This window comes from Mesoplodon densirostris, chromosome 16, assembly GCF_025265405.1.
Source record: "Mesoplodon densirostris isolate mMesDen1 chromosome 16, mMesDen1 primary haplotype, whole genome shotgun sequence".
Classification (NCBI taxonomy): Eukaryota; Metazoa; Chordata; class Mammalia; order Artiodactyla; family Ziphiidae; genus Mesoplodon; species Mesoplodon densirostris.
Window position 1 is genome coordinate 14,787,134 of NC_082676.1, and position 69,367 is coordinate 14,856,500.

At 51.8% G+C, this 69,367-nt stretch overlaps 2 protein-coding genes across 5 annotated transcripts; both read left to right on the top strand.

Annotated features, from left to right (window-relative positions):
- Window positions 1-5,225: 5,225 nt before the first annotated feature.
- Window positions 5,226-44,078, top strand: ELMO2 (engulfment and cell motility 2). Of its 3 annotated transcripts, none has more exons than XM_060120226.1 (21): window positions 5,226-5,307; window positions 16,658-16,781; window positions 17,114-17,154; window positions 17,619-17,691; window positions 18,066-18,116; window positions 21,510-21,691; window positions 23,241-23,340; window positions 24,439-24,590; window positions 27,090-27,168; window positions 30,328-30,378; window positions 34,311-34,433; window positions 34,749-34,883; window positions 35,480-35,584; window positions 35,819-35,927; window positions 36,267-36,403; window positions 37,826-37,989; window positions 38,097-38,209; window positions 38,397-38,504; window positions 39,260-39,342; window positions 41,285-41,362; window positions 42,539-44,078. In XM_060120226.1, the coding sequence occupies exons 2-21, from the start codon at window positions 16,704-16,706 to the stop codon at window positions 42,737-42,739; spliced, it is 2,163 nt and encodes a 720-aa protein (XP_059976209.1). In that variant the 5' UTR covers window positions 5,226-5,307; window positions 16,658-16,703; the 3' UTR covers window positions 42,740-44,078. The 3 variants fall into 3 exon arrangements, with proteins under 3 accessions (XP_059976209.1, XP_059976211.1, XP_059976210.1); XM_060120227.1 differs by lacking the exon at window positions 5,226-5,307 and adding an exon at window positions 16,248-16,451; XM_060120228.1 differs by lacking the exons at window positions 41,285-41,362; window positions 42,539-44,078 and adding an exon at window positions 39,777-39,984.
- Window positions 44,079-49,736: 5,658 nt separating this feature from the next.
- Window positions 49,737-58,333, top strand: SLC35C2 (solute carrier family 35 member C2). 2 transcript variants are annotated; one of them, XM_060120483.1, is made up of 9 exons: window positions 49,737-50,029; window positions 50,412-50,562; window positions 51,486-51,549; window positions 52,203-52,275; window positions 52,790-52,958; window positions 53,035-53,118; window positions 55,428-55,603; window positions 56,929-57,058; window positions 57,387-58,333. In XM_060120483.1, the coding sequence occupies exons 1-9, from the start codon at window positions 49,910-49,912 to the stop codon at window positions 57,518-57,520; spliced, it is 1,101 nt and encodes a 366-aa protein (XP_059976466.1). In that variant the 5' UTR covers window positions 49,737-49,909; the 3' UTR covers window positions 57,521-58,333. The 2 variants fall into 2 exon arrangements, with proteins under 2 accessions (XP_059976466.1, XP_059976465.1); XM_060120482.1 differs by lacking the exons at window positions 49,737-50,029; window positions 51,486-51,549 and having other exon boundaries at window positions 50,482-50,562.
- The last annotated feature ends 11,034 nt before the right edge of the window (window positions 58,334-69,367 follow it).

A 69,367-nucleotide genomic window follows, 5' to 3' on the forward strand; every position in this document is an offset into this window, starting at 1 on the left:
AATAGGGTCCCCTGATGCCCTGCCGCAACACGCGCCCCGCGCGCACACACACGGAGCTACGGATGCTGGTAGACGATTTCCTACGCCAGCAGAGGGCTCCGGGCTCACACAAGTGGCTGGAGCAGGTCCCTGCTGGGACTGACAGCTGACAGCTCACCAGGGCCTCCACCTCTCACGCCCTGCTCCGCTTCCGCTCACACACATACAAGGTAAGCCCCCAGTTCCTGGAAGAACGATCTTTGCAAATTTAAGTTATCGTGAGTTATGTGAGCCCCCAACCTGCAAGAACTGAAGCTAGACTTGCTGTCTGCCTCCTGCCCTTTGCTTCCCACTGAAAGAACCAAGTCACCATGACTTCTCTTAATGACGCTTTAGTCGCCTGGTTTAGTCATTTTTCTTCTCTTTCTGAGGCAGAGAGATGTCAATGTTGCAGGAGAGACCCAGGTCTTGAAATTAGAATTGGATTTTAATATTGGCTTCATCACTCCACCACATAACCCTGGGCAAATGGCTAACTCTCTGTGCCTCAGTATCTTCATTTGTATAATAAAGGTAATAAGAGTATGTACCTCATAGGAATGTGAGGATCGAAGGAGATGAACTTGGGTACAAAACAGGCTGTGTGGCAAGTTTCTTTGCGTCTCTAAACCTCAGTCTTCCTCATCTGTAAAATGGGCACCCTGGGGCTTCCTTGGTGACGCAGTAGTTAAGAATCCACCTGCCAATGCAGGGGACACGGGTTCGAGCCCTGGTCCGGAAAGATCCCACATGCTGCAGAGCAACTAAGCCCGTGTACCACAACTACTGAGCCTGTGCGCCACAACTACTGAGGCTGTGTGCCACAACTACTGAAGCCCGCATGCCTGGAGCCCGTGCTCCGCAACAAGAGAAGCCACCACAACAAGAAGCCTGCGCACTGCAACGAAGAGTAGGCCCCGCTCGCCGCAACAAGAGAAAAGCCTGCACACTGCAACGAAGACCCAATGCAGCCAAAAATGAAATAAAAAATAATAATAATAAATAAAAGGACACCCCAGAGCTCCATTGAAAATTGGCAGGTTTTTTTTCTTTTTTATAAATTTATTTATGTATTTTTTTTTTTGGCTGCGTTGGGTCTTCACTGCTGCGCGCGGGCTTTCTCTAGTTGCAGCAGGTGGGCTACTCTTCGTTGTGGTGCACGGGCTTCTCATTGCGGTGGCTTCTCTTGTTGAGGATCACGGACTCTAGGCCCATGGGCTTTAGTAGTTGTGGCTCACGGGCTTAGTTGCTCTGCGGCATGTGGGATCTTCCTGCACCAGGGCTCGAACCTGTGTCCCCTACATTGGCAGGCAGATCTTAACCACTGTGCCACCAAGGAAGTCCCTAAAATTGGCAGTTTTAAATGAGATCGTGTATGTAACAGTCCCCAACATAAGTCTTGGCACATGGTAGACCCATAATAAATATGGGTTCTATTTCTTTTAGCAGATAAATGTAAGTTTTGATTTTTATGAGCCACGATATCAGAAATCCTTCTGATATGGTGGCAGGAATTGTATTTCAACAATAATTGTTTGTGAGAAGGGATATGCTTAACTTATGAGTGTTTAGGAAGATTCAAACATAGCATGAGTCAAGTTCATAGAGACCAGTTATCCATGGTGTCTTTTTATTTGATGGTGCAATACATAAGATACTGACCATGTACTATGTACTAGATATGCTCTAGGTGCTGGGAATATAGCCAGGAACAAGACTATCAACATCCCTGCTATCATGGAGTCTATAAGTAATGTGGAAGTCAGAAAACAAAGTAGTAATATGACATCAAGTGCAATAAAGGAGATTGGAGCAGGATAAGGAAACAGTGGGGTTGGAGGGGCTGGATCAGAGAAGATAGGGTGGTCAGGGAAGACTTGCCTGAGGAGGTATTAGAGCATGACCTATTGAATAAAGTGAAGAAGGGAAGCCCAGCCACTGGACTCTTGCTCCAGGGACCTTGACTCTGATCAAAGAAAGGTCTGATCTGATGGGTTTCCCTGGTGGCGCAGTGGTTGAGAGTCCGCCTGCCGATGCAGGGGATATGGGTTCGTGCCCCGGTCCGGGAAGATCCCACATGCCGTGGAGTGGCTGGGCCCGTGAGCCATGGCCGCTGAGCCTGCACGTCCGGAGCCTGTGCTCCGTAACGGGAGAGGCAAAAAAAAAAAAAAAAAAAAAAAAAAAAAAAAAAAAAAAAAGGTCTGATCAAGAAAGGGGAGAAAAGGATGGAGCTAATGCATTTTGCCTACCTAAACGCCCAAAGCATCTCCAGGCTCTGTGCTTTTCTAAGCCTAGTCCTCCAGCTTCCTGTCACCTCTGTGAATTAGCTACTAGCCTGCCAATATACTCCTTTTCTACTAAAATTAGCCAGAGTTGGTTCCTGAAACTTGCAATTAAAGAACCTGCACTGGCAAATCAGGGGGGAAAAGAGACAAAGTATTGTAAAGCTAAAGTGAATGATTTATTCCGTGGATAAATGTGTACTGAGCAGGGCCAGGACTAGGGTGAAGCAAGTGAGATACCCAGGGCACAAAATTTAAGGAAGCGTTCACTCAACACCCTCCGCCCCCAAAAAATCAGTGGCTTAAAGAACAAGGATTACTTCTCTTTCACATGAGAGGATGAAGTGATCTAGAATTGTTCCAGGTCAGCAGGTAGCTCCATTCAGGGACACTGGCGCTTTCTATTTGGTGATCCTGTCATCCCCTAGCACATTATCATCATCACAAGGCCGGGAGAAGGGGTTTTGGCGGACAGCTAGCAGACTCCACGGAAGTCATTGCCCACGTGGAGCCTATTTTCCAGCAGATTCTATTCTTAGTAATAAAAGGCTGCTGGGGAAACATACTCACAGACTAGAGAACGAACTTATGGTTACCAGGGGAGGGGAGGGGGGAGAGTTAGAGAGTTTGGGATTGACATGTACACACTGCTATATTTAAAATAGATAACCAGCAAGGACCTACTGTATAGCACAGGGAACTCTACTCAATATTATGTAACAACCTAAATGGGAAAAGAATTTGAAAAAGAATAGACACATGCATATGTGTAACTGAATCACTTTGCTGTACACCTGAAACTAACACAACATTGTTAATGAACTATACTCCAATGTAAAATAAAAAGTTTTAAAAGTGATAAAAATATAAAAGGTTGCTGGGTATAAGCCCTTGGGGGTTCAGGGAGGGAGAGGTGTTTATGGGCTGCAGTAAATGGGGAAGGCAGGAAGAAGTGGGAGAATGTTCCTGAAGAGGGGAACTACAGGAGTTACCCCTGGAGCCTGGGAAAGGTAAAATGAACTTGGCCTGTCATCTTGCAATGGGGCAGGAAAAAGATCTGCTAGACAAAGGTGGAACTCTCATGCCTTCTCACAACCCAGTTTTGTAGTCAGAAGATGAATTTGGGAATGAGGAAAGCTGGACCTGAGTTCTAGTTCCTGAATTGACCTTAGGTATACTCCCTAACTTTGCCAAGCCTTTGATTTTTCTTTGTAAAATGATGAGGATGATAACATCATCAACAATAATAATTCAGGCTTCCCTGGTGGCGCAGTGGAGAATCCGCCTGCCAATGCAGGGGACACAGGTTCGAGCCCTGGTCCAGGAAGATCCCACATTCCGTGGAGCAGCTAAGCCTGCGCGCCACAACTACTGAAGCCCGTGCTCCGCAACAAGGGAAGCCACCACAATGAGAAGCCCATGCACCACAACGAAGAGTAGCCCCCGCTCGCCGCAACTAGAGAAAGCCCGCATGCAGCAACGAAGACCCATTGCAGCCAATAAATAAATAAATATTTTTTTAAAAAAATAATTCATTAATAATTAAAAAGAAGAGTATGAATAATAACAATGTTGCTGTGAGGATTCCACAAAGCAATGGTCTGTAAAAGGCTTTGGTAACCAAAGCACTGTAGACTGGGGGTGGGCAACTTAGAGCCACAGGCCAACGCCTATTTATTCTGTAAATAAACCTGCATTGGAACACAGTCACCCTCATGGGTTTACATTGTCTGTGGCTGCTTTCACACTACAACAGCACAGCTGAATAGTTTTGACAGAGACTGTATAGCGAAAAGCATTCACTATCTGGATATTTATGGAAAGTTTGCTGGTGACTTCTGCAAGGGCTGTAGTGATGTTAGCTATTACTAAGCCTCAACCTCCGTAAGCACCGTTGTATTCACCAGTAAAAGAGGACTAATAAATACCACCTTCAGTTCCAAGATGTTTTGAGGATCAAATGAAACAATATATGTAAAACTGCTTTTCAGATGCTTTGCAGACTGTGAAGTGCTATATAAATGGCAGTCGTTATTTAGTGTCTTTGCTGAGTATCAGTTTCATTATTTAGTCTCTCCCTTGAGCATCTATAAAAAGGACAACAAAATACCCACCCCTCGGGGTGGTTGTAAGGATCTGTGAGACAAAATGGTTAGAGCATAGACTTTAGAATCAAACAAGCACGAGCTGGCCTCTTGCTCTGCCCATCACTAGTTGTACGATCAGGGGACCCACATAACACCTACATCATAGTTGCTGTGAGTGTAAAGGGACATGGCACGAGTGAAGCGCTGGAGCAGTGCCCGGCCTTGTTCCGATCTGCAGGTGCAGTGACGAATACTACCTCCCACGGGTCCCTACCAACAGTACAGCTGAGCTGTACCTCTCTGCCTCTGCTCCGCGCCCACGGTCAGCCCTGGGTGCCGGTATAATTAGCTCCGGCTCGGTGGTGAGCAGCCACGGCTGCTCAAAGCCTCTGACACGACTGTCACCTCCCACTCAGTTCTCCAAACTACAGTTATCCCACTGTTGAGTGCGTTACATGCCTGCTGGGCACCGGGCTGAGTGCCACCAGAGGACATCTGAGCCCTCAAAACCTCTGATTTATCACAAGGAACACGGACTGTGCCAAAAGAAAAGTTTCGGGGAGCGATGGGGGAATGGGGGGAAGAAATGCAGCCTCTTGCGTTTGCTGAGAAATCCCATTCTTCCAAAACCCATAGCCCGCGGCGGGGGAGACAGCCTGTGTCTTTAAGAGGCCTCCGCTAGCAGGGCGGGGACCGGCGGCTCCTCACTCCCAGCCCCGGCAGCTGGTCCCGCCCTCTTTTGAGTGACAGGCAACCAACCCAATTGAAGAAGGAGAGTTCAGCGTGACGGCGAACTGGAGCAATAGGAGCCCGGGTCGGCCTGCGTGGGGCGGGGCCCCGGGAAGGCGGGGCCGGCGGAGGCTAGTGGAGCGGCGGCTGGGAGACCTGGGCGCGGGAGCTGGGCCTAGGTCGGCTCCCTGGTGAGTGTGGGACGCGCCGGGGGTTGGGGCGCGCCAGGCCGCGGGGAGGGCCCTGGCCCGAGGGACGCAGGGCGGAGAGGCCGGGCCGGGAAGTAGGCGGAGGGCTGCGGCCTGCTTCAGCCCAGGGGCCTGGGGGGCTGGAGAGGGCCGGCCTGGGATGCACCGCGCAGGTTCGACAAGCCCCTGAGGGGTCGCGCGGCCCAAGTGGGTCCGCCGGGCCCGAGGGTCACTGGGTCCCCGACCCAGAAGGGTCGACGACCAGGCCTAGAGGAGCAGGGGCTGGGCCGGGTAGGGGTCGCGGGGTAGCGGAGGAGGAGGGTGGGAGGATGGGACCCGGGGGCGAGACGAGACGGTGCGGGGAAGGAGGGGACGGGAGAGGGACCAGATGGGAGAGGGCTTGATAGGAGCCCAAAGGGTGTTTGGGGCTGGGTGGCACCCACCCGAAGCCTCGGAGTCTCCCTTGACATCGCCACCCCCTCATACACAAACAGACACTGCTCATCACCCCGCCCCGTCGATCCGGCCGGCTCAGTGACCCCCCAGACCGTCTACTTGCATCTCCGCCGCTTCCCTCTCAGTTCAGGCCTCTCTCGCCTCTTACCTGCATTGATGCAGTGTCCATAACCGATCTGCACATAGGCACTTGCGCCGCTCCCCAGCGGGCCTCGCACCGTGGTCAGAGGGATCTTTTCCAAATACAGATCTGATCCGGACGCTCGGTTGCTTGTAACTGGCTGGCTTCCACCTCCTGCAGGGCCAGCCCCAGATCCTCACCCAAGCCCTGGAGATGGACTCCCACCGACCTCTCCTCCCTAGTCTCAGTCTACTAACCCCTCTTGCCCAATTCTCTTGTCACACTGGTCTTTTCGTGTTCCTTCTACATACCAAGCCCTGGCCCAACTCAGGGTCTTCACCCGTAGCCTTCCTGCTCCCTGGGCTTATCTTCCCCGCCTGGCTTATTCCAGTCAACTCCTCTTTATCTTTCAAATCTCCACTCAAGTATCACTTCCCCAGGAGGAGTCCCTGGTCCTCGATTCCCCCAACAAGTGAATTCCCCACTTTCATCACCCTCTGTACTTCTCCTTCACAACACTTGAAGAGCTGCAGTTTTACATTTATTTATGAAAATATTCTTGTCTGTCTGTTCCCACCAGATAATAAGGTCCACAGGGAAAAAGATAGTGTCTGCTTTTGCTCCTTGTATCTCCAGCATCTTGCCCAGAGCCAGGCACTGTAAATATGTACTAAATGAATGGAGGACTTGGCTCTGGCAGGAGGAAAAGGTGTGAGTCGTCTCTGATGTCCTACACAAAAACTGTGCCAGGCTCTGTGCTAGAATAATGCTGTCCAATGGAAAGATAATGCAATATATGTAGTTACAAAATTTTTAGTAGCCACATGAAAAAAGCAAAAAGAAACAAGCAACATTACTTTTTGTAATGTATTTTACTTAACCTAATAGATTCCGGAATGATATTATTTTGACATATACTCAATGTTAAAAACATTATTAATATTTCACATTTCTGTGTGTGTACTAAGCCTTTGAAATCTGACCTGTGTTTTACACTTAAAGCCCATCTCAGCTCATGGTAAACACATTACAGGTGCTCAGTAGCCACACATAGGGGTGAGCAGTGCTAGAAGCTTTACATACCTGTGGCATTTAATTGCCTTTAACCTTTTGAGATAATTATTGTTGTCTGCATTTTACTAATAAACATAATGAAGCTCCTAGAAGTTATGTTGCCTGCCAGCAGTCATCCTAAAGTTTGTGAGTGGAGGAGGCAAGATGAGGACCAGGACCTCCATCTGTTCATCTGGAGTTTGGTCCTTCTGTACCCTATGCTGCCTCAAGGAGGTGCCAGGGGGGTTTGGGGGTGCAGGAAGTGGGGGCTAAACTTCTAGAAAACAATGGCACCTGTGGGTATATGCATATTCGATTTCATCCATGCAGAGACAGTGTGTCTGGGTGCATCAGTACCACCTGCCTAGGTGGCTCAGGAACAAGTGGATTTGATGCAGTTGAAGAAAAAACCTGCAAGGCCAGTGCTTCTTGATCCAGTCACCGGAGCTCAGCACAGTCAGCACCAACTCAGCCCGGTCCCAGGACCTGGGTAGAAAAATGTACCCAGACCGCAGCATCTTGTACAGAGCCTGAGTTAACAGTCTGGCTGTTCAGTTCAACAGTTGCTCACTGAGTTGAGGTCCCCACTACCGGGAGGCCAGCACTGTTCTAGGTCATTTAGGGTGATTGGGGAGTATAGATCACAGCCCTCATCTTCAGGATGCCTCCTGGGTACTTGGAAAGACAAGACCAGACCACAAAATGATTAGATGAGGTGCAGGACACCGGGCAGTGTAATGAAGAACCCGAAACAGTGGTGTGCAGAGGCTGCAGTGGCTGGCTAGGCCACACTGGGTAATGTGTTTCCAAGTGTGGATTTGGATTCCTCTGCAGGGGTAGGGGAGTACTTCGTAGTTTGCTACAGTTCCCACATAGATGCTGCTTGGCATATTTACTTACCTGTCTGGCTGCCTAAGCAGCCAGAGTTTGTAAACCCATTAGACATACTGGTTTTAACTGAGTCACTAGAAAAGATTTGTTGAGCATCTGTTATGTGCCAGACATTGTATAGGCCACTGCTCTGGAACTGACTTTGAAGCTCTCCAAGGTTCTTCTGCTAAGAGAATAATAATAATAATAAAAATAATAATTTTATATTGATTTTCCTCCCCAACTGCCTTCACATATGTTCTCTCATTCTGTCATCAGTATACTAAAGCCTGGCAGGTAGGGCTTTTTTATGCCAGGGAAACATGGTTACAGTGCTTTTGCAACTTCTTCAAGCTCACACTGTTGAAATTCTGCTTATTCTGTGTCAGGTATTATGCTTAAATGATTTACGTATATTATCCCGCCCCATGTTCACAGCAACTTTATAGAGTAGGGTTGATTCGAATCTCCATTTAACAGATAAGGAAATTCTTAGAACTGGGATCCAAACCTAGGTCTGTTCCACTCCAGGACACAAGGTCCTTACCTTGTTAAGTTACTCTGACTCGCTAGAAGGTCAAGGTTGGACGAGACCTCACAAAGGTCTTGTCCGACCTCCTCATGCATATCAGGACCTGAAGTCCAAAGAGGCTTGTGCTCATGGCAGAGCTGGGCAGTCAGGTCTTCTGTGCTGCAGGGGCAGGACTAACCCAGAAGGGAGGGCCGAGGCCTTCTTTGGTTCCTGACTGCTGGTGTGGCCTTGCCAGCTTCTCTGGACCTCAGTTCCCTTATCGGTAAAATGAGAGGCTTGGCCTGATTTTGCAGTGAGAACAATGCTGTGTGGTTGGGGTCAGTATCGAAGGAGTCGGGCCCCCAGCCCGGGGTTTCAGCCATAACGCAGGGCTTCTCAGCCCCGTGCACCCCGTCCCCAAGCAGGCTCTGCCTTCCCGCGGCAGCCGCGGTCCCGTGAAGGCAGACAGTACTTCTGGTTCATCTGTGTTTTCCACTTCAGTTTCTGTTTCAGTTCCAGAAACTGAGACAAGTGGGCTGGAAACACAGACCCCCTTCTGCATCCATCTCGATGACTGTAGGGCTTTGTGGAGTTCTAGGCAATGGCTCGTCCTCTGTCATTAGAGTTTTTGTTCTCTTTTAGAGGCGGTCAGGTCTAGGGGCATCCTGGAGGGTATTTTTGGTGTGGAATTCTGTGGGCACAGCTGTGTGCCAGGCACGGTGGGCAGGGGAGTAGATGCGGACTCGATGAGTCCCTGCCCTCAGCTAGCAGCCCCTGAGCTGTGGCTCCCAGCCCTGGCTGCCCATTGAAATCACCTGGGGGTGGGGGGTAGTGGTGTGGTTTGCAGTGACCTGGGGTGGGCACGGAGGAGGCACAGCCAGAGCTGAGACCCACTGGTGTAGAGTCTGCACCTGGGGATCTTGTTTGAAGGCAGGTTCTGATTCAGGGGGTCTGGGCTGGAGTGGGTGATTCTGTGTTACAGGCTCCCAGGCAGCATCGGTGGTGCTGGAGTGCAGATCACACTCTGAATGGCACGAGGAAAGGCTGCACACAGAGAGTTGTGAATCAGTGGGATTGTGACTGTGTAAAAGACGGGAGGGCTGATGAGGGCGCAGTTCATTTTGTCTGAGGGGAGAGGACCAGGAAGGCCACACAGAAGAGTGACTGTCTGAGCTGGGCCTTGAGGCTCGAGTAGAAGTTTGCCAGCTGGACCAGGTGGAGGGAGTAATGGCAGAGGCCCCAGTAAGACTTAAAGGAGCCTCATGTTCGGGGGAACAAGGTGGTCTGCTGGGACGTTCGGAGTATCTGCAAGGGCGGTCTGAAGGCCATGGTGGGCCTGGAAGGGGCTGGTGCTCTCCTGCGGAGTCTAAGCTCAGCTCTGTAAGGATAGACCTTGCAGAAGGTTTCTAAGCCGAAGTGGAGAGCTGAGTGCTTCTTAGGGTAGGTGTTACGTGAGAAGAAGCCCAAACAGTTACCCTGTTCCCACGCCCTTCCTCACTGCACTTGTGTCTCTAAGTTAGTGGCTCTTAACTACGTGTTTGGGTGAGTCTTGTGTCCAACAAATTTCAACAGAAGGGAGAAATCTCAGCTGCCATTGGTATGATGGTCCTTCTCGGCGTTTCTAGCAGTAAATGTCAGGACTTGAATCTTCGAACCCAGTTTCCCTCCCTGTACCTCAGAGTCTCACCCTCATTCAGGGGTCCGAACTAAGGGAAGTTAAGTCACTTCTCACTGCAGAAGATTAGAGAGGGAGAAGCCTCTGTTGAGATTGTGCTCTTGATTAGAAAGAGGGTGTGACCTCTGGCTGCCTTCCTGGAGTGGTGCTTTCTCTTGCAGGAAACATAAACTAAACTCACCCATGCCTCCCCCACCGAATCAAAAGCAAAAGAGCAGAACAAAAGCACCCGTCAATCCTTATCCTTAAAGGAATGAGGGGGGGAGAGTGCGGAGCTGGAACCTTCTGGCCTTCCTCCATCTGAATTCCTTACTAATGGGAAGGGATTGTCTTTCACTTCCTTTCCGCTGGGCTCTCAGAATCCAGCTCTCTGGAGCTGTCCCTGCAGGGGTGATTGATTGATGGAGCTTTGTGGGGCCTTTTGTAACTGTGCTGATTTTATAAGCACACCTTCCAGAAGCCACTTAAAGAACACCCACTGGAAACACGGAAGGTCCTGTTTTTCTCTTGTTTCCCCAACTTTGCCTTTGAAAACCTGGGCTTTCATTTTCCTGCCTTAGAGTAGAATTATCTTCCCCAGATCAGTGTGTGCCTCTCTCCTGTTTGGTGACATGTAGAGCTTTCCCAATCATCTTTATGTCTGTAATACTTGAAAGGGGGTGGGAGGGTGGGATGCAGAGTCGTTTAATCAGAAGGGGTTGATTACTTCTTTGCCTTCTGGGCCTGGATGTGGAACCACCGCTCCCTCATCTTGGCTGTTCGCTCTTGAACTCTATAGTGATGCTGAACGATAGAGCAAGAGGCTATTTATAGCCCTGAGAATTTTGCAATGTTACTGAATTGCTTCGACCTAATTTCCACTTCCTTTCTAAAGTGAAAATGAAAAGAGTGAGCAAACGAGAGCTGAAAGGGCTCCGCACAAGGAGATCCTTTATCTGGGGACTGTTACCTGGAGAATATTATTCTTCTAGTCACCTATCTCCTGACGTTTCCATAGGGAGAAAAGCGGAGGGATGTTTTCCCCCATCTTTTAACTAGAGTCAGGAGTGCTAAATCTGATTTTCCAGTGAGACACGTCCTAATGTTAGACGTGAAAACAGTGAAAATGCTGTGGAGTTGGAAGGTGGTGGGTCGAGGAGGGAACACACAACCAGAGTGCTTCCTGCCCGTCCACTGCCGTGTGGAGCCGGCCCTGGTTTGTAGGAGTTGAGGAAGTTAGAGCTGTTGGATTTGAGCAGATGCTCATGGAACCGTAACCGTGTGCCAGGCGCTGTGCCGGCCAGTGAAGCTTCAGGGTTGGCCTTGCCCCGGGGGAGGAGAGAGCTGTGGGAATATAAAACTATAATGGGGTGGGACAGGAGCCGTCACAGAGCTGTGGACAGAATGCCACGAGAACACGGGCCCGTCCTGTTTCACTTTGCTAGAGAAATGGGAGTGGCGTGAGGAACTAAGACCGGTACAGAGAGGAAGTGACATCTGAGCGGGGCTCTGAAGCTTGAATATGAGCTCTCCTGACAGTCGAAGGAAGGAAAAAATGCAAAGATACAGAGGAGGAGGAGGAACATGGCCTGCCTCGTAGAAATAACAAGTAGTCCAGGAAGGTCTAGCTAGACTGTGAAGGGCTGGGCGCCGCACAGAGGAGTGGGGGTCACCTTCTTTAGACAGTGGGCTCCTTTGTCTGTCACAATGGTGAGCTCTTGTCGTTGGTCTCTGAGCCCCGGTGTGCTTCATCTTCAGATCCAGCGAACCCAGATCCTCCACTGAGCGCCTGCTGTGGGAATGGTGCCACCTGCTTTCACATGGCTTTCAAACAGCCAGACTGGCTGGGGTCAGATTCTGGCCGTGCCACTTACTAGCTGTATGACACTGAGCACAGTACTTAATTTTTCTGCGCCTCTATTTCTTTTTAAATTCTTATTTATTTATTTATTTATTTATGGCTGTGTTGGGTCTTCGTTACTGTGCACGGGCTTTCTCTAGTTGCGGCGAGTGGGGGCTACTCTTCATTGCGGTGCGCGGGCTTCTCATTGCGGTGGCTTCTCTTGTTGCAGAGCACGGGCTCTAGGCACGCGGGCTTCAGTAGTTGAGGCACGCGGGCTTCAGTAGTTGAGGCTCGCGGGCTTAGTAGTTGCGGCTCGCGGGCTCTAGGGCACAGGCTCAGTAGTTGTGGTGCAGGGGCTGAGTTGCTCCGCGGCATGTGGGATCTTCCTGGGCCAGGGATCGAACCCATGTACCCTGCGTTGGCAAGCAGATTCTTAACCACTGTGCCACCAGGGAAGTCCCTCTGTTTCTTGTCTATAAAACCGGGATCATACATCACACAGGGCTGCTGTGTGAATTAAATGAATTAATATATGTAAAGCCCTTAGAACAGTGTCCTAGCACTGTGTAAATGTTAGCTAATGTCATCATCCTCAGCAAAGGAAGTATTATGTAGAGGGAAGAGAGCCAACTTTGAAGTCCTAACACCCAGTCCCGAGACCCAGTTCTGATGTGATTCCTTTCTTTCTTTCTTTGTGGGGAAGAGGTGGGAAGGGGGCATGTGGAAGATACGTTTCTCATCCCATGTGAACTTCAGTTGCCTCGTCTACAATGGGATGACTTCCAGGGTTTGGGTGAGCATCAGCGGTAATAATGCTACAGACATGTGATCAAATGTAAAGAGGCTGTCTGCACATTACTGTTACATACAGGATGACATAAAGTCACCACAAAACTGAACTGTTGTAAACAAACCAGACTTATCTAAGTGGGTTTTGCTCTTCATTATTTCAGCCACTGTTAATCAAGGGCCTGCTCAGTGCCATCGTCTTGTGCCTGTTAGGCTGCTGTCTCTTCAACACTGTTTAGAGCTCCTTCAAAGCTGGGGGTCACCCTTAGGCTTAGGCTTTTTCGTTGCAATGAGTAGAAATGCAGGCTAGTTTAACTGAAAGGAGTTTTATTGGCAGGAAACGGGAACTTCAGGTACCCCAACTGTAGGAGGTGTAGCCATGGAGTCTGGAAAGTCTTCAGACACAGGCTTTTTCCACCTCTTTCTGGGACTTTGTGGTTTCTGGTTTCTGGCCTCCACTCATCCACACATTTCTGGATTCTTCTTGCTGAATAGCTTCCTCTGCAAGGCTCTTGGTTTTTGCTTCTTGGTATCTTTGACCTGCCGCGGTACCTGCTCTGAGGCTGACTGTGACCTTTCTGCTCCAGGGCCCATTGTCATCCATCTCCTTTAGTCTGTGTCTTTAAGCTCAAGAGAGAGAATTGGATTAGTCCAGCTAAGGTTGAGTGTTCACCTCGGTCCTGTTGGCTGTGGCATGGGTGGGGAGAGTGCCAGGACACATGGGCTGCCTGGGCATATTGGGAAAGGGCAAAATCGCTGAGAATGGGGGCTTATAGTATCTCTGGAATAGTCCTGGTGGTTGCAAATCCCCGTGCTTTAAAATGGATATGAATTTTTGGAACATACAAGAATCACTCAGGGCTGACTTTAATAAAGAAAGGGATAGGGACTTCCCTGGTGATCCAGTGGTAAAGAATCTGCCTTCCAATGCAGGGGATGTGGGTTCGATCCCTGGTTGGGGAACTGATATCCCACATGCTGTGGGGCAACTAAGCCTGCGCGCCACAACTACTGAGCTCACATGCCTCAACGAGAGAGCCCACATGCCGCAAACTACAGAGCCCACACGCCCTGGAGCCCGTGCGCCACAACTGGAGAGAAACCTGAGCAGACTGCGCAGCCTAACGAAAAGATCTGTGTGCTGCAACTAAGACCCGATACAGCCAAAAAAAAAAAAAAATAAGTAAAATAAGTAAATATTTTTTAAAAAGAGAGATAATCAACCTAGGAAATGCCATGTGGTGTCACAGTAAAGTGGAACTGTAAAATAATGAACTTTGGCTTTGTTTATCTCCAAAGATAGTATCCAGAAAGGAGTTCCAGGGACTTCCCTGCCAGTCCTGTGGTTAAGACTCCGCTCTTCCAATGCAGGGGACGCAGGTTCAGTCCCTGGTCAGGGAACTAAGATCCCACATGCCACACACAGAAAAAAAACAAAAAACAAACAAACAAAAACAAACAGAAAGGAGTTCCAAAAAATATGATTGGTTTCTTAGAAGCACCATTGAAATAAGGGTGTAAGTTCTTTTGGAGAGGGACATGTGTACATCACCCAGACACTCAGTGATGGAGCTGTGACTAGGTCCTGAGTCCTCTGGCTCTGAATCCAGATGCCTCAGCAGGGAAAATCATCCCGGCCCAGCGCTCTTCCTCTTGCACCTACACTGCCTACTTATTTTATTTTATTTATTTATTTTTTGCGGTACGCGGGCCTCTCACTGCTGTGGCCTCTCCTGTTGCAGAGCACAGCCTCTGGACGCGCGGGCTCAGCGGCCATGGTTCACGGGCCCAGCCGCTCCATGGCACGAGGGATCTTCCCAGACCGGGGCACGAACCCGTGTCCTCTGCATCGGCAGGCGGACTCTCAACCACTGCGCCACCAGGGAAGCCCTGCCTACTTATTTTAAAAAGAAGAAGAAACTAAACTAAATAACAAACGGTCTTAAAGGCCATATTGTGCATTTCCACATATATGAAGTACAAAAGCAGGCAGAACAAATCCATGGTGCTGGAAATCAGAAACAAGTTGCCTCTTGGAGGGCTGGCAGGTGCGGGGTTGACTGGAAGGAGGTAGGAGGGAATTCTGGGGGGTGTGAAAATGTTCAGTGTCTTGTTTTGGGTGGTGGTTACAGGAAGGTATGTGTATTTCTATTTTGTATATATATTTATATATATACACACACATATATACACATAAGCTCTGCATTTTATTATTTGTAGATTGTATCTCAGTCAAAAAAAATGTTCTCACAACTGTACAGTCATACCTACTAATTATGGCAGATTTAGATAAGGATAGGGACTCCTGCCCTAGGCAGGATTCACGGTACCACCCCGGCTTTACTGTGTCACTGGAGCAGGGCATCTCAACCAGGACTCCTTCTGATGGGCCCGTTTCTTTTCAGAGGTTTGTTGTGTGTCTAGGCACATAAAAATTACATGTGAGAAATTCGACCTGGAGCTGCAGAAGTTGTGGAAGCTCTCAGGGCCGTGAGACTGGCCCACTTCACCTTTAGGCTTGATTTAGCTGCAGTGAGCAGAAATTCAGGCTAGCTCAGCCGGAGGTGGGGGTGCGTTGGGGGTGGGTAGCACTGGCCAAAGTCAACTCCGTGTTCTGTCACCTTCACTGCTTGTAAGCTGGGTGAATTGGGCACCTTAACCACACTGAGTTTCAGTTTTGTTGTCTTCAAATGGAGGTAATCCTGTGCTGCCTACTTCATAAGGCTGCTGGGAGGACTCACCAGAATAAGTGATGGCACATTGAAAACCATCTCTTCTGTGCTGCCGTGTTCTGGAAGTGCTGGTATTTTTGACAGTTGACTTCTGAAGCACCCCATCCTGGTCAGGAAATGGCCAGGAAAGCTTCCCTCTTTCTGAGACCTGTGGGTTTGTAGGGGAAGGGACTTGTACCCCTGTCACCAAAGAGGTTAATACTTACAAGGCTGTGAGAAATAAAGCTGTGTTTGGGCTGAAAAGTTGATGGCCTCCACAAATACCAGCTCAGCACAACTATGCCGCATGTTCCAGAAGAGGCGGGCGGTCTCCATTAGTGAGGCATGGATTGTGGGCAAGTGGCTAAACCTAGGGGTGCAGGAGAAAGGCCTCTTTCGTGAAGAGAGAGGCCTCTCCTGAAGCTGCAGGCATGGAGTGTAAATACACATTGAAATAATCCATCAGTGGGGTGACTTCCCCTCATCAGACCTTGGAGAGAGAATGCTTTAGCTACTGCCTGGAACACCACTAAGCTCACAGAGTTGCCTAGGATACCAGTCACGTGGGCCCATCTTCCAGACTTGTGCAAAATGATTTATTTTCCTTTATTTTGGAGGGCAGTGGGTCAGAAGTACTTCTGAAGCCTTGTCCTCCGATAGTTGGGCCTTTGTGTGAGGGTGTCCTCACCCCCCTATACTTGTGCTCTCAGCAGCCCTTGCCTTTGGCAATTGGGACTAAAATAGCATTTCCTGTCCCGCTTCTCTTCTCCATTTTCTGAAGTCTGTGTCATCCCACACGGTGGAGGGTGGAGGCTCCGCGTTGTGTCCCTTTGCGGGGGGAGGAGTGGCAGCAATAAGTAGGGAGGAAGCAGCAGAGCATGTGGCCAGGCCCTGCTGACTCTGGAATCTTCCTGGGATGACTGCAGAGCAGAGCAGGCTGGCTGCTTCAGCTAACTGCTCAGCCAAGAAAAGGCTGGGTCTGTTCTGATCAGTCTCAGGGCATAAGCTTCTCCCTCTCAAGGTCCCAGGACAGGACTTTGCAGTAAATATTCTCCTCTATTCCAGGGTCCTCCTGGCCCTTCACCTGAAGTGTCACATTGGCAGATCTTGCGGCTGGCTTATCTGCAGTTGATAGATAGGTTTGTCCCTTTTCTACTTGCTGATTTAATCTAAAGAGACAAGATGTCCAAGGAAGGGTTGTGGCATGATCTAGAAGAATTCAAACCAAGGAGTTCTATATGTTTCTTTGGACACTCTCTGTCTTCTGATTTTCTAAAACGTATAACAAAAGTGAAAAATGAAGGCAAACTCTGACTTTTTCCTTTTTTCTGATTCTTTTCCCCAGGTAGCTGTGTCTGTGTGTCTTGGAGAAACAGGGCCCATTGGGAACGATGCCACCACCATCAGACATCGTCAAAGTGGCCATCGAGTGGCCAGGTGCTAACGCTCAGCTCCTCGAAATCGACCAGGTAAGCTCTGGAAGGGAGCAGCAGCGATGCAGGGGGAAGGACCCAGGGAGTGCGTGGCGGGGATGTCTTTAGGGGCGGGGACCACCGGCATAGCAGTAAGAATCAGCAACAGGAAAGCCAAGCCCTGTCCCACCCTGCGGAACGCTGGTCACCATGGCCTGGGACAGGCTTCCTCTCCGAGAAAAGCTCTCAGAGAAGAAGTCCGTGCTCAGGCCCCAGGATGACCCTGCCTGGCTGACCCTCTCATCAGGACCTTGGTACTAGCAGGCTGTGGCTCCTGGTGAAGGATCTCTCTCTCTCCCTCTCTCTCTCTCTCTCTCTCTCTCTCTCAGAAACGGCCCCTGGCGTCCATCATCAAGGAAGTTTGTGATGGGTAAGTTGAAACTGCCCCTGTTTTGGATGGTGACAGGCTAAAAACAGAGGAGCATTGCCAGACCTTGAAAGGAATTCTGCCCGAGGATCTGCAGTTAGTCGGGTCCCCAGTCCGGGGCTTTTGTGGATCGTTGTCTTACAAAGAAAGTATAGCTGGTGGGGATGTCCCTAAGACCTGTCAATCTTCAGTTTTTCCTTTAAGCCCAGGAATGCCCCCCCTGAGGTCCTGGTGGGATCTGAGACCTGCGCTGAATTATACGTGCCGCCTTTTGTCGTACCAATCTTTACAGAGGCTGAGGAGGTTACTGTTCAACATCTCAACCCAAAGCTTTGGGTTTTTTTCCCCTGTACATCAAAAAGACCACCCAATCCCTCAGTCAACTCTATTGAAAATTATTTATTTGCAGCTTCTAGACAGGCCCCCAGGCATGGCCACACAGGCTGTACTGTTTTTCTCTTACATAGGTGGTCACTGCCAAACCCGGAGTATTACACCCTCCGTTATGCAGACGGTCCCCAGCTCTACATCACCGAACAGGTTAGTACAGGGAGAAGCCAAACCAACACAGGCCTTGCTCTGGAGTGAGCCACCCCGGGGGCTGGCGCTGTTTGCCCTCCTTATATCCAGGGAGCTTCCACTTCCTGGGTCAAGAGCTGCTTCCTGGGCAGATCAGGGAGCATCAGCCCTTGTCCTCCTCTGGTGGCTGGAAAAATGTGGCTTCTGCTTTCTGAGAGGCACTTGAAAAGGATCTTAGAAATTCTTTGCCCAGAAACAATCAGGAGAAGAGGCCCTGACTGAAGAGTCTCAGTTACAGCTACTTTAAAAATGACAGAAAGTTCTTGTTGATTCAACTTGCTTGCACAATTTTAATATTTTATCTTAGCTACTCTTTTTTTCTCTTTGCTACCCAGACTCGCAGTGACATTAAGAATGGGACAATCTTACAGCTGGCTATCTCCCCGGTAGGTATTCGGCTTTCCTTAGGAATTCCTTTATTTGACAAGCGTCTGTGAGCACCTACCACGGGCCAGACTCTGTTCTAAAAAGTAAGACTTGGAGGTTAAAAAGTCAATCTTTGCTCTCACAGCCTGGTTGGGAATAAACAAACAAATACAGGGCCTCTCTCAAGGGTCCTGAAAGAAGGTTGCTTAGGGAACTCAGAAAAGGGTCCACCTAACTCAGACTGAGGATTCCCAGAAAGCCCTTCCAGAGAAGGGGGACACTTGGCTCAGATATTGAAGGATAAGCAAGAAGCAGCTGAAGAAAGAAGAAAAGGAAACGTATTCCAAGCAGAGAGATGTGCTTTGTTTAGGGGAGGCGGGAGTGATGGGTGGCCGAGGGCCTGTAGCCATCATCCAGAAGCCAGTGAAAGGTTCCTGGGCGGCCTGCTAATGGGTCGGACTTTATCCAGAAGGGAAAGATCATTATTGTGGGGACGTTGAAAGATTTTAAGCAGGAAGCTATATTATGCTTAGGTTTATATTTTATGAAGATCACTTTAGTGACAGTGTGGAAGATGGGCTTGAAAAAGGAAGGTTGATGGTAGGAGGAGTCTTCAAGAAGCCAATGAGCAGTATCAACAGCCGGTGAAGGCAGTGGCCGTGGCGATGAAACAATGGGCAGGAAAAGTATTTGCAGGTGAACTTGGCAAAGAAGGCAATACACTGGATGTGGAGGCAGTGAGAGAATACAAGCTGGCCCCCTGATTCCTGCAAGAGCAGCCCTTCTGGGTGACTAAGGAGGCACCCACAAGGGTAAAAAGAAAACAGGTGCTAGAAATGGCTTAGGAGCTGAGGGCAGGGAGAGTGTCCGGATGGAGGACGGGTTGGTCTGCAGTGAGCAGAGAGAAGGTAAACTGAGGACAGAAGAGCGGTCCATTGATCTGGGAGGTCAGCCGGCTGCTGGGGCAGCTGGGAGGCAGCCAGATCGCAGTGGGTTGAGTTTAAGAGGTGACAAAGTGAGGACCTTGTGTTCGCCACGTTATCTGGAAGCTTGGTTTAAAAGGAAGTAGATAGAGAAGGTACTAGCTCGGGGATACGGAGTTGAAAAGATACGCCTTTTAAAAAGAGGTGGAATGTTCACGTGTGTTAAAATCAAAAGAGTTTGACAAAAATACAGTGAAAGGTCTTCTCCCACTCCTGTCCCTCACCTACCCACCTGTCCTCCTCCTCTGACCCTTCACGGTTGTTAACTTCTGTTGCAGTTTTTTATGTGTCCTTGAAAATACGTTAAGATGGAAGAGAGGAAGGTTGCCAGTGCGGGAAAGAGGGGGTGAGTGACGGGGGCAGGACCTTGCTGCCCACAGGACAGGGGGTGCCCACAGCCCAGGGGAGGGATTTGCCCTGACGGCTCGGCCTGGAGCAGGACCAGTGATACGGTGGTAGCGTAGGTAGGTTTGTAGAAGGGCTGCCGGAAAACGGAGGGCGTGCTGGCCCCTGTTCTCTTGGTGAGGTGAGAGGCTGGTCCATCCGAAAGGAAGGGAGGTGTGGAGTAATAGCAGCTACGTTGGCTGAACGCCTGGAGTTCCCAGAATACTTTACATATATGGTATCACTTAATCTCGACAAACCCCATGAGATGAGTACTCTTGGTAGCCCCATTTTTCAGACCAGGAAACTGAGACTCAGCCTAAATAACCTGCCAGTTGTCGACAGCTCAAAACGCAGCGCAGCTGCCTCTCAAACCCAGGTCTGGGCGACCCCAGGCCAGTGTACTTGGCACTGCCTGCTCCTGCCCTCCTCCTCAGCTCTTCTCGTCCTAAGGACTTCATTTCTCCTCCCCAAGCTCAGCTAATTTAACGTGACGGCCTGGGAGCTGCGTGCTTTTACAGAAGTGCCGAAGCATTTTACGGGCCTCGCGCGCAGCGTAGCTGACTTTCCCAGAAGCAGGAGGCACAGGAGGTGGCCTGGAAATGCTGTCTCGGGAGGAGAACTGACATTGGAGTTGGAAGGCTCTCAGTGTGATGCAGACCAGTGCTCTTCAAATCATTCCATCCTGTGACCTCTTCTCACGGCGCACACGTCCCTCACCGTGGAGGTGAGGGAGGGTTTCTGTGTCCTCGCGAGCAGCGTGCCGTTAAAGGGGAGAGACGTGGGTAGGCCCGACTCCTCTGCAGCAGCAGTGCCTGGGCTCCGTCGCTTGCTTAGCACTGGAAGAAAAACGAAGACCCCCGGGGCGCTTGTGCTCTCCAGATTCTTCCATTCCAACCGAGAATATTAAAGTAACACAGGAGAGATAGAGAATGATGGAACGGTAAGCCGTGAGGCACGGACTATAGAGTGAGTAAGTTCAGCAACAGGAAAGACCAGTGAACATGAGAGGAGGGGCGGCCGCCGCAGTCGCAGGAAGGATGCAGGTGCTCCCATGGGAAAGGTTCACGTGCTCGGGGGAGGCTGTCACCAGCCGTCATTTTCAAAAAGCCGTTTTGAAATTAGCTGCTTTCCAGCCCCTTGGTATTCTTAGTTTCCCCAGGGTTAGCACTTTGAGGAACAGTGATACGAGCTCTGAGGGAAAGTGAAAAAAACGCATCAGGCTTATCACAGTTTCAGATTAAAGGGTCCTCAGAGGTCATCAGATTTCCTTCTCCACCCACTGTAGGAACCCCTTCCATAGCACTTTGTACAGGTGCCTGTCCAGTTTTCCTTGATTGCTTCCAGTGACCGAGAGCCTAGTATTCAAGAGACAACCTCTTCCAGTCTGACGGCTTTAGTTAATATCCATAGAAAACTCTTATGGTTACCAAAGGGAAAAGGGGGTGGGGGAGGGATAAATTAGGAGTGTGGGATTAGGAGATACACACTACCATATATAAAATAGGCAAACAACAAGGTCCTACTGTATAGCACAGGGAACTATATTCAATAATCCTGTAATAAACCGTGATAGAAAAGAATATGGAAAAGAAAATACACACACACACACACACAGAGACACGCATATATGTGTATAACACTGCTGTACACCAGAAACTAACAAAACATTGTAAATCAACTATACTTCAATTTTTAAAAAAAAGAAAAACTCTCTGATATTGAACTAATATCTGTTTCTTTGTGACTTGCCATAGTTAGCGGATGGTCATCTCCCAGATCTCTCATGTATTCCCTCGGTGGGAATTTTTTTATTCCATAGACTAGAGTGGTACAGAAGGGATACACATGACTGCAGACCGGCCTTGTCATACTGGTGATGCCCTGATTGATCCAATAAACATTCATTTAGCAAATCTGAAGCAGTGTGAAAAGCTACTTCTGTCTCGGGCTTGGGAGTCCACAGAAGGGCCCCTGTGAGCTATTCACAGAGCAGTAACCTGCCACAGGGAGCAGATGGCATGTGTCTTGTCCCTGGTCCCGCAGTCCCGGGCTGCACGCCAGCTGATGGAGAGGACCCAGTCATCCAACATGGAGACCCGGCTGGACGCCATGAAGGAGCTGGCCAAGCTCTCTGCGGACGTGACCTTCGCCACCGAGTTCATCAACATGGATGGCATTGTTGTGCTGACGCGGCTTGTGGAAAGCGGAACCAAGCTCTTATCCCAGTGAGTGTTGCTGAGGTCTCGTTTGGCAGCTCTCAGAGATTTACAACGCTCCGCAGGGCATCCTATGCTCCTTTCCGTTGAGTCAAATGAGCTTATTGAGCTCCTTCTGCATACAGAGCAGTGTGTGCAGCACCAGGGTCCACACAGAGGGGTATAATTCACTGTTGTGGTCCTGAATCTTCTAGTCTAGTTGGGCTCTCACAAATTCAGTGACGGTACAAAACAGTACTATGCTGAGGGACGTGAAGGTCGGGGCTCTAGAAGTCGAGAGAGAGGTCAGCTCACGGCTGAAATCATTTCCAGAAAATGACTGGCCTGATGGAAATTAGAAGACTGTCCATTAGCAAGTAGAACAGGTGTCTGTGTGTCTGTTCTGAACCACACCCCTGCATCCCTCCCTCGCCAGTCACCTCCCCACTCCACACACAGGCTCCTTATACAGAGACACACATGGGCCCTCTGTGTTTACCAGAGCATATCCCCACCCATCCACTGTCTCCCTGTCACCCATTTTCATGGGGGCAGGGGGGCGTCCAGAACTTTGCGATGCACCGCAAGTGGCTTTGTGGTACTCCAGTGCCAAGGTGAACGTGGCAGGAAACTGCCATGCCACTATCAGCAGTGAGTAAACAGATGTTTCGTTTGTCTTCTAAGCCCACAGAACCTAAGCTGGCAGAGAGGGAGTCAGAAACCTTTGAGTTGATGGATCAGCTACTGAAATTTTTAGCCAAACCGAGCAGCTAGTCTTGGGTATTTGTTTTAAGTCTTGGATTCTCCGGCTGCACGGAAATCTCGAAGCCTTTGGCTGCCGTCAGCACTGACCCGGACGTTCCGCAGTCTCCTGAGAGTGCAGGGTTGGACTGGCCTTCGTCTCCGCTTTAAAACGGAGGTGATACCTCCCTTGCCACATTGTCCTGAGGAGTACTGTGGGTGAGAATGGGTCAGAACGTGCTTTGCAAACGGAAATCTAGTTTGTAACTTACAGAGCACTGTACGGCTGTATGAAGGTTGGCGTGTATACATAGCAGAGACAGAGGGGAGAAAACATTTCAGTCCTCCTTCTGTCAGCTCTGTGGTGGGGTTTCGCATGCACTGTCACCCTGCCCTCACCACAACGCCGTGAGGTTAACGCTGTGAGAGGAACTCAGTTTCACAGAGAAAGAGACAGAAGTTTGAACAGATGAAATTTGCACAGTTAGTAAGTAGTTGAACCCAAGTTGAACCCATGGCCAGAGTTCATCCTCTTTCTCCTATGCTCTGCCGCCTCCCAGCCTAAAAGTGAACCTGGGACGTAAGGTCCCTCGGGTACCCCACCAAGTGCTGGGGTTTGACAAGGCCAAACCCAGAAGCCTTTCCTTCGGTGATTCCAGGGAAGAATCTGCTCCACACCTAGCTTAGGTGTGTGCCAGGCGCTGGCTCACGGTGGCGTTCGCTGATTTCTCAGGTGGTGCTTACATTGAAATCCGTCCCTATTGTGGCTGTCTTCACACCTGTGTTCCCCAGTTCTGAATCTTTGTATTGTTTTGTGTGTGTTTTGCACATGTCTCAGCTACAGTGAGATGCTGGCATTCACCCTGACTGCCTTCTTAGAGCTCATGGACCATGGCATTGTCTCCTGGGACATGGTTTCAATCACCTTCATTAAGCAGGTGAGGCCTCCAACATTCCGTCTTTCCTCCCTCTGTCGCCAGTTGTTCTCTAGGCTTGAGGGGAGCTGCGGGCAACACAGCTGCTCCAGCAAGGGTCAGCGTTCTATCCCCGAGGCCAGGTTTTTCATCCTCAGGCTCCGGCCTTCCTGTGGCTCCTGGAAGGTGTACTTTGTTACACTCGCAGGGCTGCACTGAGAAGATGGAACTGGGCTCCCGGAACTGATGATGGCCAAAGTGGAATTGGATTGTCAGTGAGACTCGGGATAGCGTGCAGCCAGCCAGCCAGCACCATCCCTAAGTCTTCTGACCTGCTTCCTGAGCCCTGCCTCCTCTTTGGATAAAAAAAAGAAAAAAACGTTCATTTCATTTGCCTTCTGTTTATTAATCTGCCTTCTGTTTACAAATCTGCAAGGTAGCCTGTTTGATTGTCAGATGAACTCAGTGGGGGGGAGAAGATATTTCTAGTTTTATCCTCCTTTCTTCTAGAAGAAGGGGCAGTGTCACCTCAGAAAACTGAACTAAAACCAATGAATGTTATATCTGCTGACCTAGAATTACACCTGTCATTGGCTTGGGACATTGAGAACTTCCCAGTGCTGGAGATACGTAGGCACAAGTGAAATGACCATGTGTCAAAGATGTTATAATGGGGATTGAGAAAAGGGATTAGATTATAAGACTTTGAGGTCCTTTCTGTGTCCCCGAGTCTGCTGTTCTGCGTGTGTATAGGGACAAAATGTATGTCCGGAGGACAGTACGTGGAGAGCAAATGAGATCCCAGCATCAGTAAAACCCTCTGCTTTTTACACTCGGCTTTTTCATGCCTGAACCCTTATTTTGAAAACAAAAGATTAAGCCCTTAGGTTTAATGAAACATAGTTGAGTGGATGCTGTAATTTGAAATTGAGTTATCCATGCCTAGGGACTCCCTGGCACATTGGCCAACATAGCAGATACCATCGTCCACCTAGGGACAGCTGTCCAAATGTGGGCAGCACACCTCAGAGTAGAGTCTGGGGGCGACGGGCATCTGAAACCTAAGCCTTCAGCTCTCTCGGGCCCTGAGCTTCCTAACTGACTTGCCCTCTCTGGCTTTAGATCGCAGGGTACGTGAGCCAGCCCATGGTGGACGTGTCAATCCTGCAGAGGTCCCTGGCCATCCTGGAGAGCATGGTCTTGAACAGCCAGAGTCTGTACCAGAAGATTGCAGAGGAAATCACTGTGGGACAGCTCATCTCTCACCTCCAGGTGTAAGTAGGGGCCCTGCCCCAGCCTCCCTTCCCTGCCTGTTCTCTTCTCCCCTCTTACTCTGTTTAAGTCTTCAATCCTACTGCTTTGCTTGTATTCTGAGATGCTGATCTGCTTGTTCATTCACTCATCACCTCTTGCACACTGCTGGCAGAATTCCTCCCGTCATTCAGACCTGGTCATGTCATGCTCCCGCTTGAAATCCCCTGTAACTCTCCTTGCCTCTCAGGATAATGTGAAGTTTTTCCCAATCTTCCTGTACCACCATGGTACCAGACAGGATTAGATGCTTCCTCCTCTGTGGGCCACATAGTTTCTGTTTGTACCTATGATAATCACATTTATATAAAATACTGTATTTTTATGATCTGTCTCCCATTTTAAACTTTGAGCTCTCTGGGAACAAGGACCAATCATTTTTGTATCTGTTGTTTTGATTTAAGTAGAAGCTCAATTAGCATTTGTTGAATGAACTCTTGCCGAACTAACAGTATGCTGTTGGGGGTAGCAAGAAGTATTGTATAGGATGTGAATTCCAATCCAGGATCTACTGCAAACTAGGTCTCTGCGCTCAGCAAATTACCTAATCTGTTCTGGCCTAAGTTTCCTCACCTCTAGACTGAGGTTAATCATCTCCGCCTCTCAGACTTGTGAGGATCAAAGAAGATAAAAGGTCCAGCATAGGGGCCAGCACAGGATAGGTATTCAATAAATTGAGGAGGTTTTTTGTTTTTTGCTTTTGTTTGTTTTTTAAGAAGCTTATCACATCCTAAAACATTTAACAGATAGTAAACAAAAGCCAAAGACAGATAAAGCCTTTGGAGCACTGTTTGTCTCCTCCCCATTCTTTATACTTCCCTTTCAACCATTCCACACAATTTAAGGGGACTGGACTTCCCAAAACAAGGATGGGGACACTGCTGATTCCTTCCTAACCCTTGCTCCCTTCCAGCATATGGGACATTGACAGAACGCCCTGCCGGTTCCAGGGGAAGCCAGAGCTCCCAGACCTGGTTGATTATAGCAGCCTTGTCTTCACTCAGCTGTGCTCTCAGCCTGTACCTTCCCACTAGTCCAAGTAAAAAGGAAGCACAAGGAGATTTACAGCTCTGATTTCTCCTTGTCACTTCTCTAAGGAATTCTTCAGCCTCTGTTTTCATGCTCAAAAGCCAAAAAGGTTGATTGAAGTCAGGGGGACATTGTAAACTCCAGATGGAGAGTTCTGATTTTCCTGACCTCAGAGTTACCTCTATTTCTTTGTTTCTGAATTGCGAATGACCCAGTTACCTCCTTAGAGATGATAGAGGAGCGTGGCATTTCTTAGGGGTCAGTCTATGAACACTTTCAGCCCATTGCTGTCCTCAGAAGTCATGTCCTCTGCTGCTGGGCTGAGGGACAATTAGTGGCCTCTACCAGACCTCCAAGATGCCCCTGGCCAACGAGGACACCCAGCAGCCCCTCTGGAAAGAGCCACAGAATGCACTTATGATGTGGCAGGTGGAGAGCTCTTGTCAAGTGCCAGGATTACAAGATTCCAGAGAAGCGTTGTAGCTATTTTATTTGTTTAAAATAAAATAGGTTCATAGTCAGAGACTTTAAAAATACAGAAAAGCACAAAAAGGAAATCATTTGCCCATTATTCCCCCTCCAGACATAACCACTGTTAACAGTAAATTGACTGTGCCGCTGAGTTTTTTTTCTATGCATATTTTTAAGAAAGTTGGAATCTTACTGTACATGCTATGCGTGCCTTGACTTTTTTTTATGGACTAATAGATATTGAACATTTCCCATGTCAAAGAACCTTCTGAAAGGGTAGTTCTAAATCTTTCTGTGCAGGAATTCCGTGCCGGTCTGGTGGTTAGGACTCCATGCTTCCACTGCCGAGGGTGCGGGTTCGATCCCTGGTCGGGGAATTAAGATCCCGCAAGCAGTGAGGCCTGGCCAAACATTAAAAAAAAAAATATATATATATATATATATTTTTTTTTTTTTTTTCACCCCATATGCCTTTGAAAATCCAGTAACAGTTATGGACTCTCACCTAACTGGAAAAAAATATCACATAGTCAGCCAGCTATAAGGAATAATGGTTGCACCATTTCTAGGGTTCCCAGACACTGTAAGCCCATCCCTAACCCCAGGCGAAGAACCTTTATGCTAAAACAGCATTTTTAATGACGGCTTAGGATTTGAATATATATGAACAGAGTCGCTACTGTGGACATTTGCATTATTTACTATTCTTGCTTTTTTTAATAGTACTTGGATGAAACACCTTGCCAGTAACTCACGCACAGCTCTCTGATGACTATCTTTGGATAAATTCCTGTTAGTGGAATTGCTGGGTCAGGGAGTCTGCCCACTTTTAAGCTTTTGAGGCTAAGCCTCTGATTATTATTTGATTACAGTCTGCGAGTGATTGTTTTAAACCATCTCTAAGGATCGTCTTGCTGGTCAGTCTTCTAACCTCTCTCTGCCTTCTTTCTCCGTTGACACAGCTCCAACCAGGAGATTCAGACCTACGCCATTGCACTGATTAACGCACTTTTTCTGAAGGCTCCTGAGGACAAGCGACAGGTCTGTGGTGGCCTTTTCAAGCTTTTCATCTGGGCTCTCCCAAGAGAAGACTTATCCACCCAGTCATTTTCCCAAGAGTCCTTCCTCCTGTCCCTCTGCAGCCAGAGCCCATCTGAGTGGCTTTGCTAAGGAAGCCCCGGGGAAGAACTAGGAGGGAAGCCAGCTGGGTCCTAGGTCAGGGCAGCGGCCTGCAAACTTTTTCCCCTCGAGGACGAGTAAATACTTGTTGCCTGGTGGCCCTGGTGGTCTACGTGGCAACTATTCAGCCTTGCCGCTGTAGCCAAAGCAGCCTCAAACAGTAGGCAGACAGGTGGGTGTGGCTGTCTTTCTAGACACAAACAGGCAACAGGCCTCATTCGGCCGTACTGCGACTACCCCTGGGTTAGAGGGTCAGGGAGCAGGGAGAGGAGACCCTCTGGGCCTCCCCGCCGGGTCCCAGGAGACAGAAACAAACGCAATCCTTGCTTAAGGAAGCAAAAGTGGAGGGACTTAGCTTGAAGTGTCATGTATAAAGATCCTCTGATCCAGGTTCTAAACTTTCTTCTTCCCTATCAATTAGCTGTGTGACATGATGCGAATCGCTCTGCTTCTCTAAACCCCAGTTTCCTCACCTCTAACGTGGGAGCAACAACATCTGCCCCATTCACTTCATAAGGATGTCATGAGAAAAAGCCAGACCCCTATTTTACAAGTGAGGAAACCAGGGATCAGCTGGGCAGTGGAGCGAGGGCTGACCTAGGAGGCCAGGGCCCCGAGGCTGAGTGCTTTTCCTGCCACTGCTGGGCAAGTACTCTAACCGCCCTGGGTCTCCGTTTCCCTTTCTGTAAAATGCAAGGGCCAGATTAAAGATCGCTATGAGCCCTTCCAACACGACTGTTCTAGATTTCTCTGGTCAAAGCCCAAGTGATGTACAAAAGAAAGACTTTGTAATTCTCGGTCAATACCGTGGGCTCAGTAAGTTGTAATTCCTGCGGGATTATGTACCAAGTTCCTGGAAGATTCTGGTGGGAGGACCAGGAGCATGTGTGGTTCTGTCTGTCCTTGTCTTTCTTGGATGGCTGGCTCTGTTCATCTCTTCCTCCCTAGTCCTGTTTTGAGCGTAAGCTGAAAGCTCATTCTTCCATCTGCTTCTCTCTGTGCTTTTTGCTTTCTGCCGGCAGGACAAGCATCTTAATCCTCTAGACCTCCCTGTCACTGTAAGTAGCACTGCCATATGGAAAGGGCCCCGCTCTTTTCCAGGTGGGGAGGTTGAAGCTGGGTGAGAATCTCATGATCTGATCTAGTTGTTCAGGGAGCTCCAAGACACAGGAAAAGGTTGTGTGCTGTAAATCTCATTTGTCAGGACACTTAGGGAAGTACCACAGATCAGAGTCGCATAAAGGATTAAGGGGACGCCTGCCCTGAGGAATGCGGCCCAGTCTCTCCTTTGTAACCTGCCTTCACATGGGTCTGTGGCTCAGCCAGGAAGATCAGGTTCAGAAATAGCCTGTGACTTTCATCTAGTTGATGCCAGATGCGTCAGATGCCAGCTTGCTGTAGCCAGGAGTAAAGGTAAATCCATGCCCTTTTGGACGCTTTCTAGATCCTAGGGATTGGAAAAGCTTTAGACAGTTGACAGAAGGGAATTTGGATACTCGTTTCTTGGTTAGAGGGAGTTCAAAGAGGTCAGCTCTATGAGGATATGAAAAAGGATGAGTGCTTCCCCCGGCACCGCAGAGAAGCCTTTGGTTGAAGGCCTTTATATTCCAGCAGCAGACCACTGTCAATTACCCACTTTGTGAGTTGTGGACAGCAAGATTTAATCGTCAGTCAGCCTCCCGTAGCTACCAGAGAAGTTTCTAGTCCACCTTCCTCCTCTACCAGTCAGTGTGTGCTCAGGGGACGCAAAGTAAAACTTAATATTCCTGGCAGCGTCAGCCATTGGAATATGGCTAGAAGTCTAGAAGCGAGAGAGAAAGGCCTTCCAGCTCTGAGAAAAATGACAACACTCACGGATATTGCCCCATAGGAGAAGTGTGACAGCTCCCTCAGGCCCATTGATTTAGAATTATCTATGAAATTAAATTAAGGCAGCAGTTTAGGAAGTGAAGTCATACTAATTAACATTGTAAGAAGTGGTGGCTGACATTGGTAGGAAGAGACAGAAGAATTAGGAAAAGCTGTCAGAAAAATTAAAAGCATAGTAATCTGGGCCCATTTTGTTTAGAGGAAAATAGCTGCACATTTCAGAAGCCCCATAGGGTATTACAGTGTCACAACACAGAATAATAACTGATGTGTTTTTTTGTTTTTTTTTTTTCCTGATGAAGCCAAGTCCTTGGCAGTGATTAAATTATTATAATCATTGTAGTCACTTCAGAAATACAGAAGTGTATATATTTTTAGAAGATTAGCATAAGAATGGTCAAAACAGCAGTTCTGAGAGGACCCTTAAAGCTTCATTCCCTGGAAGATTGACTTAACGTAGGATACTTTATTTCCTCAGTGAGCTAAATAAATAAAGTTACTGTCAAAATCTGAACCAAATAAATAAAAAAGGTGACCCTGTTGTGAAAAATCACTCCAAAGCACCCAACACCTTGTTCTCTAAACTGATCAGAAGTGAATCATAGATCACCTACTGTTTCAGAGCATCCCACCCCAGCTCCGTCTGGTGGCGTGGTGCTGGAGGTGGGTGGGCAGTGGAGGAGGATGCTGGGGCCCAAGCCCTCTTGGTTGGTTTGGAGTCAGTGTTTCATTAGAGTCCCTTCCAGCCTTGGCAGTGGTTCCAGCCTGGGATGGTGCATGTGGCTTGGGAACCATCATGCTGCTCTGTGCCCTGTGCTCGTTGTCCATCTCCTGGCGTCCTTGTAACACAAGTGTCTTGTCCTGAAGCAGTCTTTGTCCCTCTTTGAAGATGACACGGTTGATTGTACCATTGGGAAAGGAAACCCTGTTTGCATTAATGTGTACTCACGAAAGAAAATGTACAGGAATTTTTCGGAGTATAAAATACGTATTTGAAGGTCTGTGAACTTTTTTTCATTTGCCCACTTTTCATTTGCAAGGAAAAAAATTAAGGGAAAAAGCCCCAGAGCAATGACATCACCTTCCTCTTGACAGTTGTCACAGCTGCATGCCTGCCACCTTAACCTTATGTTGGCTTCTTCTTCTCAATAGGATATGGCCAACGCATTCGCACAGAAGCACCTTCGGTCCATAATCCTCAATGTAAGTTCCCAGACAAGCTATATTTTGTTACTGTTATTGTTTTGTTACTATTAACTACAACTCTCACTATTATTATAGTTGTATTATTTTTATTGAAATCACTATGGAGTGGGATGGGCACTCAGAGGGACCTTACCGGTAGGTACTAAACACTTCCTAATCTGGAAAGCTTATGGTTTCTGGTCCACTGTAAGCAGGGTTATCTCTAGGAGGCTGTCCCACCAGGAATTGCAGAGCCTCTAAGGAGGTACTTAGCCAGCTATACTGTTTGTTGCCTCACAGCTCCACAAACTCTTATCCAGAGGGAATGTATTAAAATAGGCACAGGAGAGGAATTCACTCAACTAACACCAGTCATAACCCTGAGTTGCACGGGGCGCTGGGAAGGATGCCTGGCCTGGGAGATTGCAGAGGAGGAGCTGTCAGTCCTGCCGCGAGGGAGAGGTGTCAGGAGGCCTTAGAGGCGGGTCTTCAGGGAAGGCTGAGGATAAGCCAGCCGACCAGTCAGAAAAGGAATTCCTGCATGGGGAAGGGGGGCACCTAGGAGGAGCGTGTGGTCCGGTAGGGCTTGGGGTGAGAATTAGTGACAGGCTGGAGAGGTAGCAAAGACCAGATCAAGTAGGGCCTTGATCTTTCTCCCAAAAGCAATTGAGAGGCTTCAATCAGGATCGTGAAATAACCAGGCTGGCGTTTTAGAAAGATCACACTCCAAGATCCGTGTTTCCTGAGGGGTGTGTGAGGGAGGAGGGTAGAGCGGGAGTTGGGGGGGGGTAGGGAGGCATCTGGAGGGAGGTCTCAGTCTCTGTTCTGCAGTGGGGGTGTGGGCGGGGAGAGAGCTGAGGTGGGAGGTGAGGGCCGGGAAGGAGAGTCAAGGAGCTGGGTTAAAAGGAGGCCATTTTATCAGTTGTTCAAAACCAGGTGCAACTGGGAGACCCCAGTGTAGGGAACAAAATGAGAAATCGAGAGTCAAGTGTGAAAGGCTTCATAATTCTGAACATGAACTTTTGAGTCGGCAGCCCCCGCTCTGCCTTTAACCAATCTTTGATCTTGAGCAGTTCATTTAACTCCTGTGGGCTTCAGTTTGCTCATCTGGATGTGAGGACCGAATGAGCTGATATATATACCCAGGGCTTAGCAGGGGGCCTGGCACTTGGTGAGCGCTCTGCTCACATGGGCAGTTCCTTCACCGTAAACAAGATACAGAGGAGATAGAATTCAAGAAGTAACCGTGGGCACCTGTGAGGTGGAGCGATCCACTGCTCTAAACAGGCAGAGCCCACCGGACTTCACCTCGCAGAACGAGCTCCTGCCTACGGGCCATCTCCCTGGTCACGCAGCCCCGCTGCCAGCCCGGCAGGAAGGACCTGGCCAGACGCTTCCGCCCTCTGCCTGCCACACGGGTCCCCACATTCTTGTCTCCGTGTCCGAGCGGTTTTCTTGGGCGCCATCCTCTGCATGTGTGGGAGTGGGTGCCCTTCTCAGAGAACTTTAATGAGTTTCGAGGCTTATTATTTACCTGAACGGGATTAGAAGTTCAGCTCATTTCTGGACAAGCCTGGTGAACAAGCAAAGATTCCATCCACTATAGAAGACAGTTCGGTGTCGGGACTCACACTGAACCCGTCTGCTAGGAGAAGGTTAACGCATGCTCACTTAAGTCCCAGGACTGAACGAAGTTGAGCCAGGGAGCCCAGGCCTTGAGGTACTTGACAGTCAAATAAGACTTCATCAGACTGGCACTGTTCTTCTTTAAGCCACTGATGACTCGAGGAATTACCCTCCCACTGTGACATCTCTGAGATTAAGAAACGGGGATTAAAGTGAATGGAAACCAGTATCACATTAACTTTAACCCTCTTCAGAGTGGTCTTATGAATTCTGGAGAGAGGTGAGGAGAGAGGAATAGGGAAAGACGGGTAGGGAGACATCAGAGCGGCAGAGGGAGGGGCGCAGAGAAAGGAAGAGGCTCAGAGGGAGGTGGAGGGGCAAAAGCAGCCGAAGCGGAGAGAAGACTCGGCTGGAAGAGACTGGAGGCGGAGGAGGGGCAGAGCAGACCTTGAGAAGGAAGCTTGGGAGGCGGCGAGGAGGCTGATGAGAGAGGTCACGCCACGGAGAGGGCTCAGGGAGGAAGTGAGGGCAGGGCACACACGCTAGGGGCCGAGCAGGAGCAGCGCCGTGCCCTAGAACCTGCTGTAGTCGGGGAGGTGTGTGCAGAAAGGGTGGTCCAAGCCACGTATGGCTGTTGAACACTTGAAATGTGTCTAGCGTGGCTGGGGAACTGAATTTGTCGTTCTTTAAAGTTTCAGTTTAAATTTAAATGCCCACGTGTGGCTTGTGGCTACTGTATTGGGCCTTGCAGATCTAGGGAAAGAAAGAGACAGCGAAAGGAAGAGCTCTCTGGAGTTGCACCGGTGGGCAGAGGAAGTCTAGAGCAGCACCGTCCAGTGGAAATATGATGCGAGCCACTTGTTTCATTGAAGTGTTCTAGTAGCAGCATTAACTAAAAAAGGACTAGGGGAGATGAATTTCAATAATATAATTCATTTAACCCGGTATATCTAAAATACTATGATATCAACATGTAATCAATAGGAAAATTGTTAATGAGATATTTTACATTTTCTGTTTTCATACTAAGGCTCTGATATCCAGTGTGCATTTTACATTTACAGCACATCTCAATTTGGACTGGCCACATTTCAAGTGTTCACCAGCCACAGGTGGCTAGTGGCTACCAGACTGGACTGCACAGATCTAAAGAGCTTGATCCCGAACCAGAGCAGGCTCTAGAGAGAGCTGACCTAGAGTTAGAGAGCTAAGTATTTTAGAGTACAGCAGAACTTTCTGATATCTTCCACTGCTACTCTATCGTTGGGTGTAGCCACTAGCCACTTGTGCCTCCTGAGCTTAAAATGTGGCTAGTGCGACCGAGGACCTGAACTTTTAACTTGAATCAATTTTAACTGACTTAGATGCAAGTGGCCACATATGGCTAGTGGCTACCATACTGGACAACACAGCTCTAGAGACGAGCTAGACCGAGTAAGAGAACACGAAGGGCACAGAGGGCGGTACGTGTGGGAAACTGGGCAAGAGTCTCCTTTGGGCAAGAAAAGACCAAGAACGACAGGATTCTAGATGGTGAGTGAGACAGAGGGAGCGAGGAATGCAAGGGAGCAGGCAGGGAAGAGCAGGAGGCTACTGCGGGCGAGGGAACAGGACACCAAGAGACAGGACGGGAGCCAGCGTTGGTCAGCCCAGAGGACAGAGTGGGGAGGTGGCATGCAGAACAAGACAGACGGAGCATGAGAGGTGGAGAGGGACCTAAGGTTGGTGGGCATCAGGGAGGAGGTGGTGAGCTGAGTGGGTGGGGAGGATAGAGTTAGAGGAGGGGAGAGGGATGTGGTGTGGGGACATGGGGAGGGGGACATACCCAGAATGAGCAGAGGGAAGGGGAGGGACACCAGTAGGAGAGAAGGGGGCCGGACAAGGAGCGTTAGATGCCCCTCTTTGTGTAAGCGTCTCGAGAGGATTTTCGGAACCTCTCTACCTGGTGAGGCCATCCAAAACATTTTATTTTTCTAAGGGAAAACAAAAGAACTGTACTGTCCAGTTCTACACGCGACTCTTCACGCACACTCTGTTGTCTGGATCGATGGGAACGAGGTCCAGCCGCTGATCTCCCGCATTGTAATGTTGCTTCCCCGGCCAGGGGCGTGCACAAAAAAAAGATGGTGCCCTTGAGGCTTGCAGTGAATCACCTCTGCCTGCATCAGACCCATTCATGTTCCATCCCCTTCTGGAACTTGAAGTCCCTGTGTGGGGGAGGATACCCTATCCCCTGCCCAGCATACTGTCTTTTCACCAGCATGGATGTGACTCTTCAGTAAAAATCAGTTCAACCCTCCGCTCCCTGCCTTTGCTCTTTCCAGCATGTGATCCGAGGGAACCGCCCAATCAAAACCGAGATGGCCCATCAGCTGTACGTCCTGCAAGTCCTGACCTTTAACCTGCTGGAAGAAAGGATGATGACCAAGATGGACCCCAATGACCAGGTAGGTTCTAAGCGGGACCAAGCTTTCCTGGCTGGCATCGTGTGCTGTTCGATGTGGTGCATTCCGCCCTGTGTACTGAGCACCTGCTGTGTGCCAGGAACTGTGCTTAGTTGTGTCAGCTTTGTGCCTCACCATGAGCCCTTTCTGCTGGGTGACTGGGCCAAGCCCACCTCTGTCCTGCGATGCTAGAGGTGATGCCTCCTCAAAGATGGATCGGGGCCAGAGTTCTGCCCGGAAAAGCTCTACCCGCTCTTTCTTTTCCTTGTTTCCCTTGATTAGCCGATTCACCTGCTGACTGTCTATTTCACCTCCCAGGCTCAAAGAGACATTATATTTGAACTGAGGAGGATTGCATTTGATGCAGAGTCTGACCCTAGCAACGTCCCCGGGAGTGGGACTGAAAAACGCAAAGCCATGTACACCAAGGACTACAAGATGCTGGGATTTACTGTGAGTTTCCCAGAGCATGGACACTGGTAGACCTTCTCCCCTGACAGGGAGTCAGAGGGCTACCCAGACAGAACCCTGACAACCCTCTCTCAGAACATGATGGTGGCCCCGGAACAGAAGACACTAAGAAGCTGGAGGGGCCTTGACACTTGGTTTGCTTTGGCCATGGCAGGTTCACAAGCTTATGTGCCACATTTGGCCCCTTGAAAAAACCCATCTGTAGGAGGGCCCAGGAGGTCGGCCAAATGAGTGGAGAGGGGATCTCTCATCAAAGCAGCTAGGTTCTTTGAAAATCTGGAGTGGATATTTTGTGATAGGCTACAGCTTGAGAATGGAGCTAATTCAGTTAAATACTTATTGGGCATCTGCTCAGCACCCAGCAGTATTTAGGCATGGGGGATGTAAGATGAATCAGCCACAGTCCAGTGGCCGTGAGCTCACGGCCTCGTAGTAGAGATGGGCACGTGACAAGAGCTACAACAGAGGCAGGTGTGACATGCGGGCGGCATATGGTGGAGGGGTGATTGGGGTCCCCCTCAGGTGAGCTTGCACGCAGGGTCTACCGAGTCTCAAACCAGGTGTGTTTATTTCTACAGAACCATATCAACCCAGCAATGGACTTTACCCAGACTCCTCCTGGAATGCTGGCCTTGGACAACATGCTGTACTTGGCGAAAGTCCATCAGGACACCTACATCCGGGTAAAGGCTGGGGAACAGCTTTCTCTGTGCTGATGCCACATCGCTTGCCTCCCTCGCTCCCTCCCTCCCTCCCTCACCCTCCCTCTCTCCCTCCTTCACCCCCCTCCCTCCCTCACCCTCCCTCTCTCTCTTCTTCACCCTCCCTCACCCTCCCTCTCTCCCTCCTTCACCCCCCTCCCTCCCTCACCCTCCCTCCCTCCCTCCTTCACCCTCCCTTTCCTCTTCCCCCCACAGATCGTCTTAGAGAACAGCAGCCGAGAAGACAAACACGAGTGCCCCTTTGGCCGCAGTGCCATTGAGCTCACCAAAATGCTCTGTGAGATCCTACAGGTTGGGGAACTGCGTAAGTCTGTGTGGCTCCCCGCTTCCTTCAGCCATTCCTTGTACTCAGGAGCCTGGTGAGACTCGAGGGTATAGAGTTAGGTGTCCATGGGACTGGACAGCCTTATTGTACTTTTTTTTAAATTACCAAGAGAGCTGTAATCCATCTACAGTTGTTTATGGGAGTTGTGGCTGTGGCTTGTTTGAGCTGGTGATTTAGCATGTTCAGTAGCTACGCCCCCATCCACTACCTGTCTTGGTCCTCAGTCTGGTTTTGTTCCTCCAGACTTTGGTGTGGAGGATCCCAGGTTTCTGGACGTGGGCTCCCAGCTTCATCCTTCCCGTTTCTCTTCTTCCACAGCAAATGAAGGGCGCAACGACTACCACCCGATGTTCTTCACCCATGACCGAGCATTCGAAGAGCTCTTTGGAATCTGCATCCAGCTGTTGAACAAGACCTGGAAGGAGATGAGGGCAACAGCCGAGGACTTCAACAAGGTCGGTGTCACAGAACTCTGAGGCCTGTGGGCTGAGACCATCCCAGGACAGTCTGTGACAGCTGGCCAGAGCCTGGGGAATACCTGAGCTGGAGGACAGTGTGGTCTGCAGCGCTGAGTCATAAGACGGAGGCATTGAGAGCATCAGTCCCCTCTGTGACCCTGAGCAGGTGTCTCCCTGCTGGGCCCCTCATTTGCCCAGTGGACCAGTACTGGCCCCTCCCGCCTTCCTTCGGGGGCAGGAGGATAAACATAACAGTGATAGCTGTGGGTTACTGAGCACTTACTCTGTGCAGGCACTGTGGCAGTTTCGTGAACTGCAGATGTTATAGAGACATCGGGGTGGATCCGCAGTGAAGTGCGTGTCAGGGGTACTTACCAGTAGCCATTTCTGGATGCTTTCTGAGTCCACTCTCTGACAGCACTGCTAGACCCTCAAAAGCTGATTATCTAGGAGTTGGCTCTTTTGAAGCTGCTCATCTCATTGTAAAAAATTTGTGAAATATAAAGAAGAAAAAGTTATCTATAATTCCCCTATCCAGCGGCAATGACCATTTTTATGTTTCCCTCTAATCTTTTTTTTATTTATTTTTATTTATTTGGTTGTGCCGGGTCTTAGTTGCAGCAGGAGGGCCCCTTAGTTGCGGCAGGCAAGCTCCTTAGTTGTGGCATGCGAACTCTTGGTTGCAGCATGCATGTGGGATCTAGCTCCCTGACCAGGGATCGAACCCCATATTGGGAGCATGGAGTCTTATCCACTGCGCCACCAGAGAAGCCCCTCTGGTCTTTTTTTTGCTATAGATTTTTCCTTCATTGGTGGGGAGCTGACTGGATGTGCAGATGGTGTCCTGCTTTTTACTTAGCTGTTGTTGTTTTAAGGGAACTATCACATGTTTTGAACACACTGCAGTGTGCCAGGCACTGTGCATCCAGATAGCGTCTCACTCATATGCTTGTGGCAACCTCTGTCGAAGATGTGTCTTCCTTTCTCTAGCTTTAAGGATGAGTAGGTGGGGCCCTGAGGATGTGAGTGACTTGCTCAGGATAAGATTAAGGCACAGAGTTGAGATCTGAACCTGCTCCTCTCTGACTCCAGAATGTATGAGAAATAAAACACTTGTCTGGACGTCCCTGGCGGTCCAGTGGTTAAGACTGTACGCTTCCCCTGTAGGGGACACGGGTTCGATCCCTGGTCAGGGAACTAAGATCCTGTATGCCCCATGGTGCAGCCAAAAAAAAAAAAATCCCTTTGTCACCATCCGTCATTTGTCCTACGTAACTAAGAAGAGATAGTAGTAGAGAATCAGTGCTCTTACTCGCCCAGCGGATGCCTGTGGTACCCACCGTGCTCAGGACCACGGAGGGCAGAGCTGGCATCCGTTTATCAGACCGGGGCTGAGGCGGCCGCCTTCTTCTCTCTCAGGTTATGCAGGTAGTCCGGGAGCAGATTACTCGGGCTTTGCCCTCCAAACCCAACTCTTTGGATCAGTTCAAGAGCAAACTGCGGAGCCTGAGCTACTCTGAGATTCTGCGACTACGCCAGTCCGAGAGGATGAGTCAGGATGACTTCCAGTCCCCGCCGATTGTGTCAGTGCCGTGATGGGGGAGGGCGGGGGGGCTGTATGCCAGCCCTGCCTCCAGAAGGCCTGCTGTCCCCGTGACCTTCTCCTTACTCCGGTGCATGTCCACCGCAGGGAGCTGAGGGAGAAGATCCAGCCCGAGATCCTTGAGCTGATCAAGCAGCAACGCCTGAACCGGCTCTGTGAGGGGAGCAGCTTCCGGAAGATTGGGAATCGCCGGAGGCAAGGTGAGTTGAGGGCCTGGGCACTGGGCCATCTGTTCCTACTGCCCGGAGCCGCCGCACTAGGGGGGCACCTGCCTGAGCAGTCCCTGCGGGGAGCAGGCAGGGAACGAGTCGTCTTTTTGCCCCTCGTGTGCCCAGGCCTCTCCCGGAACTGTCCTTGCTCACCTGCCTGGCTTCCCTTGTGTTCCAGAGCGTTTCTGGTACTGCCGCTTGGCCCTGAACCACAAGGTCCTGCACTACGGTGACTTGGACGACAACCCTCAAGGGGAGGTGACATTTGAATCCCTGCAGGAGAAAAGTAAGTTCATTTCTCTGTTGGGGTGTCATGGTAGCTGGACTTGCTGTCAGGAGACCTGAGTTCTAGTCCTGGCTGCTTCAAACTGGTAATCTGGCCTTGGGCCAGTTATTTCTCTGAACCCATTTCCCTGTTGGTCAGAGGTCATCTCCACCTGGCCTACCTCAAGGGGCTGTTTGGAGAATTCAGTGAGATCACAGGTATGGGTTTTACAGATTGTAAAGGGTGATACAAGACTAAATTGAAAGGCGGTGGTTAAGAGCTGAAGCTCTGAAGCCTGACTGCCTGGATTCACATCCTGGCTTTGCTGTTAATTCTAATTAATTACAAGTTAATTCTCCCCTCTGCCTTGGATTCTTCTGTAAAATGGGAATAATAGCCACATTTCCCTCATCAGAGGACTGAATGAGTCCTATATGTAAAACACTTAGAACAATGGCTGGCAGGGGGTAAGAGTAATTATTAGCTGCCTTTGCTCTGGTGGCCGTTGTCATCTTTATCGCCACGAAGTGGAAGTGAGGTGAGTGTCTGAGGCCCCCTTCCTTAGGCAGACAGTGCAGAAGCCCTGAACCCACCCCGAGTTAGACCTGACACAGCACAGCAGGCCAGAGTCCAGGCGAAGTGACCACGGAGCGGGGAACCCTCCCTGAGCTCATACAGCCCTGTGGGTCTGGGGGCTGGGCCGTCCCTTCCAGCACTGATGCAAGGACCAACTTGGAGCATAAAGCTTCCAGAAACTAATTCCCCTCATTTATCAGTTCCTGTTGCAGACATTAAGGCCATTGTCACTGGGAAAGATTGTCCCCACATGAAAGAGAAAAGTGCTCTGAAACAGAACAAGGTGAGTGAAGAGGCAGCCCAGAGTCTGAGCTGCTGTCACAGTGACACGTGGAGCGTAGTCGGTGGTGGTTGCTTTCTAGGTGCGTGACCTCTCGCCCCTGTTCTGTCTCACGTTAAGTTCATCCTGAATGTTTTGTTAAGAACAATTTGAACGGACACCAAGATAGATAGAACCCCCATAGACAACTCACACAGCCTCATCAACCAGGGCAAAGTCTACCCATCCACTGTCCCTCTTCCCTTATTACTTTGAAGAAAATCTCAAGTGTTATATTGCTTCTTCTGTAAATATTTAGAATGAATCTCTAAATTATAAGGACTCTCTTAACATAATCACAAAAATCACATATTTGCACACCTAAAAGGAAATAAAAAGTTGTTATTTAGGGGGCTTCCCTGGTGGCGCAGTGGTTGAGAATCTGCCTGCTAATGCAGGGGACGTGGGTTCGAGCCCTGGTCTGGGAGGATCCCACATGCCGTGGAGCAACTAGGCCCGTGAGCCACAACTACTGAGCCTGCGCGTCTGGAGCCTGTGCTCCGCAACAAGAGAGGCCGCGATATGAGAGGCCCGCGCACCGCGATGAAGAGTGACCCCCGCTTGCCACAACTAGAGAAAGCCCTTGCACAAAAACGAAGACCTAACACAGTCAAAAATAAATAAATAAATTAATTAATTTAAAAAAAATAGTTGTTATTTAGTATCAAGTATTCCATTGATGTTTGATTTTCCACTAATTGTCTTAAAAATGTCATCGTTTCTCTGTATAAAAATATGTAAGTATTTATGTGTATTCGCATGCACACATACACACATGCACACACTCATACCCACTTTGTTTGCTAAATCAGAATCCAAATAGGATCTCTGCACTGTGATACGTCTTTTAAGTTTCTTAATTCATAAGTTCCCCCTCCATCTTTTGCAGCTCTTTTTTTTCCCTTCTGTTTGCAGTTTATTAGTTGAAGAAACCAGGTTGCTTGTTTGGTAGTTTCCCAGAGTCTGAAATCTGCTGATTGTCTCCCCGTGGTGTAGTTGAGCCCATTCCTCTGTCCCAGATCTGTAAATTGGTAGATCTAGAGGCTTGATCCAGTTCAGGCTTGACCTTTTTATTTTGGCCAGACTCCTTCCTAGATGGTATTCTGTTCTATCAAGAGGCACATAATGTCTGGTTGTCTGTCTTTTTTTGTGATGTCAGCAGACTCTGGATGCTCAGTGCCTCATTTCATTAGTAAATTAAGGTTTGCAAACTAGTGATATTCTAGTGCACTCATCCCTTTTCATTTATTAGTCGAGCTACTTCTCTAAAGAGAAACTTGCCATCATCCACAGTGGTTTCCCAGTGGTACAGTTTATAAGAAGGGAGGGTAAACGCTTGATTCTTTTCTTTTATGTACCTACTTTTAAAACAAGGACTTAGTTCCCTGGTATCATCCAACAGTGACCTATTTTGTGCATGTGTTTTGCTTTGTTTTTTAGTGGTGTTGTGAACTCATGGATTTAAGCCTATTATATTTGTTTCAGTCATTACAGTTATGTTGTTGATGCTCAAGTCATCCCATTTTTGGCCACAATTTGTTTCTGTTGTGGTGGTTTTTTTAAACTGTTAAGACTTTCAGTTTAATTACCCAGATATATATGTAAGGTAATATACAGTCGTGGACTCTGACATTCCAAGGTTCCGAGTGTTGAGAAATGATTTTTCTCCAATCTTGGAAAGTATCACCACATCCTAGGCATGACTTAGCTGGGTTAGTGAGGGTTGATTACCGGTGCCCTCATCTCCAGCCACATTTGTGCATGAGCCCTGGGACCTTGATGACATCACATCTGAATCAGCATATTTGGTGGTGGTGCCAAGTCAGTAGGACTTTGACCAAGCTCTTGGTATGTACGGCTCAGGCCATTCCCTTGCTCCAAATAACTGAAGCCCTTTCTCCTTTAGGAGGTGCTGGAATTGGCTTTCTCCATCCTGTATGACCCCGACGAAACCTTAAACTTCATTGCACCTAATAAGTATGAGGTGAGCAGCGTGGCGCTGCCTTGGGCAGCCAGGCCTCCTCTGTGCCTGCAGCTAGAGGGGAGGGGTGGGCAGAACAGAAACATCCCCCTAAAGGCAGGGGCCCCAGAGGGTGACGAAGGCTGCTGACACCAAGGATCTGCCACGCTGGGGGTCCTTCCCCCTGAGCTGGGCTCTCCAGGTCACTCTTAGCAGCAGTGGTAGGTTGTCGTTAGAAAGACAGGATCAACTAGGGTTAACTTATTTGCCTAGAGCTAGAAAAATGCTCCTCTTTTCAGTTTCTGCATGGCCACCCACCCAAGTGAGCCTGACAGATCCTCCCTCTCCAGGGCTCTGGGGCACATGTTGTATTGGATCTGACCTGGGCTTTGAAGCCAGGTGGATCTGGTCCTCTTTACACGGGGACTACAGTTTCAGCTGTAGCACTAGAAGATGCTAGATATCGAAAAGCAGCTGTGGTTGAGAGTATCCATGTCTGGTGAGCTCTGAGAGCCAGTGGAGGGAACTGGAGGTGGGGCTTCTGGAAGAGGAGACCCTTAGGCAGGGCCTGAGCTGCCAGTGGAGTTTGATTGGGAAGAAATGAAGAACTAGCAGGTGGGAGACAGGTGAGCAAAGGCAGGAAAAAGATGGAAGAGGAGTTAGGGAGGGATGGGCTGAGAATTCTCTGTTATTCCCTCTTGTCATGAGACCCTCTAGTTCAGTTCTTCTAGTACTTATTTTTAACATTTATTAACGGTTGTTTTTTTTTTTTTAACTTTTTTTGAAACAAAATTGAGATTCTACAGAGATTCCTTTTGTTTCCTGCCTTTTCACCTAATATGTGTTCCCCACCACCACCATTACAAATTTCCGGGGCAATTTCAGGTTTCTCTAAAGAGAAACTAGTTGGTGTCCCTGTTCTTAGTTCCTGTTTTGCTATATTTATTAATTGCATTTTAAAAAATCACACTTCATATTATCTTAGGGAGTTTAAATGTAAATCCCTTATAAAAATCGAACTGTCTTTTGAGAAAGTGAACGATCACCTCCCAGTTTACCTTTGCTCTTATCCCAGGTAAGTCCTGCCTGTACTGAATAGGGCCCAAAGAGGCTGTGTGAGCCCTGTCAGCAAAGGGACTTTGGCAGGACCTCCTGCTGACCAGGGGCCACCAGTGACATTTTGCAACTTGCTTCCCACAGTACTGCATCTGGATCGACGGCCTCAGTGCCCTTCTGGGGAAGGACATGTCCAGCGAGCTGACCAAGAGTGACCTGGACACCCTGTTGAGCATGGAGATGAAGCTGCGGCTGCTGGACCTGGAGAACATCCAGATCCCCGAGGCCCCGCCGCCAGTGCCCAAGGAGCCCAGCAGCTACGACTTTGTCTATCACTACGGCTGAACCCAGAGCCGGAGCCGACGGTACCCAGCAAGGGACTTGCGGCCCAGGAGAAACACTCACAGTCTGGTGCCTTGTCTTTTGCTTGTACAGAATCTATAGTGACCGTGGTGGCCAGTCAATGCCAGTCACTCCTCAGACCCACCTCGGGCCACCCAGAGCCTCCTCTTGGTCCCTGTCCACTCTGAGTCGTGAAGGCAGGGTACTCTGCCGTCCCCATCACCAGGGAGCCTGGGGTCGGGCTGTGAGGAATAAACAGCAGACGCCCTTGCCTTCCAGGCCAAGAAACTGCTTCTTGAGCCAGAGTTAACAACGGCCACTCACCTTTTCTTCCTGACCCTGCTCGCCAGTTGCTTGGATCCCCACGCGGGCGAGAGCTGGCCCAGGAAAGGCTGCCCCAGAGGACAGACGTGCTGGGCATGTTGAGAGCCTTGGAGAGGCTGCCTTCGGGTGACCCGGGCCTGTGTCTCAGATCTAAGTGGAAGCCTTGGCCTTTGCTCAGTAGCTGCCTTGCCCTTGCTTTTGCCATCTTCGTGAGGGCTCACCTGGCCTCGTCCAGGGCCGACGTGCTGCTGAGGTTCACCTCTGACATCTCTGGTCTCTGGAGCCACTGGATCCTCTTGCCCATGCAGTTGTCTGGGCAGATGGACGTGTCTCCCTACAAGCTCTTGTCTCTCATCCTGGCAAGTCAGAGACATGCAGGCCAAGTCCCACCCTCGTAGTCTCAAGGAAGAGCCCAGATGAAGCCTGGGTCTAGACTGTGGTGAGGTCACTAGATTCCACTCCCCTCCCGCTACATTTATATCTTTCCCTTCCTCGGGGAGAAAGCTCCCACCTCACCTGAATTGCGGCCCCTCCGGTTTGCTTTCCTTTGGCCTTCCAGACCTCGGGAGGTTAGCCTCCCTTCCTCCCTCCCCCAGCGCTGTGGTTTCTGCCATTGGCCATGATTTCAGGGAGCCGGCTGGGGCCAGCGGAGGCCACAGCTGTGCCAGTGAGGCTTCCCTGGTGCTGCAGCACTTGTAAACCACACGCACAGCCCGTCTCCTTGGACACGCGTGGACGCAGTGGCATTCAGTATTGGTAGCCTAGCATGGTGGGTACTGCCCAATGAAGAGTGTACTATATATTTTCTTTACTATAGGCCATACTTATACAGACATGTATATATATTTATATAAGATCTACCTATCCTAGGATGGAACGTTTGAGGGAAAATAAAATGGGAGGCCAAAAAAAAAAAAAAGGTAACACTTCCAGTTGTGAGCCAAGATTGTAACCTGAGAGTGGCCAGGAGCTTCCTGTCAGTAACCATGTTTTCAATAAATACTCTTTCATGTACAAACTGGTTCCCATTAACAGCTGTTTCTCTGTACTTGCTCCCTGCCCAAGGGAGCTTTCACCTTGACAGGGGTTCGTTTCACTGTGTCTGGGAGACGTTGGAGAGCTCCAGCTAGAGCCCCCAGCCGCCTTCCCAGAGCCCCTTCCTCCTCTTCAGTGACTCTGCCCCACCAGGCACATGCCTGCACACACACGTACACACACACACACATTCCCGCTGGTTAAGGATGCTCACAGACTGTCACACCAGGACAAAGTGCTTTCTACTCAGGCCCGCCAGGTACAGCAGGGAAAGGCATACTGTACACCCCCGAGGACGTGGCCTCCCTCTCCTCCCTACCAGGGACACAGCCAGGGAACAGCTCGAGTACTAGTGCCTGACAAAGAAGACATGTTCTTCACCCTGTGTGTGGCTGGTGCTTAGTGCCCAGCCTGCCAGCTGGTGTTCTACACTGTCTCCGTCGCTCAAACCTCAGCCTTGGTAGCTGGGAGGCTTGAATGAGGGCGGTGATGAAGTAGATACTTTATCTTGCCTCTGAAGGAGACGGGGGCGAGGACAAGCGCTTTCAAAAGGCATAGAAAGTACATGCAGCCTTGAGGACTCAATAAAGCCAAGAGCTTGGGTGCCATTGTAGGTGCTGGTAAGTGCTGAATGAACGAATGCCTGGTGATGCCAGCTGGTGGGGGCGGGGCAGCAGCAGTTTGCATAAAGAACTGCTTACACTCTGGCCTTGAGCCTTCTGTTCAGAGAGGCCAGGGAGCCCAGCTGAGCCACTTGCAAGGACTCCTGTTTGCAGCCAGCCTTAGAGCCACAGATCCAGGAGGGGCAAAAAGTCCCAATCTGGGCTTCACTCTGCAACCCTAGCCTGCCCTGGCCTAAATGGTTCTCTCTCTCTTGACCAGCTCTGCCCTTTTTAATCCATCCTGAAAGATGAGTAAGACCTCAACTCCCTAGCTGGCACTTTGGGGACTATTGCAACTTGCCCCTTGGCTACTTTCCAACCATGGTTTTTGTTAACTCTCCTTATAAACAAGTGGACTCCAAGCCAGGCTCCAGCCTTCTCCTCGCCTCCTTATTTCCTCTTGTCTGGGATGCTCTCCCCTTACTCAACTTAATGAAATTGAGATCATTCTTATAAAATTTTCAGGCACACGGAAGATGTTTCACAAATATTTATTATTTATTCCCTCCCATAGATCTTGTAAGTCCTAAAATTTAATGCCTCTGACATCACTCCCCAGCTGGCTTGAGCTCCCAGAAGAAAAAGCCCAGGAGAGATCCAGCTCGGTGTTTCCATGGTTGCCCAGCACTGGGTTGGAATACGGTAAATACTTAATTTGTAAGTAGGTGATTGTTTTCTGGCTGCCCGCGATGCGCAGGGCTCTGCAGCAGGCACCGAGGCTCCAGACCGAGACCCTGGTTGAGCACAGGAAACACAAACAACACCGAACGAGGGGGGGCTCGGCGTCGGGCCCCAGGGGTCTCCAGAGCAGCGGAAGCACACAGCTGTGCCCCGCAGACTGCACAGGAGGACCGGCCCCCGAGAGCCGCCCCGCCCCCGACACCGCCCCCGACACCGCCCCCTCTCGGCCCTCAGCGGCTTCCGGCAGAACTGCCCCCCCGTGGCGACGCTCGGCCTCGCACTTCCGGCAGGAGGATTCGGGCCTGGAGCTTCCGCGGCCGAGGTGAGTGGGCGGGCGGCGGCCCTTCCGCGCGTTCCCGGGGTCGGCGGGTGGACACCGGCAGGGCTGGGAGCGGGGTCTCGGCTTGGCAACGCGCGCCGCGGCTCGGGGCCCCCCGGGGAGCTCCTCATCCCGGGCCTCAGTGTCCCGGTCGTAGAGGGGCCCGGGCCTCCGCGCGCGCGCGCTCCCCCCGGCGTTTCCCGAGCACCCGCGACGTGATCCAGGCGGGCATCACGCGGACCCGGCCCTGCCCTTGGAGAGGCCGCGTCCCGCGGTGGGGTGGGAGTCGGGGATGGGCAGTGAACACGTGGACAAACAAGGAAACGTCAGGTAGTGGGAGGGGCCAGGAGGATTAGGAGGGCTCCCCCTCGCCCAGGTTGTTCAGCCAAGCACAGGTCTGTGGAGGAGTGTACCGGGCAGAAGGAACAGCAGATGCAGAGAAGGACACAGGCTTGATGTGTTGGACAAACGAGGGGCCAGCGTGGCGGGTGGGCGGGAGGGAAGATGAGGTTGCAGATATGGGCAGAGGCCAGAGGGTGGAAGGCCTTCCTCTTGGGCCTGCTGAGGAGTCGGGGTTAGCCCCCAGAGGGCCTGGTCTGCTTTCTGTGCTCAGGCCACCTCTGGGGCTGACTGGTGGACTCCAGGCTGTAGCGGGGGAGAGGAAGCAGGGACGCCAGTTAGGAGCCTTCTTAACTTTGAGAAGGTGCTCCGCGTGGGCTGGCGTGGGCATGGGGACTTTATGCAGGTGGGGGACCTGGACTGGCTCGTTGAAGGAAGGGTAGGATTTGAACGGTGGAGGGAGGGCATGGCAGTGTTGGAGCAGGAACCCCACTGGAAGCCAGAAGGTGCAAGAAGTCGATTCACAGGAGGGTGCAGACTGCCCTGGCACGGGAGCCCTGGGGGAACCACAGGGAGGGAGTGCCAGGAGAAAGCTCCCTTAGTGCCAGCACGCCCCGTGGTTGCCTGTCGGACATCAGCAGTCGATCTCAACAGGGAGCAGTTTTGCCCCCAGGTAACAGTTGGCGACACCTGGAGACATTTTTGGTTGTCACAGCTTGGGATGAGGGGGAAGGGATGCTACAGGCACCTAGTGCGCAGAGACCAGGGATCCAACGCACAGGACAGGCCTTCTCCCAACAAAGAATTATCTGGCCCCAAATATCAATAATGCCAAAGTTGGGAAACATTGGTATAGAGGAAAGAGCAGGGGCCTGAAGTTCTGTTAGATGTAGGTTTGGTGCCCTCGTGCTGCACTCTGGCGGGGGGAGAGGAGTCTGACTGTGAGGGCTGCAGGCGGAAGCAGAGAGGACCGTATAGGAGGCCAGTGCATTGTGTAGGGCAGAGAGCATGGTGACTCGGATGTAGTGGTGGAGGTCAGGAGATGGGACCTTATTGGGGAGATTTTTTCAAGATAGAGGGGACAGTATTTGCTGATTGAATGTGGACTGAGGGAAAGAGGAGTCAAGGGTGAGAACAAGATTTCTGGCCTGAGTAACCAGGTCATGATGCCCCAGGCTGCGGTGGGAAGAGGAGGTTTGGACGGAAGGTGGATGACTCCTGGAAAACAGGAGGCAGCCCTGGACAGGCTGTGTGCGAGACACCTGACGTTAGACATTCAACCGAAAAGGACGAGGAGGCAGTTGGATATTCTTGTGGAGTTGAGGAGGTCGGAGAGAGGGATCCACACTGGGGAGATGTAAGCTCACATTTCAAGGAATGGGACCACATGAGATCGCCTAGCACAGCGGTTCTCAACCCACTGGATCCAACACCTTCTTTTGAACGACAGATATTTCAGTAACAACCCCCCTTATTATCCGCAAAGGAAATTTATGGTTAATGAAAATGGCCTACACATAATTTTTTTTAAAAAAATTGACGATCCCCTAACCATAATATAAAAGAGATATAAAAGGAAAGTAACTGATAATAAAATGTTTCAATATGTGAGTTCCTGGGCCTGCGGTACTAGAAACTACGAAGAAGCAGTGGGCGCTTTCGCCTTTGGTAGAGCCTCTGGGGGTGTGAAAGCCACAGTGCAGGTGGCTGCAGCCATGTCGCGTTGGCAGCTTGAAAACCATGCCTGCTGTGTCTGCAGATGAGGTCGTTTTTCCAAACTGGGAACTCGTGGTATCGTTTTATCAAAAACAGTTCAGTCTCCCCTCAGTGTACATGGTATAGGTATTATTGGACATTTTAGTGCCTAGGAGACCCATGGAAAATTTGCTCTGTGTTACATGTGAAACAGAGTTGGGTTGTAAGTTCAGGGAATTATAAATAGGTCTTTCACCTCTGTGGATGTTGAAGTTATGCAGGGTGCCGAACAGTTCTTAGTTATGTGGACCGTCCTCCCATATTCCCGACTCACTAAAAGCTAGGAGAGTCTCCCCCAAACAGCACAGGTTTCCAGAGTTTCCTGAAGAGAGCCACAGCCTAGGGTGTCCTCTGGGCAAAGCCTTGTGCCAGCTCCCAGTTTGCCTTGGGGGAGAAGGCACGGTAAGCCAGGTTCCAGAGTACAGAACTGAATGTGATTTCTCCTTTTTTTGTGTGTGTTACGCGGGCCTCTCACTGTTGTGGCCTCTCCCCTTGCGGAGCACAGGCTCCGGACGCGCAGGCTCAGCGGCTGTGGCTCATGGGCCCAGCCGCTCCGCGGCATATGGGATCTTCCCGGACCGTGTCCCCTGCATCGGCAGGCGGATTCTCAACCACTGCGCCACCAGGGAAGCCCTGATTTCTCCTTTTAGAAAGGACCAGGGGTGGGGGAGGTAAGGTATGTCTGATCGGATAGTTCTAAGAAGGCTTCCAGAAGGAGGTGGCATTTCAGCAGGGGGGAATGTCTCAGAGGAGGAGATGAGGCAGCGGGTGGGTCACACTGATCCGGGGGTCCGCCTGGTCTCCCGGAGGAGCCTGCGTGCTCTGGACACTCATTAGGCTTGGCTGGATTGATAGGGAGGCAGGGAGTGGTTCCCTCTGGCAAGACCCTCAGGCAGGCACTGCCTCCCTGGGAGTGGTTGTTAGAGGCTAGGGCGTGGGAGGTGTGGCTTTTGTTTTGGTTTGTTTGGGGGTTTTTTTGGCATGAATTTATTTTTCTGGTAAAGGATGTAAACTATGGCACATAGAGTTAGCTCAAATTCTGACTGACTGGTAGTCCACGCCCTAGTACTGACCAGTTCGTTTTCAACGCCTTAAAGCCCAGATCCGTCTTCTGAAAATCACGTGTCCTTTCTTGCATCGAGCCATCAAACCATACAGGGAACGCACAGTGTGCCAGGTGGGTGTAAGGTGACATGGACACTGTGGCTCCGGTGTGCTCAGAGCGCACAGCCCCTTGGGTGACACAGCCTCACACAAGCACGATGAAGGAAAAGTAGAGGAGCCGTGGGAACAGCCTGTATCTCGGGGGGCCCGTGGCGGGGCAGTGCCCCCTGAGGAAATGCCATTTGAGCTGAAGATAAGTAGGATCTGCTGAGGAAGGAATGAAGGGGGGGGTGCAGAGCGTTCAGCCCCCTGGGGCAGCAGGAAAGAGCGCGACGACGTGTTCGGGGAAAGGAAAGCCCTGTGGCAGGACGAGGACACCGAGAGTCCGGCAGGGCGGAGCAGGCCTTCTTAGCCAGGGAAGGGTTTTGGTCTTTATCGTAGGAGCCTGGGAGCTACTGAAGGGATGCAGTGTTCTCTGACATGATCAGATTTACATTTTTAAAAGGTCACTTTGGTGGAAATTCATGGAGAACAGCTTGAAGTGACAGGAGAGTGGACGTGACAGGGAGCTGTGAGTCCTGCCTGCAGTCCTGTCCGCTTCGCTCCACTCCCCGCGGGCCAGGGCTGGGTAGGACACGTGGGGTAGCCCTCCCCCTGCCAGAGCCACCGGAACGGCCTTTTCCTCTTTCTAGCCTCAGCCCTGGGGTCCGGCGAGTCGTGTACGCAGTTGATCATGGAGAGGGTCGGCTCGGGCCACCAGCCCCTTAGGTGAGGACAGAGTCTGGGGCTCAGGGGACGCTTCCCGATCATGGAGGCAGCGAGAGCACCAGCCAGGAGACGCGCTTGTTGAAAGTCGCGGGTGCAGCTCGACTGGCCCTTCCTGCGGGCCCTGCGGGCATCTTCAGGAGAGGTCCGCCCCCACTGACCAGAGCCGGGGAGCTGCAGCTTCCACGGATGGGGAGGTGGGCCCTCGACGTGGCCTTTGTGTGGAGGGCGGTGTTGACTCTGGGGCTGGTCCTTCTCTACTACTGCTTCTCCATCGGCATCACCTTCTACAACAAGTGGCTGACCAAGGTAACGCGGGGGCCTCGCCAGCCCGGCCGGGTAGCAGATGGCTGCGGCCAGGACTACAGCGCCCCCCAGTATTTAACAGCAGGGAGGCACGGGCTTCAACTAGTCACACTGGAAGCCACTCACACCAGTGACGCGACAGGGCCACGCCAGGGATTCCCCTTAAATATTGGGATGGAGGGGAAATCAGGAGAGGGGGAGACACGGAGGATGAGCTGGGGAGACGTGGGGTTCCTAAGGCCCCTCGTACACTGCGGCGCCCTCGTGAGCTGCTGAAGCAGCGCCCCGCCACCAGGTAGAGGCGAGGAGGGAGGCAGGAGCCAGGGGGCCGGCGGCAGGTAGTAACAGCGCCGCCGTCTGTGCTCTGTGCTTGGGCTCCGTACAGAGCTTCCACTTCCCCCTCTTCATGACCATGCTGCACCTGGCCGTGATCTTCCTGTTCTCGGCCCTGTCCAGGGCCCTGGTTCAGTGCTCCAGCCACAGGGCCCGCGTGGTGCTGAGCTGGACCGACTACCTCAGAAGAGTGGCTCCCACAGGTACGTGCCCGCGGGCTGGTCCGGGGAGGGCCCTGGAGGCAGGAGGAGGGAGCTCAGGAAGCCAGAGGCCCGGACCAGAAGGAAGGAAGCCTCCGTGGCATGAAGCTTAGGCTCTGCCCTCTTCGCTCCTCTCCGCCACCTCCCACACCCGGGCCGCTGCCTCTTACTCCGGCCGTGCCGCGGGGCGGGGATGGGGGGCCGTGCAGCAGTGGCCGGTCGTTCCCGCGCCCTTGAACACACACACTGAGCAGGTACCAAGGCCTGGAGACAGTAGTGAGCAGGGCACAGGGTGCCTGCCCTCGGGCGGCAGAGGGGACGCCTGGGGGCCACGGGGCACAGGGGAGGGTTTCCGGAGCAGGGGCTGAGTGGGCTGAGACCTGGAGGGGGAGTTGAAGGGAGGCACTCGTGTGCCTGGGTGAGGTTGCTGCGTGGGTAGGTCTGAGAGGGAACTGAAAGTGTCTCGAGAGGCTGAGGACTCGGCGTTGGTAAGAGGAAGGGGGAGAAAGGCGAACCGAGAAGGTGGCCGGGCCAGATCCTGGAGGGCCAGGTCCTCCGAGAGGAGTGTGTGTTTCATCCTGAGGGAGGCGGGAGCCACTCTGCAGAGTCTCCAGTCGGGGAGCATCAGGGTCCGATGAACACCCCTCCCTCCTCAGGGGGATGCTCCAAGTATTCAACAAGTGGGAGCCGCAGTGACGGCAGCCAGTCAGGTGGAGGATTGCTGCCCCCTCCCCTTGGTGGGGGGGGCAGGAGTTAACCCTTCAGTTGCTGGGTAGAAAGGAAGGCGGGGAGGACCCCAGAGAAAGGCAGGCCTACAGGCCAAGGCAGGGGGCACTTAGGCGCCTCACAGAGAAGTGTGCTCACCACTGGCACACCCGTACGGGCCTGCCCTGGCTGCGTGTCCGGTGGGGCCCGTGTCTCTGCAGCACTGGCAACGGCGCTTGACGTGGGCTTGTCCAACTGGAGCTTCCTCTACATCACCGTCTCACTGTGAGTACTGGCCATGCCCACCACCTCCCTGGGGGCTCACTGTCCAGCGGCGTGTCTGTGTGCCCGGCCGACGGGCCAGCCATCACACTGCCCTCTGGGACCCAACCCCCTTGCACTCTCCGCGCCTCCCTGGCGCCCAGCAGCTCGCCTGGAAGTTGCCAGCCTCTGCAGTAAGCCAGGCATGGAGGGGGTGTTGTGCCTCCCTCCCAGGCGGCCTGGGGAAGCCGGGGGCTCAGACGGAATGGTGACAGGGCAGCGGAGAAAGGGGCACGGAGGGGCTGGCGGAACAGTTATTTTCTTACCTCAGATTTTGCGCTTCGGCGAGCACAGTCTCTGCCTTCTCTCTTTCTCCCCTTCTCTCATTCTTCCTGCCTCATCCTGGTCTGCACTGAGGGGTCGGTAAATAACAGGACTCAGGAAGCTCAGTTTCTCCCTGGTGATAATCAGAGGCCTCTTAGGCATAGATTTCTTCTGATTAAAGGTCAGGTATCAGCCCAGATGACTCAGGCCGCCTTACTTTGGTCTTTGTATCCAGATTGCCCTGGTGCCCTCAAGGAAGTCAGGGTCCCCCTGACCCTTTCCAGCCCACTGATTGTGCTGTGGGTCTGCGCCCCCAGCTCCAGCGGTGTGTCATGGGTAATTTTCCCTCGCAGGTACACAATGACCAAATCCTCGGCTGTCCTCTTCATCCTGATCTTCTCTCTGATCTTCAAGCTGGAGGAGCTGGTGAGGCCCCAGCTTTTCTTGTGTTCCTCCTGCCCCCACAGATGCTAAGAATAACGAGGGGAACCCGAGCAGTGGTTTGTCACCGCGTGTGACCGAAGAGATGAGCCCAGCCCAGGTGGCGGTAACTCGCTGAGGAAAGACCTAGACACAGGGCGCTACTGAGAATACTTAGAAACTGGTATGGCAGGAGCAGGGTTCAAGGGGCAGCGGGTCCTGCAGGCTTCCCACTGTACAGCAAGAGCCCTTTGCTTCCTGGGTCCGGGGGGCCATTGGGGCCACGTGGGGACCTAGGACAGCTGTAGGGAAGCACTGCCGTATTTCAGGATCTCGGTACATGCTAGCTGGATGTCAGCCCTGATACACCGACGGGCAGGGGCTGGCCAGGACCCCAGGGCGGGGCAGGTAGAAGGGTGTCTCGCCCCAGGGGCAGCCAGGGTGGCTGCTGGCCCCCAAACTCCGGATGTGATGAACTTGAGACCCCCAAGGTGGTTGCAACTGCTCCCCATCCTTTCAGCGTGCGGCGCTGATCTTGGTGGTTCTTCTCATCGCCGGGGGCCTCTTCATGTTCACCTACAAGTCTACACAGTTCAACGCTGAGGGCTTTGCCTTGGTGCTGGGTGCCTCATTCATCGGGGGTATTCGCTGGACACTCACCCAGATGCTCATGCAGAAGGCGGAACTTGGTGAGTGAGGGGCCCAGGCACCAGGTGGGGTGGAGGCGGGCCAGGCCTGATGGCTCACCCGTGTCCCTTTCTGCAGGGCTCCAGAACCCCATCGACACCATGTTCCACCTGCAGCCACTCATGTTTCTGGGGCTGTTCCCTCTCTTTGCCGTGTTTGAAGGTACGTGGGGTCGTCCACCTCGGGGGCACCTCAGTGCAGCAAAGCTCCCATCCCCTCTCCAAGCTTATCACTGTGGTAGCTGCAGAGGTTACGGAGATCAGAGATGGTGGTCCCTTCCCTGGCAGTGCCTGGTTTGGGGGCTGGACAGACACTTAAACCAAATGGCTGGAATCCAGCACAATAAATGCTACGTAGAAAGCGCATGTAGAATACACCAGGCGGTGGTGACGGTGAATGCAGACAGCCCTAAAGGTACGCCAGGGCTGTTCTGATCAATGTGAGCGTATTAACTCCTCTAATACTCCCCCAAAGCCTGTGTGCCAGTGCTGTTACTGCTCCATCGTGCAGGTGAAGGAAGCTGAGGCAGAGAGGGGTAGAGATAGCCTTGCCCAAGGTCCCATGGCTCATAAACACACCTGAATTTGGATCCAGCAGCTGGCTCCGGCGTCTTTCCTCTTAACCATGATGCGTTCTTTCTTTTCGAAGGAGCACAGGGTCATGCATTGCTCCAGGATGGTGGGGTGGAAAGGCAGGTCAAGGCTTCCCAGACAGTGCATTTTGGAGAATGAATGGGATTTTGACAGCCTGATGGGGGCGGGCGTCCCAGGAAGGGGGAACAGTAGGTTCAGACGTGGGGAGACGTGTGGGGGGTTGGCCTTGGCCGAGTGCACATTTCTGGGGCGAGGGAGAGGGGGAGGGGAGAGGGCGGCACACAGGAGCCCAGGCAGGTGAGCAAGTCCCCTTTGGCTGGCGTCTCCCAGAGCAGAGGCAGGATGATGTGTCTAGGCTGGGGGGCTGGGGGAGGGGGAGGCAGGGGCCCCACCGCCTTCCTTTCCCCAGTGTTTTGGGACGGGTCTTCGTCCCCTGTCTGTTGATCCTTCCTCCCTGAGTGCCTTCTGTCCTCGGGGTCATTACGGAGAATCCCGTCCCACACCCATTTACGTTCCAAGCAGTGAAGTGTCTCAGACCTCTCGGAGAAAATTGTTCTGCAGCTCCGTCGTCCCGGAGACTTCTGCTCTGCAGCCTCCTGTTTTCTTCCCTTTTAAAATCTCTCTCCATTCCTTCCTTACGCCCCCTGCACCAAACGCCACACTCTCCCTCCCTTCCTGGGTGTTTACACCATTCCCCCGTCTCTGCAAACCCTCACCCGAGAGCCCCTGGTGGTCATCACTTAGCAGAGCTTCATGGATTTAGCTCCTTTAATCTTTTCTGGTAAATTAATCCCCCAAGCGCCTTCATTACTTATGTTGCTCTTCCCCGAATTCCCTTCAATTTGCCAACGCCTTTGCAGTACTGCTGAGCCCAGCACCAGACAAGATGTCCTACCTCGGGAGGCTGTTTGCCCGGGGGGACTGTCACTCTGCATCTCTTTGGTGCTTCCCCCCAAAAATCTCACAGGACTCGGCCAGTTTCCTGCTCCCACAGGTGTCCACTTGCCGAGTCTGGGGTTCAGCTTCATGCCTGCTTCTATACCAGGGGCCTTTACTGCAGGGAAAGGAACCATTCTCTCAGATGGGCAGTGTCGGAGGGCCAAGGGTCCTCTGAAAGTCTAAGTGCAACTTGATGCGTGGAGGCCTGTGTGGGTGTCTCTGGAACAAGGGACCATGGTTTTGTCATGTCTTTGTACACGTGTGTTTACTTTTTGAGAACTGTTCATCACATTATATTCTCCGGTCTAGGCCCAACCCTTTCATTTAATCAGTGGGGGAACTGTGGTCCAGAAAGGGGGCATGTCTCGGCTAAACCCCACAGCTATGTAACTAAATGGAGAAGGTTTGTACAGATAGAGATTCATCCCTGTTTAGAGGTGACCCACCTGAAATTAAGGTACTCCTCCAGTGGCCCAGGACATTGACAGTCCTCATGTGATGGGCTGTCCCGTCTCTCTTTGGCCCACTGGGTATCACAGCTGCCAAGGCCACATGAAGACACCCTCCCCCACCCCTCCTCCCCCAAAGACGGGTAGGTACACGACGTATGAAAGAGCAAGGCGCTTCTGCCCGATTTCCTCTGCAGTGCCAGCCCCCTCTACTCTAGCCCAGAGGCTCAGAAGCCTCCCCATCACTCCCTATAAGGACCTCTGGCTTGTATTGCCCCGGGGCTTCCCTGGTTCCCCCAAGTCTCAGGCCACCTCTGTGGGATTCTCTGACACCTTCCGTCCCTGTGCTCAGGGCCTCAGACAGGCAGCAGGTGCAGTGAGTGTGCAGCGCAGCAGTGGCAAAGCTCACCTGGCTGCTGGGTAGGGTGAGGCCGCCCAGGCAGGCACACCCAGGACGTGGCCTCCCGCTCTCTCCTCCCATTGTTTCCAGGTCTCCATTTGTCCACATCTGAGAAAATCTTCCGTTTCCAGGACACAGGGTTGCTCCTGCGGGTACTTGGGAGCCTCTTCCTTGGCGGGATTCTCGCCTTTGGTTTGGGCTTCTCTGAGTTCCTCCTGGTCTCCAGAACCTCCAGCCTCACTCTCTCCATTGCTGGCATTTTTAAGGTACAGTCTTGGAGGTGACTCCAGCCCTGTCTTAGAGGGGAGAACCCTGAGGGTGTCCCAGCTCCTGCATCCCAGAGCCCTGCAGAGAAGGGACGGAAGTGCCTAGTTAGGGTGCTGCGCACTTTGCTGTCACCTGCACTCCTTCCGTCACCATGGCCCTGTGAGGTGGGGATGCACATCCCTGCTTCACAGATGGGGAAACAGACATGAAGAGCTGCTCGTACCCAAGGATATACAGCTAGGAGGTAGCCGAGTGGGATTCAAAGCCAGGTCTAACTCCACTAGACCTGGGATGCATTTACGGTTTACCAAGAATACCAGCTCTCGGGCCTCCCTGGTGGCGCAAGTGGTTGAGAGTCCGCCTGCCGATGCAGGGGATACGGGTTCGTGCCCCGGTCTGGGAGGATCCCATATGCCGCGGAGCGGCTGGGCCCGTGAGCCATGGCCGCTGAGCCTGCGCGTCCGGAGCCTGTGCGTCCGGAGCCTGTGCTCCGCAACGGGGGAGGCCACAACAGTGAGAGGCCCGCATACCACAAAAAAAAAAAGAATACCAGCTCTGGTCATTTGGCAGTGGCCTGGAGCCAGGACTGAGAAGCCCCCAGTCAGACTCATTAGCGTAGAGTTCTGTGATTGATTGGCAGTGTCTGCCATGGGCACAATAAGGGATGGTTTTATCACGTGTGCCTTTACTGCTGTCCAGCGGCACCCTTACCCTCTCCTCTCATCACTTCTCCCCTTCCTTCCCCCACCCTCTCTCACCCCTTCCTGCTCAGGGCCATGGACCAGGCAGACACTGATACTGGAGCAGTGTTGCCTAAAACCAGAAGCATAGGGTTCCCCGAGGGTTTTGCCAACCAAATGATGAGGCATAAGCTGTGCTTCTCAGAATGAATCATCTGACAGGTCCCATTTACAGTCAGTGTGTACGAAAAACCCCGTGACCAATGTGTGTCCTGTAGAGCCCAGTGGGACTTCACTCCCCTGTGGCAGCAGAGGCTCTCCATCCGCAGGTGCCTTCTGGAAGGGCAGCTTCCCTCGTTCCTGTGGGCGTGGCTGTGGGCTTGCTACCCTGTGCTCCCAGCCTGGATTTGTTTGCTAATCCTGACAACCCTGTGAAAAGCACCTCCTCCTGCTGCATCTCAGTAACACAAAGGGGGAAAAAGCGTCACAGGCTGGTTCGCTGAGCTTGGGGAGGCTTCCGCCTTTGCCTTGCAGGCCAGCCTGCCCAGGCCCCGGGAGTTTTGGCAGGTCTGGCTCTACTCTGAGGGTGTGCCCGGTACCCCTGCCCTCCACCTCCTCCTCCTGAGCACATCCCCTTCCTGCAGGAAGTCTGCACTTTGCTGTTGGCAGCTCATCTGCTGGGCGATCAGATCAGTCTCTTGAACTGGCTGGGCTTTGCCCTCTGCCTCTCGGGAATATCCCTGCACATCGCCCTCAAAGCCCTGCATTCCAGAGGTAACCAGAGCCCGTCTCCTGATGACATTCTCCCCGTGACTCTTAGCCCCACAGGCTCCCCTCCGCCAGCCCTGCCAGGAAGAGGCAGGGGGCTCTTGACTCCCCAAAGCCGTTGCAGTCTGGTCTGCACAGTTCAGCTGCCTCTGCACCGGCTATCCCTCTCATTGAGGAAGTTTGCCTGGTGATTCGCCACCGCCACTCCTCTGAGAAGTCACAGGGATCATCTCCAGGGCGTGGGTGGGGGGCTGGGGGCCTCAGCACATGCTCACATCAGGCCACACCAAGAAAGCTGGTACTGGGTCTGTAACTGGGCTTCCTGTGTCCGCAGGTGACAGCGGTCCTAAGACCCTGAAGGGGCTGGGCTCCAGCCCTGACCTGGAGCTGCTGCTCCGGACCAGCCAGCCAGAGGAAGAGGACAACGAGGAGGAGCAGGGGCACTTTGTGGCCCAGGGGCAGCAGTGACCAGCCAGGGCACCAGCTTGGAAGCAGGCTGCTCCCCAGACTTCACACCTGCCGACAGCTTGGGGACCCGGGTGGCCCCTCCCAGCCGCTGGGGAGCAGCAGGCCGGGGTCTTCCAGGCTGGCCTCGAGAGCACGTGACCACGTGGTGGCCCAGGGCAGGGAGCTGGTCAAACGGGTGAGCGCCAGGCCAGCCTCAGACCTGGCCGGAGCGGGGCCCAAGCGGTGCTGGCGTCACAGCCACTTGCCAGGCTCTGAGAGCCAAGGTGGTGATTTCAGAGGTAGAACGGGTTTGGACTGTGGGGCAGTTAGGAACAGGAGATGGAGAAGATGGGGCCTCATCACCTGGAGAGCATCTTTTCTCAGAGAGCAGATCTATTTATAGTTTGGAAATAAAGGGTTTACGGTCCAACGGCCACCTTGTGTTGCCTGGAGGTATGGGGGCAGGCAGGTTGGCGTGGGCCTGGCCTCTCCCCTCCTTCCCCTGCCTGGGGCCTTCCTGGGGGGACTGGTCATACTCCAGGCCTCCCATGTCTCTTGTGCTCCTGTTTGAGCCCCAGTGCCCTCTCTTAGGGCCCCACCACACCTGCAGGCAGGAAAAAATAGGTACTGAGTTTCATACTCTGGGGACTTTAATGCTTTCACAGCCTGATTTGAATATTGACTCTGTCACTTACTAGCTGTGTGACCTTAAAGCAAATTACCTAACCTCTCTGTACCATGATTTTTTCATCTGTGAAATGGGGATAATAATTATCTCAAAGTTGTTCTGAGGATCAAGTCAATATTGGTAACAGATTAAATGTCATTTAAGTATGTATTTTGAAATTTCTTTAACAGCCACAGGACCGAGGCACTAAATGAGCGGCCGTGCTAGGACTCACGGCCAGGACTGTGTGCCTACGTGCTTGTCCATGGACCATACACAGAAGGGTTATGGGACCTGGGCCTTCTGCTCACCTACCTTGGGCAAGTCGCACCACCCTTCTAGACTGCAGTCCTCTTTATAAAATGGAGAGGGAGGAGGTGAGATCCCAGCTCTGATGTGCGATGGTTCTGAGGCCTGGTCTGCTCCTGTGAGCTGTTCCCCTGCCTTGTGAGAGCTGCTGGCCCATGGTCCTTCCGGGCACAAGTGCTTTTAGACACTCACAGCAGGTGGCGCCATTGCACCATGCTTCGGCTCCTGAAACTGCCCGACCTGCCACCACTATCCAAACTCAGGCAGGGGTCATGGGAGGAGGACCCACCCTGGTGTCTTCGGGTAGAGAGACTAGGACGGGACTTGTTGTGAATTGTTCTAATCAGATCAGAGCCACACCAGCCCAGTCCATCAAGCCTAGGAGAGCGTTCATACTTTAGAAATGGGTCAGCAGACTTTCTCTGTAAAGGGCCAGATAGTAAATATTTTCCATCTGGGGGCCATATGGTCCTGTCGCAGCTGCTCAGGTCTGCTGTTGTAGCAGGAAAGCAGCCACAGACAGAGATACGGAAGCAAAAGGGCATGGCTGCGTTCCAGTGGAAGCTTGCTTATAAAACCAGGGTTCAGCTTGTCGGCTGGAGCTTGCCAGCCCCTGCTGTGGAGGAGTCCTTAACGATGACTGAGCCCCACTCTCCGTCTTACGGCTAGGGAAACTGAGGCCCAGGAGGGCGCAGTGACTAGCCTGAGGTCTCCAGAGCCTCTGGCTCAGGAGGAATTAGAACCAAGGTCTCCTGCTACCAATTCAGCTTCACAATGCAGACTTCTGCAGATAGAGGTGTGACACCCGGGGCTCCCCTGAGGCGGTGTCTTACCTGGTTCCTGCACCTCTGCCCGCCTTGGATTCTGCAAACTCAGAGGCTAGGATTAAAGGAAGCTGGCGTTCTACACCGGATGACCTGGGGAGAGCCAGCAGGCGGAAGGAGCCGGGGTCCTCCCTGCCTCTGCCGGAGAGGCTGCTTGGGATGCAGGATGCTCTGGCGGTGGGGAGAGGCTGCCAGAGCCCCACTGGCTCAGGTGGATGAGAGCTTCCTGTCTGCTCCCCCCTCCGTCTCCCTCTCCTCGCGCAGGGAGCAAGGTGCTGTCTGGTGCAGTAATTATAGGGTTTAGAGCGGGGGGGCCCCCACTACCTGCATGTTGGGTTCAGTGACAGCCCCTCACTTAGCAGCAATTACCAGCCAAGCCTGGAGGAGGGCTCCCTCTCCTCCTCCCCCACCCAGCCCTCCCAGTCACCTGGCCTCCAGGGCGAGACAGCCTCACCCTCAGCTTTGAGCCCTGGAAGCACCCATGCTGTCTGCAGCCATTGCATCTCAGGGCTGCAGTGTCGCCATGGCAACTTGGTGCTTGCACAGGTTGAAGGAAGCTGAGGATGTGACTCGTCTCTCCAAGGCTGTGGCATCTGTCCCCATGAAGCCTCCAGCTCCAGGGCTTCTGCTGAGGAGGGAGGAGGGGAGGAGGTGCTGACCTACAGGTTTGAGTTTTAAGTGCTTACATGCCCACCGCCTCTCCCAGGGGCCTCCAGTGGAAGGAAGGTTAATGCCCCCAGTATATGAGCCTGTCTGCAGTCGGGGGGCGTGGCGGGGGTGAGAATGAGCTGGGGTTTGCCCGTGGGAGAAAGTTGAGACATCAGGCTGGACCTAGAATACCTTCATCTTAATTCTGGTACCTCCTCTGTCAGGAGGGCTCAGGGGATCACCTCCATCTGTTTCTGCTCCGTTCTGCTGAGAAAAACCTAAACATTCCAGTGGCTTGAGAGCAGTTACGTGGCACCGAGAGAATTGTCTTCGTGGTACTTGCCACAGCCTGCTGCATCAGGGACTAGTGACGGACCGCGTGGGATCCCCACCTTGCGGTCCAGAGAGCTGAGGGTGGGGACTCCCAGATCATCCATTTGGGTCGACAGCATTCAGTGAGCGCTGGCTGTGTGCCAGACACCGCCTGGCCCTGGGATAGAGACATTTGTCCTTGGAGAGGCGGCAAGTGGGGCCACCATTCCTTCCAGCCCAGGGAAGCGTTGAAGCGCAGGGGATGAAGGAAATGGACATGCACCGGGCACCTCCTAGGCCTCTCACGTCGGTTTTGTAATCGCTAACAGCCCAGTGCAGTAGGAATTGATTGTACCTATTTCATAGCTGTGGAAATGAAGCTCGTAGACAGTTAAGCACAATAGTGCCTAAGAACACAGCCTCAGCACTCCACTGGACCTGGGTTCACCTCTCCCCTTGGCCCTGAGGTGAGCTGTGCGTCTTGGGCATGTCGCTGACCCCCCTGAACCTGTGTCCTATATGTCTCTCTATATATATGTCTCCTAACGAAGCTATTGTGAAGATGAAATGAAATTGTGTATATAAAGCAGTTAGCACATACTGGGCACATAGTAATAACCATTCAGCAAATGTCAGCCAGCAACGGGGAGGTGAGGTAACTTGCCTGGGAGACAAAGCAAGTGAGAGGAGGAGCGAGCATTGGAGTCCTGGCCTTCTGAGGTCACCATCCCTGCTGCAATGCCTGGGACAGTGGACACTTAATACATATTTGTTTCATGAAGGAGTTTCCAATAGTGGAAACTAAAGTGAGGGTTTTTCTGGATTTTGGGGACCAGTCTAACTTCTAAATGATTTGCTCTACAAGAAAAGGCTGTCCCTCACCACCACCCATCCCTGCCAGCCTCCAGCCTCCCAGCCCTCCCCTTGAGCCTCCACCCTAACCACACAGCACCGACATCAGCCAGGCCGGTTTGACCTTGCTCTGTAGTAACCAATTAGCTTGACTTCTGTCCCCATGGTTATGTACACTTCCATTGGCAACTAGTACATTTCCCCAGAAACAGGCCCACAGCCCTGGTCCTGCTGGCATCCTGCCAATGGGTTCATCTTTTTCTCCTGGATGTCTGATGAGAACTCTCCTGCTGGGCCAACAGAGGGACAGAACAGAGAAGCAGGAGAAAATGCATTCAAATGCATTCAGTAAATGTTTCTGGAGCATCTACGACACGCCCTGCCCAGTGAGAAGCTGCTGGAGATACAGTAGCATTAAGATGCTGTTGCTGTCCTCAAGGAGCTTTTGCAGAGCTTTTCAATCTAATGGGTCCCCTGGGAAATATACTCAGAGGTAAAGATTAAAGTGTAAGGTGCTGTTTAGAAAATGGTCTTGGGAAAAACACCTGTGGAAGGGAGGCAAAGGAGGCAGGTCTCGGCAGAGGGAGAAGTCGAGCTTCGAGGCAGTTTTTTTGTTTTTTTGGGTTTTTTTGGCGGTACGCGGGCCTCTCACTGTTGTGGCCTCTCCCGTTGCGGAGCACAGGCTCCGGACCTGCAGGCCCGTCGGCCATGGCTCACGGGCCCAGCCACTCCGTGACATGTGGGATCTTCCCAGACCAGGGCACGAACCTGTGTCCCCTGCATCAGCAGGCGGACTCTCAACCACTGCGCCACCAGGGAGGCCCTCGAGGCAGTTTTGACAAAGGCCTCAGTCAACCCCATGGGGAACTTTGGAGCTGGGATGACCCTTCAGAGTTGTCCCAAGTTGGGGTGAGAAATTCAGGCCTTTGCACTTCCACATTGATCTGTCTTGGAATTGGGCCTACCCTGGAAGGAGGCACGTTTTCTTCCAATCAAGACAATCTCCAAAGAGGGCTGACAGCTGAGGGCTGCCTTCCAGCCACGCTGGGGTAGTAAGTCTCTCATTCCCTATGGGGGGATCTGAACAGCCCATCACAGCATCCAGCACACATAGGGCCCACAGTCTGGCTTCAGTGACGACCAGGGACCCCTGAAGAGGGAAGGAGCATCTGGCACTTCCAGATGGCATCTGGCACTTCCAAAAATATATCCTTTTTCTGGGGGAGGGTTCCTTGACCCCCAAAAGATTAAGAACCACTAGTCTAGGGAAAGCCAGACCTGTCCAAAACTTCAAAACATGATCAGAGATGCACGCTATTGGTGCTCAGTGAATATGAGTGGATGGATGGATGCCACATAGAAGAATGTGTGGGAGGCAGAGAGAAGGGAGCAACCAGTTCTGCCTGGGGCAGGAGGAGAGCAAAGATTCCCAGGGGCAGCTGACCCGTTTGAAGTGAGACTTGAAGACTGAATAGGACTGGCCAAGCAGACAAAAGGAGATAGGCATACCAGACCGGGGCAAGAGCAGATCAAAGACCCAGGTATGAGCGAACATGGGGATGGTGTCTTTCAGCACCGTAGGGGTTAGTTCACCGTGGCTGGCCACAGGTGCACTTGGGTGAGAGGAGGGGTAGCGGACGTTTTCTCCTTTGAAAAGCCCACAGGTTCCAAGGAGGTATCCTGATGGGAATCGCTTCTTGAACAAGCAGGTATCTCCCCTCCCGCCACTAACACTTAACAATTGCCCCAGTCTCCAGGTGGGGGGAGGGGGAGGTCCTAAAGATAATCCCACACAAATGAAGAGCATCTGGTCATCTACCACCTCCTTTCCCATCCTTCTTTGCTCCTGCAGTCCATTCCTGAGAGGTCAGTGTTACCAGCCATCCCACTTTCCAGTGGAGAAATGGGCTCCAGGGGCCAGGTGATTTGCCCAAGGTCACTCACCTCCCTGGCTCCCAAGCGCAGCCAGGAGCCCTCTCTGCAGACTCACACCTCCCAGTGCCCTGTTTTCCACTTCTCTGCTCTGCAGCCCTCCGGTTGGAATGTGCACAGTCTCACCTGCCTCCTGGGATTCAGCCCCTCTGGTTAGTGGGGGCAGGGGACCAAGGGTCTGGCGGGGGTGGTGGGGCGTTGGTGGAGGGCGATGCAGCATTCGCCCTGGCCATGTTTTGCTCTGGGAGGAATCCCCACTGAGCCAGAGCCTCCGTCCCGTTCTAGGGCTACCCCATGAATCAAACATGCCCCCGTGGTTAACTCAGTAATGCTTCTATTAATAGTTAATTATTCAATGCGCACTGGGGAAATGAGCCTCACTCAGGCCTGTAAATTAAGGCAGTGATCTCGTGAAAGAAGCCAGTGGGAGTTCATTACCCCCTCCAGGCGCTGCACCTCCTGGCTCTCCATTTAGCGATGCTAAATAATGGGGGGCTGGGGGGGCGAGTAGGGGACAGGGACCTTCTCCGGTGGAGGTGAGAAGGGGCGGGTGAACATCCTCTGGTTTCCTCCGAGAGAAAGGGCCCCAGGAGGGTGTGGCGAAGGATCAGCTGGGAGATGGGATCCTGCACCGTGGCAGTTGTCATCGGCCTGTGTTCCTTGTCACTGCTGGGGACTCAGCGCGGCCCCCAGGGACTCGCGTCCAGGGCAGGGCCACCTGTCCCAGGTGTGGGACGCCCAGGCGGAGAGGAGCCCATCTCAGACGCTCCCATCTCTGAGCCGCAGGCCTCCCTCCTCCTCGCGGCCTTTCTCATTTCACCAGTGTCAGGCTTCCTGGGCGAGGTTTTTGTTGTGGCTGAAGCCAATTTCCCGTCCTGAATTTGCAGCTGAGCTGCATAAGGGGCTTGTTCTAACCTGGTTTGGCTTTTCTAAATTTAACTTTCTTCCATGTTTTGTTTCCCTGGAGACAGAAACCCCTCTTTATCTTCCTGGGAAATGAAAGCCAGCACCTGCTTTGAACCTACTATGTGCCAGGGCCTGTCCCCCTGGTTTATGTTGACTCATTCTGATGTTCAGCTCTGTCTTTGGGACAGTGACTCCGCCTCCCTCGGTCTCCATTTCTTCATGTGAAAATGGAGATATAATACTCCCTATGTCTGGAGTAATTGTGATGATTAAATGAAGTAATAGAGGTAAAGTACTTAGAACCCTGCTGAACACATAGTAAGTTCTCTCTAAGGGGTAGCTGCTATTACTATCTTCTTCACAACTGCGCTGCCATTTTACAGATGAGCAAAGTGAGGTTTTAAATCCGTGCTTGGGCTTGTTCAAGGACGCTTGACCCAGAACTTCACGTTGCCAAAGCTCATCACTTTCCTTCCATGGAGGCAAAATGGGGAGCCAATCTCTTCTCCAGAAAAGCACATTGGCCAAGTCCCAGGAGCCAGGAAAGATCTGCCCTTCGGTTCCTGCGTGCAGTACAGAGCCTCACCAAGGCTGAGACACTGGAGCACTGGGTCCAAACCCTGCCGTACCTGCCAGCTGTCCCATTGGCCCCTGCAGCCTCAGTTTCCACTTCGGGCAAAATGGGCTCCTGGTAGCACCTACCTCCTTGCATGGTCATAAGGATTTCTGTTTGAAAGTGCCTGACGTAGCCTTCTTTGAGAACTCTCTGCACCCGGGATAACAAAAAACCTCCCCCGCCCCGGGTTGTTGGAGGCACCCTGGAGATGATAGGCGTCTGTCAAGCAGGAAAATATGAAACAGGTGAGCTTCTGGTGCTCTCCGCCACGGCCACTCAAAGGCAGGGATTTTCAGAGAGCCTCTGGGGGTTAAACACCGCCCCCGTGGATGTAATGGTCGCTGGCCTGACGAGGGTTTTCCTGGGACAGGTGATGCAGAGGGTTGGGGACAGATGGCCTCCCAAAACCCATGCCAGCTGTGAACTGCCTTGCAGGTGAAGGTCGGCTTCTCTGCTGTGACCTCCCCCTCCCCCAAACTGCCAGAGCCACACATGGGCAAAGAGTCTGAGGTGGGGATTGAGGAGTACGGCTCCAGGTTCATCTGTAATACGTAGCGTCAGATTTAAATGTCACTGCTGCAGGCGGCTGACCCGGGTTCCCACACAATGGGCCGCGAGGGGCGCCTTCGCCGCCTCTTCATCTTCCTGGCGGTAGCTGACCAAAGGGAGGGAGATTTGGTTTCTTAAAAAACTAAACACTTGTTGAGCACTCTGGCGTTGCCTGGGCAACAGCCGAGGGGGGAGAGAGAGGCATCTTATTGTTGAAAGTTATTCTTGCTCTATGTCAAAGCGTTGTTCTGAAAAGACCCGAATTCTCCAAGCATCCAGGCTGGTCCTCTCTCTCAATCTCTCCCCTGGCCTGGCCGGCCGTGCCATCCCAGCTCCTGTCCGCCCTCAGCCCCCAGCCCCACTTCCAGGTCCGGGGCTGTGGGAGGGGTCCTGGCCATGCTGGACATCAGGATCCTGGAGGCAAGTTCCCTCCATACTCTGTGCGTTCACCCCCAGGCCCAGGGGGCTCGAGGAATAAACGCACAAGCAACAGGCTGGCAAGGAGAATCCCTGCTGCCCCACCGTGGGCTGCCTTTCCGGCACCCGACCTGGGATATGGACACAAGTGTGGCTCCGTGACTGAGGGGTCAGCTCACAGAAGTGCCTAAACTTGATCGGGGTGGGGGTGGGGGGAGTCCTGGCCATATAATCCAGAGGTGGGCATCTTGGTCCTCAAGCCCAACCAGGGGCGAGACAAAGGTAACCTTGTGCCAGGTCATTGCTCGGGGGCCATGGCTGAGTGCAGCCGCCAGGATCCTTGGAGACGGTGTAAGTGGCACCCCGTGCCCCTCTACCCCTCTCGCGACACTGTTTCAGAATTGTTTACTCGTCTCTCTTCCTCCCGAGACCGTCAGCTCCCTGACAGCAGAGCCGCATCTATTCATCTCTGTGTATTCTTGTAAGCTGCCGCAAATCCTTTCAGGAGCAAGGTAAATTCTGAAAATCCAGATGAGGTGTACGTGTATTTTTAATTAAAACATGTTTACATAGTGAATACATACACATGATGCAAAATTCAAAGTTCAGAAGAATGAATACCCATGTCTCCTGCTGCCCAGTCTCCCTTCATGGGGACAGCCATGGTTTCCAGCCTCCGATGTATCCTTCCAGAGATATTCCACTCATATAGAAGCAGATGGGCATCAAATAAAATATATTGGTCACATCTCTAGCTCCTGTGTCTAGCACAGGGCCCAGTATACGGTAGATGCTTGATAAAAGTTTGTCTGATAGATGAACACACAAACAGGTGATGGATGGATGGTTGGATGGATAGATGGATGGTTAGGTGGATGGATGGATGGATGGATGGATGGATGGATGGATGGATGGATGGATGGATGGATGGTTGGGTGGATGGATGGATGGTTAGGTGGATGGATGAATGGATGCATGGATGGATGGATGGATGGGTGGATGGATGGATGGATAAATGGATGGATGATTAGTTGGATGGATGGTTGGATGGATGGATGGATGGTTGGGTGGATGGATGGGTGCCGCTCTTGTACTGTTAGTTCCCTTTTCACCCAAATGTCTGGGTTCCCCAACAGGGAGTTCCTTGAGAGAAAGATGGAGGCCCAGCATCAGACACGTTTGGTCTGAGGGGTCCATGTTCTTCAGATGGAGACATTTAATAGGCAGTTGGATTGTGCTTGTATCAGGTAGGTGTCTTATTCGACTGCTAATAACAGAGATCCAACTACAATGGCTTGAGTCCATAAAGGTTTTCTTTTCCTCGTGATGAGAAGTTTATAGGGGTTCAGCCCTCAAGGATACCAGAGCTGAGGTCACTGTGATGTCCTTGACCTTTCTCTCGTGGTCTCAAAAAAGCTGTTGGGGGAGGGGGCTCCAACCATCATATCCAAGTTACAGGGAGGAAGAAGAGGGGCAAAAGGATGCTTCCACCTCCTCTAAGAAGCCTGTTCCTGGAGGCCCCACCAAATGACTTCTACTCATATGTCCACGGCAACCCTTAGCAGCAAAGGAGGCTGGGATGTGTGGCTTTTAAGATGGGCATGTTACTCCCCCAGATAATATTGGGGATCTATTAGCAAGGAAGAAGAGGGAGCTGGTTAGAGTAGGCGACTCACAGCCCCTGCCACCCCTGCCCAGGGTGGAGACTCTGGGCCCCGGGAATGGACACAGCAGGAAGGCGCATCCCAGAAAAGAGCACAAACTAAAGCACAGAGGCATGAAAGCTCACGGCACATTCGACCTACATCCTGTGCACTCTCGCCTCAAATATCTCCGAATAGTACCACTTCTCCTGCCCCTGGTCCTGGCCACCGTCATCACCTGGGTGACTGCAGCAGCCTGGCATCTGGCCTCCCCACTCCCTCTCTGACCCCATGCTCAGCGCTCCGTTGCCTGCCCAGCATCCCCAGTGACCCCTGCATCCATAAATCAGAATGCATGGCTCCCTGCTTACCTCCCAGCAGCAGCCTGACTCGGAATGAAACCCCAGGTCCCCACCCAGGCCCTCACGGCTTTCCTTGACGTGGCCCCTGCCCTCCCTGTCCTCTCCCACCATCAGTCACCTTGCTCCGTCTGCGCCCCTCCCACTGCGGAGCCCTTCTCTTGCCCCCGAGGCCCGGAGTCGATTTCACTCCGAACCTTGTGGCAGCTTCTCTGCCTCCTTCAGGTTGCCACTCAAATATCACTACCCCAGAGACCCCTCCCCCAGCCCCACCCCTCTTCTACCTACCCCCCTCTCCTCACCATCACACTCTACTCCGGGACTTAACCCATTTGGGCCCACGGACCCCTGGGCCTCTGGAGAAGCCTATGGACCCCTTCCCAGAATAACGTTTTTAAATACATAGAAGATATGTAGAATTACAAAGGAAGCCTATTATGTTGAAATGCTGTTTTCAAAATATTTACAAAACAAATGCACGATACTGCACGGTGCGTCTCGATTAACGCATTAGGTAACAAGCTCTAGCAGCACCTCTATTAACTCCCACGAATCGGAAGCAGTGATGAGTGTCCATGATATTGTGAAACGTCTGCAACCACTGTAACGTGATAGGAAAGATCTGATTTCTGCTGGTGACAAAGTCACAGGCATTGCCAGTACTACACAGTGTGTTGCCAACACTTCCAACTGAGGAGAAATGCTCTATTTCAGTGAATTTAGTGAAATAAAAATATAAATTTTACCCCTTTGATTTCACTGACCCCCCCCCTGTATTCTGTCTGTAACTCCTTCGGAGGAGTCTGGTTGGTTTTGGTTTTGGTTTTGGTTTTCTTGAAAGCCCCTTTCTCTGCCTGACGTTACACATTTATCTGTTAACTTGCTTACTGGCAGTTCCGCCCAGGAGGGCAGGGATTTTATCTCTTCTGTTCTCTGCTGTATCTTCAGTACCTAGAACACTGCCAGGCACGTAAGTAATCAATAAGTATATATTTTAAAATAAATGAACAAGCAAGGGATGAGGCTGGAGAGACAGGGAGGCTGGAGGCAGATCTGGGGGGCCTTGAATGCCACACTCAGGACATGGCTGTGACCGGCAGTGATGGACTCACCCTGGGAGGGAGCATGGGCCTCGGAGAGATCACTGTCCCACGGCAGCCAGGCTGACAGTTGGGATGACTGGGGAGGTGAGAGATGGCCGAGGCCGCCTTCCAGAGGCAGCTTTCTGGGGAGGCTTGGGCATCAACCACTTAGCATCATTCGTGAATGTCGGCAGCGACTTCACTCCCTGCCTTCCTGCCTCCTCCTTCCGTCCCCCACGCACCCCGGATGTTAAACAGGAACCCTGGAGAAGCCATGGTTTCTCAGTGTTTTCCGGGCAATAAAGATGCGCCAGACAACGGGACAGGGCCCACGGGGCTGAGGAGGTAGGCACGGGGGTGGGCAGGTGAGAAGAGGTCCCAAGGCAGCTACTGAGGGACGGGGGTCCTGGTGTGTCAGACCCTGGGGTCAAGCTGTTGAAGGGTCACCCCTCCCAGACTGTGGCTGGCTATTCAGAACCAGGGATTTTACAGCAACCTGAAAATCCAGGGAAAGACCAAATTTCTGGAATCAGCCAGCCTTCGGCCACTTGTTCCTTAATTGCACACAGTTGAACAGGTCACATAAATGCTCCACACCTCCCTCTCCACATCTCAGAATGGGGTGGGGTGAGGATTCAATGGGGAAAGTGATGGATCTAAAACAGCCAGCTCAATGCCAGGTGCGCAACAGATAACAAATGCTTGCCTTTGTCACTGTTAACCCCTCTACTGCTAGTATTCCTTAACAATCC

Coding starts and splice junctions, on each gene's coding strand:
- SLC35C2 (XM_060120483.1), top strand. CDS start 49,910: ATGGGGAGGTGGGCCCTCGACGTGGCCTTTGTGTGGAGGGCGGTGTTG. Junction 51,550..52,202: donor CTCTACATCACCGTCTCACT/GTGAGTACTGGC, acceptor TTTCCCTCGCAG/GTACACAATGACCAAATCCT. Junction 55,604..56,928: donor CCATTGCTGGCATTTTTAAG/GTACAGTCTTGG, acceptor CCCTTCCTGCAG/GAAGTCTGCACTTTGCTGTT.
- ELMO2 (XM_060120226.1), top strand. CDS start 16,704: ATGCCACCACCATCAGACATCGTCAAAGTGGCCATCGAGTGGCCAGGT. Junction 23,341..24,438: donor CAATCACCTTCATTAAGCAG/GTGAGGCCTCCA, acceptor CTCTGGCTTTAG/ATCGCAGGGTACGTGAGCCA. Junction 24,591..27,089: donor CTCATCTCTCACCTCCAGGT/GTAAGTAGGGGC, acceptor CCGTTGACACAG/CTCCAACCAGGAGATTCAGA.